The sequence below is a fragment of the Eriocheir sinensis genome, chromosome 42, assembly GCF_024679095.1.
Source record: "Eriocheir sinensis breed Jianghai 21 chromosome 42, ASM2467909v1, whole genome shotgun sequence".
NCBI classification, from domain to species: domain Eukaryota; kingdom Metazoa; phylum Arthropoda; class Malacostraca; order Decapoda; family Varunidae; genus Eriocheir; species Eriocheir sinensis.
Genome location: NC_066550.1, coordinates 11,851,182 through 11,922,393, shown reverse-complemented (window position 1 = coordinate 11,922,393; position 71,212 = coordinate 11,851,182). Strand labels below are relative to the sequence as shown.

General features: G+C 38.8%; 1 protein-coding gene and 1 long non-coding RNA gene across 4 annotated transcripts in view; one reads left to right on the top strand and one right to left on the bottom strand.

Moving 5' to 3' along the window:
- The first annotated feature begins 23,714 nt into the window (after positions 1-23,714).
- Positions 23,715-61,398, top strand: LOC127010017 (protein amalgam-like). Of its 3 annotated transcripts, XR_007762784.1 has the most exons (12): positions 23,715-23,901; positions 31,929-32,002; positions 32,939-33,088; positions 34,929-35,072; positions 37,113-37,253; positions 37,927-38,173; positions 38,624-38,751; positions 41,889-42,117; positions 48,151-48,231; positions 54,638-54,757; positions 56,995-57,444; positions 57,601-61,398. XR_007762784.1 is itself a non-coding variant. In XM_050883721.1 (11 exons), exons 2-10 carry the CDS (start codon positions 31,943-31,945, stop codon positions 54,733-54,735), a joined length of 1,278 nt encoding a protein of 425 aa, XP_050739678.1. In that variant the 5' UTR covers positions 23,715-23,901; positions 31,929-31,942; the 3' UTR covers positions 54,736-54,757; positions 56,995-61,398. The 3 variants fall into 3 exon arrangements, 2 of the variants coding, with proteins under 2 accessions (XP_050739678.1, XP_050739679.1); XM_050883721.1 differs by having other exon boundaries at positions 56,995-61,398; XM_050883722.1 differs by lacking the exon at positions 48,151-48,231 and having other exon boundaries at positions 56,995-61,398.
- A 1,878-nt stretch (positions 61,399-63,276) lies between these two features.
- The window catches only part of LOC127010016 (uncharacterized), an 8,319-nt gene continuing 383 nt past the window's right edge, over positions 63,277-71,212 (bottom strand). The window contains exon 2 of the long non-coding RNA XR_007762783.1: positions 63,277-63,447. This is a non-coding gene — a long non-coding RNA (uncharacterized LOC127010016). The remainder of the gene's footprint in view (positions 63,448-71,212) is intronic.

The following is a 71,212-nucleotide window of genomic DNA, read 5'->3' as shown; positions in this document are numbered from 1 at the left end:
ACATTACCTTTCTTCTTCCTCTTACTTTCCTCTTATTTCATTCTCTTCTTTTTCTCCCTTTTCCCCCTTCCTCTTTCTTACCTCTTATTTCTTTTCCTTTCCTTCTTTCTTCCTTTTTCCCTTTTTCTCTCCTCTTTTTCTATCTCTTTCCCCCTTCCTCCCTCTTTCCTTCTTTTCCCTCTTCCTCTCTTTCCTCTTTTTCCATCTCCTTTCCCCTTCCTCTTTCCTTCTTTTCCCTCTTCCTCTCTTTCTCCTCTTTTTCCATCCCCTTTCCCCTTCCTCCTTCTCCTCTTCGCCTTACTGTCTCTTTGTATACCTTAAAAACCTCCCCCCCCCTTAGATCCCTCCCTTTAGAACCCTCCCTTAACCTCCCTTTATGCTCCCTTACCCCCTCCCTTAAGTAACTCAAGAAGGGGACGAAGAAAACGAAACAATACGAGCATGTCCCAAACTTATTTAAACCATCTATAACAGCCTTAAAAACCTTGTCAAGATACTTTCATTTATAACCTTACTGACTCACCTTACTAACGGATTGATTGACGTACTTACTGACCCTTTACTTACCTATTTACTGACCGATTTACTGGGTTACCGAAGGGCGTGTCAGATGGGTTCGTTCAGTGTCTTTTTCTTTCGTTCGCTTTTTGGAGTCGTTGTTCCTCCTGGGAGTAAAACACGGTGGGCTTTATTTCTTTTTCCAGGTGAGTCTACGAAGGCTTTTAACAGTATGGGGAAGAAAAGGAGGAGATAAAAGAGAAGGAAGGGGAGGAGAGAGAGAGAGAGAGAGAGAGAGAGAGAGAGAGAGAGTAAAGTGCGTTATAAGTAAATATGATCAAGGTAGGATGTCTTACTCTCTCTCTCTCTCTCTCTCTCTCTCTCTCTCTCTCTCTCTCTCTCTCTCTCTCTCTCTCTCTCTCTCTCTCTCTCAAAATCCAAAATTAAAAGTGAGAAGGATGAAAATGAGAAGAAAAAGAGGAAAAGCAAGGAGTAGAAGATGATAAAAAAGAAGAGGAGGAGGAGGAGGAGGAGGAGGAGGAGGAGGAGGAGGAGGAGGAGAAATGAAAAGAAAAATGATGATGAGAGAATGAGAAAGAAGACAAAGAATGAAGAAACAGAGGAGGAGGAGGAGGAGGAGGAGGGAGAAGAAGAAGAAAAAACGAAGAATATAATAAAAAAACAAGAGAAAAAAGAGGATGAAGAGGAAAAAGAAGAAGAATAAGAGGAGGAGGAGGAAGAGAACAACGAAGAAAAAGAACATAATAAAAAACAAGAGGAAGAAGAAGAGGAGGAAGAGGAAAAAGAAGAGGAAGAAGAAGAGGAAGCGGAAGATATAACCGCCGGGGTCGAATTTAAATATTTAATTAAATTTATGCACACGAGGACACACGAAAATATACAAAGGTCGTCTTGGAAATGACTCTCCCACTCTTAATTTTTTTGCTCACCTTCCATTTTTTTTTCTCTTAATTAGTGTCTCGTCGGTCCATCTGGCGCCAGGTGTGACAAGTTACCTGGCCGGCTGCTAATTATTATCTCCTACCTGCGAGCTTTGTTGTTGTTGTTGTTGTTGTTGTTTTCTCTCTTAGTCACAGGGCCATTAATTTTCATGTTTTTTTTTAATTACTATTTTTTTATCATTATTATTTTCACTATTTTTTTTATATGTGTATGTACGTATGTGCGTGTGGCCTCTTCTTATCTCCGTCGTGTTTGTCCATTTTGCCCTTTTTTTTTTTCTTTGTTTGTTTGGGTATACAATTTAATGTTTGCAAGGATGTTTTTTTTTTTTTTAGTTGGTTAGTTAATGTTTGAAATAATTAACTTTTTTTGTGGTTGATGTTTTATCGTGTACAAGAATTTATTGTCTTTTTCATTTTTAGGTTCATTTATAATTTACTGTTTGGATGACTCTATAATGTTTTTTTTGTATTTTTTTTTTGGGGGGGGGGGTGGTGGGTGTTGAACTTAACCTGACAGAAACAAAAAGAAAAGAAGAAGAAGAAGAAGAAGAAGAAGAAATAAGAAGACTCATTTATTTTATTTTTGGGTTCATATATAATTACTGTTTGGATGAATTTATAATGTTTTTTTTTTTGGTGTACGGGGGGGAGGGGAAGGAGGAGGAGGGAGATGAATTTGACCTAACAGAAACAAAAAGAAAAGAAGAAGAAAAAGAAGAAAAAGGTATTAGTAAGAAAATTCATTACTTTCCTTTTAATTAACAGACTTCCAACTAAAACAATCCCTCTAAACCACCATCAATAAAACAAAACAAACAAACAAACAAGCCTTCACATTATCCAAACCCAACAATTTTTCACTCACTTTTTTTTCTCTTAAGTCTTCTAATTTACCGTTTGCAATAATTAAGGAGGAGGAAGAGAAATGAGAATGAGGAAGAGGGGTTGGATCGTTCCTCCTCACCCTCTTGTCTCCTCTTCCTCTTCTTCTTCCTCCTCTTGATCTGTCCTTCTCCTCCTCCTCCTCCTCCTCCTGTTTTTTTTTTTGTGTGTGTAATTTAATGTTTGGTTGAATTTAGACTTTCTTTTCTTTTGGTTCTTCTTCCTCCTCTTCATCTGGCCTCTTCCTCCTCCTCCTCCTCCTCCTGTTTTTTTTGTGTAATTTAATGTTTGGTTGAATTTAGACTTTCTTTTCCTTTGGGTGAGGTTCTTCTTCCTCCTCTTCATCTCTCCTCCTCCTCCTCCTCCTCCTCCTCTTGCTCCTGTGTTTTTTGTGTGTAATTTAATGTTTACTTGAATTTAAACTTTTTTTATAGTGAGGTCAACTTTACACACACCAAAAAAACAAAAACAAACAAACAAGAATAAGAAATATGAATTAGTAAGATGTCTCCTGTTATTTTCAAAGACTTCCAACCATCTTTAAAACAAACAAACAAACAATTAAATAAAACTTCGCACCCAAATCCAATACTAACTTCTTTTTTTTTTCTTTCCTCCTCCTCCTCTTCCTCTTTGTCTTCCATTATATATTTTCTTCTTGTTTCTCTTCCTCTTTCTTCTTTTTCTCCATTCTCTCTTTCTTTCTTCCTTCTAATTTCTTCTTTTGTTTCTGTCTTCTTTTCTATTTTCCCTCTTCTTTTTTTTTTCCTTTCCTTTCCTCCTCTTCCTCCTCTTCTTCCTCCTTTTTATATTTTCTTCTTGTTCCTCTTCCTCTTTCTTTTCCATTCTCTCTTTCTTCCTAATTTCTTCTTTTGTTTCCTTCTTCTTTTCTATTTTCCCTCTTCTTTTTTTCCTTTCCTCCTCCTCTTCCTCCTCTTCTTCCTCCATTTGATATTTTCTTCTTGTTCCTCTTCCTCTTTCTTCTTCTCCATTCTCTCTTTCTTCCTTCCTTCTAATGTCTTCTTTGGTTTTTCTTCTGTCGTGTTTTTTTTTCATCTTTTTCACTCGCAATAAAAAAATAAAAAAAACATGAAAGGGGTAAAAAAAAAACCTTCCTCGCGGTCCGCACCAAAACAAACTTCCCTAACCACATTTTCAAGAGGGAGAGGAAGAGGAAGAAGAATCTGGCCTCGGGAAACTTAATCATACTTGCAAGAGGAAGAGACAGTCGGTTGAGGAAAACACAAGTCCTCTTAACCACAAATTAAAGAGGAAAAAAGAGGAACCAAGAGATACAGTTTGAGGTGGAGGAGGAAGAGGAAGAGGAGAAGAAGAAGAACGAATCTAAAGAAGAAACGTAAATGAAGAGAAAAAGGAAGGAGGAGGAGGAAGAAGAGTTGAAGTGGAAGAGAAAGAGGGAGAAGAGGAATAAAGGAAATGAGACGGAAAGAAGGAGAGAGGAAAGAAACAATAAATAAATTACACGAAAGAGAGAGAGAATGGAGAAGAAATAAAGAGGAAGAGGAACAAGAGGAAAAGTTGAACGGGAAGCGAAAGAGGAAGAGGAGGAGGAAAGAAAAGAGAGAAACAGAACAAAAGAAGAAATAAAACAAAGAGGAAGAGGAATAAGAAAAAAAACGAAGAGGAAGACGAAAAGAAATAGAAGATAAAGAGTAATAAAGAAACAAAGAATAAAAACAATAAAATCAAAACAAAAAGAAAAAAAACACCAAGCAAAAACGAATGACCAAAAACAAAAGGAAACAAAGAAAGAAAAACGAGAGAAAGAAATAAAACTGGCGAAGAGGAAGAAAAAAGAGAAAGGAAGAGGAAGAAGGAAGGAGGCGAGGAAGAAAAATCTCAGCTGTCTAAAGGCGTGGAAGACATTTATTAAGAGAGGAAGAAAGGAGGAGGAGGAGGAGGAGGAGGAGGAGGAGGAGGAATCAGAAGAAGAACACCTCGCTGGCTTGGCTAAACGAGAAAAGGAAGAAGAGGAAGAAGATGAAGAGGAGGAGGAGGAGGAGGAGGAGGAGGAGGAGAAAAGTCGGTCTTCCGCTAAATTAGAAAAAAAAGAGAACGAAGAAGAGAAAGAAGGAGAAAAAATGTGGTTCGTTTAATTAGGCAGAGGGAAAAAAGATAAAAGGAGGAAGAGGAAGAAGAGGAGGAGGAGAAAATAAGCTAACCGGAGGAAAACAAGAAGAGGAAGAAGAAGAAGAAGAAGACAACAGTAGTAATAGTAGTAGTAGTAGTAGTAGTAGTAGTAGTAGTAGTAGTAGTAGTAGTAGTAGTAGTGGTGGTGGTGGTGGTGGTGGTGATGGTGGTTGTGACTTACTATGCAAACCTTGTATTTGAATCCGGAGGGGTGAGAGAGAGAGAGAGAGAGAGAGAGAGAAATATGTTTTAAATGTGTTTTCGTGTTTGTGTCTAATCTAGTGTGTTTTCTCTCTCTCTCTCTCTCTCTCTCTCTCTCTCTCTCTCTCTCTCTCTCTCTCTCTCTCTCTCTCTCTCTCTCTCTCTCTCTTTTATTATCTTTTCATTTATATCTTTCTTATCTTTCTATTTTCTTTCTTTTTCAATGTTTCTTATCTTCTCATATCTATTTTATTCTCTCTCTCTCTCTCTCTCTCTCTCTCTCTCTCTCTCTCTCTCTCTCTCTCTCTCTCTCTCTCTCTCTCTCTCTCTCATGAATAATTTAGTAATACATTGAGTCTCGTGATTCTTGCCTCGAGCGGTTCTCTGTTGCTTTTATAAGGGAAGAGGAAGAGGAAGGAGACGAGGGAGAGAAATGAGAGGAGGAGAAGAGATAAGGAAGGAGGAGGAGGAAGAGAAATGAGAGTGAGGAAGACAGCGTAGATCGTCCTTCTCTCCCTCTTCTCCTCCTCCTCCTCCTCTTCCTCCTCCTCCTTCCCCTTCCTGTCCTTCCTTTCCTTTTCCTCCTTCTCTCTTCTTCTCCTCCTTTGCTTATTGTCCTTTTTTCCCTCTTGTCCTCCTCCTCCTCCTCTTCCTCCTCCTCCTCCTGCTCCTTCCCCTTCTTGTCCTTCCCTTCCTTCTCCTCCTCTTTTCTTCTCCTTTGGTAACAGTGAAAATATTTAGTTTTTTTTTGTCAATCTCTTTCAGTTCTCTTTATTTTTTGTGTGTTTGGATAGATTTAAATTCGTGGTCTCTGAAAACAATTGTATCATTAAAACTGAAAACAGAATAAACCTAACGAGATTAATATGTTGTTTTATAGTATGTTCGCCATATTAATAAAAATATATATATTCTTAAAATCAACAACAAATTAGACTTCTATTCCGACAAATTTAATTATACTTCTGCTGCAACATAATTTAGAAGAAAAGATTTTTGCTTCACTTCAAAACTTTGCAAAGTCAAAACAAAAATAACTGAAGGCTCACAGGATAGAGGAAAACAAAAGCTCTCTTCCGTTTTCAAAATTAGTACAGTAAAATATTATACTTCGGGAGATCGTTCAGTAAAAAGACTCGATATTAGCAAATGAAGATAGAGAAATATTTAATGATCTTTTTTTCACTGCCATAGTTCTTGCAGTGTAACAAAATCAGTCTTCTTTGGCTGAAAAAAAATGGAAATAAGACCTTTTTTGTTCGTTTCCAAATCTAAACTAAAGTCAAAAATAAAATATACTTCGGGAGGTCGTTCAGTAAAGACTCAATATTAGTAAATGAAGATAGAGAAATATTTTATGATCTTTTTACACTTCCATATTTCCTGCAGTATAAAAAAATAAGTCTTCTTTAGCTGAATAAAAAAAAATAACGTGAAAATAAGACCTCTTTGTTCGTTTCCAAATATGAACTAAAATCTACAATACACCACACAGAAATAACCAGAGTTCTGTATCTCACATCCAACTTTTGAACTCAACTCGCCAATAACAAATAGAAAAATAACTCAACAACTCTATTTCACCTTCAAACCTAACCAAAATCAACAATAAAACCCACAAAAATAACCAGAGTTCTGTCTCTCACATCCAACTTTTGAACTAAACTCGACAACGACAACAAATAGAAAAATAACTCAACAACTCTATTTCACTTTCAAAACTAACCCAAATCAACAACAGCAGCAGACAGAGTGAAATACCCAAACATCTTTATTCCCCAACATCCAATACTCGTGTTCTGAAAGTCGAGGCCTGACCGAGTGCCAGACCAGATTTCGCGGGTCCGCTGTGCGCCTATCAATGTATGAATGCTAAGCTGCGAGACTCCCAAATAAAACAACACAAATTGGATCTTTTCCCCGGACGGTGTTGCGACGCGACTGTCCCGCCCGCTGCCCTGGAACCATTTGTGTGCTTGCAGCTGGAAAGAATGAGGGAAAAGAATAAGAGGCGAATGAGAATAATAGAATGAGAGAATGTGAAGATTAAGAGAATATGAATAAGAAAAAGAGAATGAGAAGAACAAGAGAATAACAGAATGAGGAGAATCAGAGAAGTATTGAATGTTTTTTTTTATAGGAATATTTTGTTGTTTGAATGTTCTCTACTCTGAAAGGCAATTTTGTTTCTTGAATCGAAAACATAATAGACCGCCTGTGGAATACTCTGCTGATTGTGTGTTCTCTCTCCTGAAAACGATTTATTCTCTTCAAATCGAGAACAATTAGATTTGCTCCTTAATGTTTAGTTGCTTGAATCTTTTCTTAATTGCAAAACATTTATGTCTTTAAAACTGAAAACAAATGTGACGTTCTCCAGAATATTTTGCTGTTTATATTTCGTTCTCTAAAACAACTATATTCCAAAAAATCGAAAATATGTTATCTGTCTCCTGAATTTCCTGCTGCTTCAGTGGTCTCTAAAAACAATTGTATCATTAAAACTGAAAACAGAGTAAATCCGAGCAGAATATTTTGCTGTTTATATTTCGTTCTCTAAAAAAAGCTAAACGTATTCCCAAAAAATCGAAAGTATATGGTCTGTCTCCTGAATTTCCTGCTGCTTCAGTGGTCTCTAAAAACAATTGTATCATTAAAACTGAAAACAGAGTAAATCCGAGCAGAATATTTTGCTGTTTATATTTCGTTCTCTAAAAATAGCTAAACGTATTCCAAAAAAGTCGAAAATATATGGTCTGTCTCCTGAATTTCCTGCTGCTTCAGTGGTCTCTAAAAACAATTGTATCATTATAACTGAAAACAGAGTAAATCCGAGCAGAATATTTTGCTGTTTATATTTCGTTCTCTAAAAATAGCTAAACGTATTCCCAAAAAATCGAAAGTATATGGTCTGTCTCCTGAATTTCCTGCTGCCTCTGTGGTCTCTAAAAACGAATGTATTATTAAAACTGGAAACAGAGTCATCCTAACCAGAATATTGTGCTTTTATAGTCTGTTATCCATATGAAAAAAAAAGTGATATTCGTAAAATCAACGACAAATTACTTATTTTTCTGAGGAACTTATTTAGACTTCGAAAAATCATTCATACTCCCAAAACTTTAAACAATTATTAGACGGTTTTGGTTTAATACTTTTTTCCTCATATTTTCCTGTCGTTTTCATTTACAATATCGAAGCGTCAAGTGTTTTTTTTTTTCCTCGCTGATTTTCTCCATATTAAAAAAAAGTGATATTCCTAAAACCAGCAATAAATTAGACTTCTATTTCGACAAATTTAATTATACTTTTATCTGTGTTATCTAAAAAAATATACACCCAAAAGCAACAAATCAGACTTCTATTCCGACAAATTTAATTATACTTTTATCTGTGTTATCTAAAAAAAATATACACCCAAAAGCAACAAACTAGACTTCTATTCCGACAAATTTAATTATACTTTTATCTGTGTTATCTAAAAAAAATATACACCCAAAACTCGAAACAATTATTAGACTTATGGTTTTATATTTTTTTCCTCATATTTTCCTATTTTCCTTTCCTATATCGAAGCGTCAAGTTGTTATTTTTCCCGTTTTTTCATTTTTGTTTTATTTCCTCTCTGATTGTCTTTGTTACTTATTTATTTATTTTCTTTGTTATTGTTATTTTTCCGTTTTTTTAATTTTTGTTTTATTTCCTCTCTGATTTTCTTTGTTATTTATTTATTGATTTTCTTTGTTATTGTTATTTTTCCGTTTTTCTTAATTTTTGTTATATTTCCTCTCTGATTTTCTTTGTGCTTCATTTCTAACTCGGGAATATCGTGCTGCTCAAATATTCTCCTCCTTGAAAATCATTTACATCCCAAAAATAGAAAGAAAAAAAAAACCCTGACCAGTATATATATTTTGTGATTCAGGGGAACGTGCTTCTTGTTTCCACGTAATGAAGCTGAACGTATCCTTATAAAAAAGAGGAGTAATCGGATAGACAAGATTAACATTTAGAACGGAGTCAAAAGTTCAATCGCCTTAACTTATATATACACACTCAAAACCTTCCGCCTCGACATACACGATAAAATGCAGCCCCGTGTATTTCTCCTTCCTGGAATCGGTGAGTCTCGTTGAAGAATTAATAAAGAATGAATAAAGAAGAGAAGCCAGAGATACAGTTCGGGGGATACGCTTTGCTACGCGTTGCCTTAGTGCGTGTCTCCGCTACTTTGTCCTAGAGCCCTTTTTTTCCATGTTTTTTTTTCGTTATTTTTTTCTGTTCATTTTCGCTAATTTATCTTTTCTCTTTTCTTTTCCCACTTTTTCGTCTTCTTTTGTTTTTCTTCATTATTTTTTTCATTATTTCTCTTTTCTTCCCCTTTTATTGATCTTTTCTCTCTTCTTTTCCCATTAATTTTCTCTTTTCATCTTCTACAGTTTGTCTTTTTCTCTTTTCTTTTCCAACTTCTTTCTTGTCTTCTGTAATTTTTCTTTATATTTTTCATTAATTTTCTCTTTTCGTCTTCTCTAATTGATAAAGAAGAAATAAAAAATATACGAAAAACAAAACAAAACAAAAAGAAAATACCAAAAAACAAAAAATAAAGAATAACCAAAACAGAGAAAATAAAACCAAAAAAAAATAAAGCAAAATAAACACAAATAAAGTTAAAATATCACTTAAGAGAAACCAGAAACGAGAGAATATATGCGTCAAGAATCCATCCACTTTATGCAAGAGGAAAAAAAATAAAAAGACAAAAATGAAAATAAAAGAAAGTCTCACCCGTTGTCGAAAAATGGAAAATGTGTTGCAAGGTGTGTTTTCCTCTTTTCCTTGAACGATATGAAGCTAGAAGGAAAAATAAAGAAAAAGACTAAAAGAATTACATCTGAAAACTGAATGACACACACACACACACACACACACACACACACACACACACACACACACACACACACAGACATACACCCTACATCGAAAGAGTGTGTCATCTCCCTCCTCCTCTTCCTCCTCCTCCTCCGTTTCCAAAAAGTAATAATAATGTGTTTATTTTTGGATATGAAATGTTTGGACGGAGAAATAAATATATGGATTGTTGTTGTTGTTGTTTGTGTAGTGTGTGTGTGTGTGTGTGTGTGTGTGTGTGTGTGTGTGTGTGTGTCATTAATAAATCTACATAGCAAATATTTTTACAGATTCCTCCTCTTCCTCCTCTTCCTCCTCCTCCTCCTCCTCTTCATCATCATCATCTTCATTATCATCATTCTTTTTGTTATTATTTTTGATGTTGTTGCTGTTGTTGTTGTTGTACCTCCTCCTACTTATCATTTTCCTCCTCCTCCTCCTCCTCCTCCTCTTCATCATCATCATCTTCATTATCATCATTCTTTTCGTTATTCTTTTTGATGATGTTGTTGTTGCTGTTGTTGTTGTTGTACCTCCTCCTACTTATCATTTTCCTCCTCCTCCTCCTCCTTCTCCTCCTCCTCCTCCTCCTCCTCACATTCTCTATGCAAACGAAGACGGCCCCATCATAGACTAAAGGCTTTGCATAAACACCAATAAATTTATGAGCATTCGAAAGTGTGTTTATCTTGCGCGGGTGTTTTTTTTTTTCGTTTTTTTTTCTTTGGATTTTTTTCTCGTTTTATATCTATTTTTCTTCACTATTTATTTGTTTTCTACTTAGTCTTTTTTTTTCCTTTGTTTATTATGCTTTGTCATTGTTTTTCTTTGTATAATCTTTCCCTTTTAATATTTTTTTTCTTTGGATATCGTTTTCGTTTCTTACCTTTTTTTTATATGTCTGCTAACTCCTTTTTTTTCTTTTTTATAATATTTTCTTTTATATTTTTTTATTTCTCATTAATCTCTTATTTTACTTTCTATTTCTTTTATTTTGCCTTTTATTTTCATATTTATCTTTTTTTATTATGCAGATTCTTTACTTAATCTGCGAAGTCGTGTCTTTTTTTTCTTCATTATCTACTAACTTGTTCTTTATTTTACTGTCTTTTAATTTGTCTTTTGTTTTATTTGTGTTTTATTTTCTTATATTTGCAGATAAACTTTGTCTCTGGGATATATGTAGTGTTATTTTTGTTTTGTTTTTCTTCGTTTATTTCTCTTTGTTTTTTGTTTCTTTTTCTTTTATTTTCCTTGTATTATTTTGTCTTGTTTTATTTATGTTTTCTTTTTTTATATTTGCAGAGAAATTTACTCGGTGGGAAAGTAGTCGTGTTATTTTTTTATGTTTTTCTTCGTTTATTTCTCCTTTGTTTTTGTTTCTTTTTGTTTTGTTTTCGTTGTTTTCTTTTGTTTTAATTTCTTCGTTTTTTTTCATTATTCATCGATTTCTTCGTTTATTTCTCTTGTTTATTTTTATTTTTATTTTATTTCGTTGTTTTCGTTTGTTTTGATTTCTTCGTTTTCTTTTATTTTCATTTTTATCGATTTTTTATGCTCTTTTTGTCGTTTTTTGTATTTTTTTCGTTTTTATCTCATTTTTTCGTTTCGTTTGTTTTTTCGGTGTTTTTTTTTTTCATCCCCCGCCATGAATTTTTATCGCCGCGCTCCGTCCGTAGGTAAAGCAAACACGAGGAGGGGAATTATGTGTTTGGATTTATGTTTTGTTGTGTTTATCAAGCGTCTATACAAGGGACGGAAGATGGACGGCGTGTTTGCATTTAATATCCAAACACACACACACACACACACACACACACACACACACACACACACACACACACACACACACACACACACAATTATATCTCTTTTATCTCTTTGCCTTTTTCTCACACAAAAAAAATAACTTGTCATCATTTTGTTTTGTTTTTTTCTTTCTTGTTCCAACTTTTATCTTCTTTTTCCCTCTCATTTTCTTTCCTTTTTAATCCATTTTTCTCTTTTTCTGTTTCGTTCTTCATTTTTCTTTTCTCTTCTTATATCTATTTTGTTTTCTGTTGTTCTTATCTCTCTCTTTATCTATCTATCTACTCTCTCTCTCTCTCTCTCTCTCTCTCTCTCTCTCTCTCTCTCTCTCTCTCTCTCTCTCTCTCTCTCTCTCTCTCTCTCTCTCTCTCTCACAGGTTAATGAGTTGCTTACCTGTCTTACCTGGACGCAACCTTACACCTGAGATTCTTGAAGATGCTGAAATTTTATACTTCTCCTTTTTTTTTTGTTTATTTTTTGTTACTTTTTTATTTATTTGGTCTCAGGTTGTTGGTTTGGTATGGGTGGTGATGGTAGTAGTAGTAGTAGTAGTAGTAGTAGTAGTAGTAGTAGTAATAGTAGTAGTAGTAGAAGGAGGAGGAGGGAGAGGAAAGGAAGGTGAAGTAGATGAAGAAAAAAGTAAGGATGAAAAAAAAGTAAGAGAGAAGAGGAAGAGGATAAAATAAGAGAAAGAAATAGTTAGAAAAGAAAATAAGATAAAGAAAAAGTTAGAAAGGAAGAAGAGGAGGAGGAAAAAAGAAAATGATGACAAAGAGAGGAAAAAAAAGAAAAAGAAGAAAAAGAAGAAAGAAACCAAGAATAAGTAGTAGTAATGGTAGTAAAAATAGAAGAGGAGGAGGAAAGGAAGAAATACAGGAAAAAAATAAAAAGAATAAGAAAGAAGAACAGAAGGAAGAAAATAATAAAAATGAAGACAAAAAAGAGGAAAAAAACAGGAAAAAAATGAATTCAAAATAGAGAAAAGCAAAAACGAAGAAAAAAAAAATATCGTAAACAAGAACACACACACACACACACACACACACACACACACACACACACACACACACACACACACACACACACACACACACACACACCTGCACACACCTGTCCTTAATTAAAACTTTCGTAACACTTCAATTCACTTGCTTGTGGGAAAGAGAAAGTGAGAGTTTTTAGTAGTAGAAGTAGTAGTAGTAGCAGTAGTAGTAGTAGTAGTAGTAGTAGTAGTAGTAGTAGTAGTAGTAGTGGTAGTGGAAGTCTCTCTCTCTCCGTAAAAGCTCTCTCATTTCATTCCCCTCCTCCTCCTCCTCCCCTCCTCCTCCTCCTCCTCCTCCTCCTCTTCCTTCCACATCATTTGTTTTCTCCACACTTGCTATTCTTCCACCTTCTTTCCTCCATTTTCCTCCACATTGCCTCTCGTTTCATCTATCCTCCTTCCATCTTATCCCTCCTCCTCCTCCTCCTCCTCCTCCTCCTTCTCGTCTTCCGCCTCTTCATTCGCCTCGCTTCCCTTTGATATTTTCTTGTTGCGTTGTGTTTTATTATTATTTTGTTTTCTTCTTTTCTTCTTTCTCTTTTTTCTCTTGTTTTTACCTTTCTTTCCCTTCTCTCTCCTCTTTCTTTTCTTTCTCTGTTTTCTTAATTCCTTTTTTCTTTTCCTCTCCTCTTCTCATTTCCTTTTTTCTTACTTTCTTTTATCTTCTTCCTCTTCCTCTTGTCCTCCTCTTCCTCTTTCTCTTACGTTCTTTTCTCTTCCCCTCCTCCTCCTCCTCTTTCTTTTCCTCTCCTCTTCTCATTTTCTTTTCTTGCTTTTTTCTTATCTCCCTCCTGTTCCTCTTGTTCTCCTCCTCCTCTTTCTCTTCTTACGTTCTCCTCTTCTCCTCCTCCTCCTCCTCCTCTTTCTCTATTTCCAATCTTCTCTTTTCTTCCTCTTCCTCTTCTTGTTTATTGCTTTCTTCGTATCTTCTCTTTCTTCTTCATCATCAAAATCTTGTTAGTTTTCTTATTTCCATATTCTTTTTTTCTTCTTTTTTTCTTGTTTTCTTGTTATCTTGTTTTCTTCAGCTGGTGTTTTCCTTTTTCTGTTCTCATTTTTCCTTTTTTCTTCTTTTTTTCTTTCTTTTTCTCTCTTATCTTCTTTTCCTCCGTGATCAGGTTTTATCCTCCTGTTTTCTGACCCTTGTTTTCTTCTTCCTTTTCTTCCTCCTCCTCCTTTTCTCCGTCTTTTCTTTCTGTCAATATTTTCGTTATTTCGTTTTTTTTTCACTTTGTTTTCTTCCTCCCTCAATCTCTCTTCCTTCTTTGTCTTCTTTCATCTCTCTCTTCTCTTCCTCCTCTTCCTCCTCCTCCTCCTCCTCTTCTCATTTCTTCTTCCTCTCCTGTTCATCCTTTTCTTCATTTTTGCGCCATCTTACACTCCTTTCACTTCATATCCTCCTCCTCCTCCTCCTCTCCTTCCTCCTCCTCCTCCTCCTCCTCCTCCTCCTCCTGTCGGCACTTAAGGACGTCATCACCAGTATCATAATATACTAATCTCGCCTTTACTGTTGTTCCCTCTCTCTCTCTCTCTCTCTCTCTCTCTCTCTCTCTCTCTCTCTCTCTCTCTCTCTCTCATTATCATGTAAAGTGTTTAAATGGGGTGGAAGTTGTGAGGAGAGGAGGAAAGGGAGAGAAGAGGTGGAGGGAAAGTGGAAGGGGAGAGAAGAGAGTGGAGGGATAATTGTGGAAGGGAGAGGAAAGGAATAAAAAGGGAGAGAAAAGGTGAACAGGAGAAGAGAGAGAGTGGAGGAAAGGAGAGAAGAAGTGGAGGGAAACTGGAGGAGAGGAAGGAGGAAAGTGAAGGAAGAGTAAGAGATTGGAGGGATATTGGAAGAAGGAAGAGAAGTGGAGGAAGAGAGAAGGAGACAAAAGGAGAGAGAGTGGAAGGGAGAGTAGAAGGAAGGAGGAAGGAGGTGGAGGGAGGGAGAGAAGAGACTGGAAAGAAGGAAGGAAGGAAGGAAGGGAAATAAAAGAGTGAAGGGAAGGAAGGAAGGAAGGAAGGAAAGAATAGAAGAATAAGGTGAGGAAAAGAAAGGAAGAAAGGAAAGAGGGAACAGAAACAGGAAGAAAATAAAGAAGAAATGAAGATAGAAATGAATGAAGTAAGGAAAATAGAGAAAGTTACGTTAGAAGGAAAGACAGAAAGAAAGAAATAAAGGAATGGAAAGAAGGAATGTAGGAAAAAGGGAGGGAGGAAAATAAGGAAGAAGGAAAGGAGGGAAAGAATACGATAGGGAGAAATAAATAAAGGGAAAAAGAAAAGAATTAAAGGAAGGAAAAAAGGAATGGAAAGAAGGAATGTAGGAAGAAGGAAGGGAGGAAAATAAGGATAAAGGAAAGAAGGAAAAGAATACAGTAGGGAGAAATGAATGAAAGGAAAAAAAAAGAAAACATAGAAAACACAAATAATAACAAATCAAATAAAAAAACCTGTTAACTAAAGACAATAAACAAAACAAACACTACCAATAATAAAACAAAAAAACAACAACAACAATATTATCAACAACAACAGGTCACAAACACGTACAAAACAGGTTCAGAACGCGTCACATCACCAGCGAACGCGTATAAAACAAGTTAGGAATCGGTGTTTGGGAGCCAGGTTGGGGATTGACCTCTATTTCCTCCCCCCTTCCCCCCTTCTCCCCCTCCTCCCCCTCCCAAAATACCGGTTCTGGACGTGAATGGGTGATTGTTATGCTGAGTGTTACCGCCGCGCCGCCCGAATGAGAGAGAGAGAGAGAGAGAGAGAGAGAGAGGGGGGGGGGGTGAAAAGAAAGAAAGACAGACATAGGGAGATAAAGTGAAACAGTAAAGGAAAGGGAGGAAATAAAGGAAGGAGAGAGAGAGAGAGAGAGAGAGGAGAAAGGAGAAAAATGTAGGTAGATAGATTGATAGATACTTAGTAAGAGAGATGAAGATAGAAAGATAAAGAAAAGCAAACAAAATAAAGATAGAAAGAAAGAAACTGAAGAAAATATTAGAAAATTAAGTAAAATAGAAAACAGGAACATAGACAAAAAAAAAAACAGGAAAAAAACAAAAAGAAAAAGAAAACAAAGAAGAAAACTGAATAAAAGATAAAAAAAAAAAAGATAAACTAGAAAACAGAAACACACACACACACACACACACACACACACACACACACACACACACACACACACACAAACACACACACACACACACACACTCGTCATTTTTCTTTTTTTCTTCTTTCTCTTTCTTTCTTTTCTTCTCATATGTATTCTATTTTCTCTTGTCCTTCTCTCTCTCTCTCTCTCTCTCTCTCTCTCTCTCTCTCTCTCTCTCTCTCTCTCTCTCTCTCTCTCTCTCTCTCTCTCTCTCTCTCTCTCTCTCTCTCTCTCTCTCTCTCTCTCTCTCTCTCTCTCTCTCTCTCTCTCTCTCTCTCTCTCTCTCTCTCTCTCTCTCTCTCTATCTATCTCTCTATCTATCTATCTATCACACACACACACACACACACATACACCTGGATCAACAGACGTACAGGTATATATTAGCGACCTGGCGGCTGCAAACTTTCACTCACGTAACTTTACCTGCCCTAACTACCTGTCCGGGCACCGAGCCATCGATCCCCGCTCACCTGGCCGCCGCGTAACATCTGCCCGCATTATCACCTTCAACTAATGAGGCCCAGGTATAAATGATACGATGGGAATATGATATGTTGATGATTACCTGTGTTTTGCGATATGTTGATGATTACCTGTGTTTTTGAAAAGGGAGTGGGGGAAGGTGATAAAGGGGAAGGGGGGAGGGATTGAAAGGAGACAGAAGAAGGAAGAAATGGAGGAAAATATTAAGAAAATGTGTTAAAGTAAGGAAAGAGTAGGAAAAAGAGTGGAGGAAAGGTGGGACAGAGTGGAGGAAAGGTGGAAGAGAGTGGAGGGAAGATGGACGAGAGTGGAGGAAAGGAGAGAGAGAAAAAGGTGGTGGTTGTGGTTGTGTGTGTTTCAGAGAGAGAGAGAGAGAGAGAGAGAGAGAGAGATTATGACACATTCCAGCGTAATGGGAACCCAACACATTTAGGGAAACGGGCAAAGTACACACGAACACACACACACACACACACACACACACACACACACACACACACACACACACACACACACACGAAGTAGAACAACACGCACACACACAAAAAATACACCCATTGACACACATACATACATACATACATACATACATATAGACAGACAGACAGACTGACATACAGGGCAAGAGGGCGAGGTAGAAGAGGAAGACAAGAGGAGGAGCTGTCAATAAGAAGTGTAAGAGGTCGACAAGAGGAGGAGGAAGAGGAGGAGGAGGAGGAGGAGGAGAAAGGTCTTAATATGAGTGAGTGCGTTGGTCAGAGAGAGAGAGAGAGAGAGAGAGAGAGAGAGAGATTTAGGCCTCTCTCAAGATTCTTTTCTCCTATTCATGTTTTTATTCCTTACAAGAAGAATTTAAATGATGAATTCGTAAGTTTGAAGCATCCTCTCTCTCTCTCTCTCTCTCTCTCTCTCTCTCTCTCTCTCTCTCTCTCTCTCTCTCTCTCTCTCTCTCTCTCTCTCTCTCTCTCTCTCTCTCTCTCTCTCTCTCACAGGATCGACTTGACAGGGTGGAAGGGAATGGAAGAGGAGGAGGAGGAGGAGGAGGAGGAGGAGGAAGAAGAGGAAGAGGAAGAGGAATGAAGAAAGAGGATAAAGGAAAAGACAAAGGCATAAAGGAATACCTGTTTGTGTGTGTGTGTGTGTGTGTGTGTGTGTGTGTGTGTGTGTGTGTGTGTGTGTGTGTGTGTGTTTAACTGCGTTTTCGGAAATTTTCGTTTATTTATTATTTTATTTGCATTTCTATTATTTTTAGTGTGTGTGTGTGTGTGTGTGTGTGTGTGTGTGTGTGTGTGTGTGTGTGTGTGTGTGTTTGTTTTTTCACTTTCGTTTTTGTTTGTTTTGGTTTAGCGTGAAAATATATAGGCTCGTAAAACACACACTCACACACACACACACACACACACACACACACACACACACACACACACACACACACACACACACACACACACACACACACACCTTTACCTTGTTTTCTTTCTTGTCTTCTTCACACTAACCCAATTTTTGTCTTCACGAGGAAAAAAGAAATTGTCCTCAGATTTTGTCCCCATTTTCCTCTTTGTCCCTAAAAAAAAAATACCCTAAATTTCCTTGTATCAAAGAACGACCCCAAAAATATTATCCCAGAAACATATTTACCTTATCTCTCTCTCTCTCTCTCTCTCTCTCTCTCTCTCTCTCGAAGTGGTAAAATGAATGAAATGAGAGAAAGAAAGGATGGAAGGAAGGAAGGAACGAAGGAATAGAAAGATAAACGAAGGAAAAGAGAAAGGAAGGAAGGAAGGAAGGATAAAAGGTAGATAGACAAATAAAGTGAAGGAAAGGGAAGAAGGAAGAAGTGGAGGAAAGATACAAAAGAGTGGAGATAAAGAGGAGGAGAAATGGAGAGAAGAAGGAAAAAGATGGAAGGGAAGACGGAAGAGAGAAGAGGAGAGGAAAAAAAAGGGAGGAAAAAATAGGGAAAGAGTGGAGGAAAGGAAGAAAAGATGGAAGTGAAAGTGAAAGAGAAAGGAGATGAAAATATGGAAGAGAGAGGAAACATGGAGGAAAAGGAAGAAGGGAGGAAAGATGGAAGAAAGTGGAGGGACATAAGGTGGAGGAAAGGAGGGACAACATGGAGGAAAGGAGAGAATGATGGAGGAAAGGTTTTGTTGTCATATTTTGGAGGGGAAGGAAAAGTGTAAAAATGTCTTGTTATGAAAAGGCTTTGTCGGGTAGGGAGATATTATTAGGTATGTGTGTGTGTGTGTGTGTGTGTGTGTGTGTGTGTGTGTGTGTGTGTGTGTGTGTGTGTGTGTGTGTGTGTGTGTGTGTGTGTGTGTGTGTGTGTGTGTGTGTGTGTGTGTTCGTCATTTCTTTGGTTTTCTTTTTTTCTTTTTATTTATTTTTGTTCTTTTATTTCCAATTTTCTTTTTTTACTGTATTTTTCTTCCTCTTCCTCCTCTTTCCTTCTCTTTATTTCTTCTTCTTCTTCTTCCTCTTTATTTTTTTCTCTTTATTCCTCCTTTTTTTTACTTCTTTTTCTTCTTTTTTATCACTTTTCATTTTCACTCATCTTCTCCTCTTCCTCCTCCTCCTCCTCCTTCTTGCTCTCTCTCTCTCTCTCTCTCTCTCTCTCTCTCTCTCTCTCTCTCTCTCTCTCTCTCTCTCTCTCTCTCTCTCTCTCTCTCTCTCTCTCTCTCTCTCTCTCTCTCTCTCTCTCTCTCTCTCTCTCTCTCACACACACACACACACACACACACACACACACACACACACACACACATGAAAACAACTTCAACCCCCAAAAATACATCAAATGAATTATGTATAGATTAAGAGGAGGAGGAGGAGTAGGAGGAGGAGGAGGAGGAAGAGGAGGAGGAGGAAGAGGAGGAGGAGGAGGAGGAGGAAATCAATAAACTAACTGTTGTAGTACACAGAATTACCCGGAGGAAAATAAGGGAGAGAAAAAATGGAGGAAAAAAAGAGAGAGAGAGAGAGAGAGAGAGAGAGAGAGAGAGAGAGAGAGTTATGATACGTCCCTCAAGAACACTTTCTCTCTCTCTCTCTCTCTCTCTCTCTCTCGTTGCTTACAGTCGTTGCGTTATCAGTGAAGAGAGAGAGAGAGAGAGAGAGAGAGAGAGAGAGTGGAATGGGTACTGTAGCGTATTGGACTGGAGGAAGAAGAGGAGGAGGAGGAGGAGGAGGAGGAGGAGGAGAAGGAGGGAAGATAGGGAGAGCAGGATTGTTTGGGTATAAAGAGGAAAGGAAGAGGAAGAGGAGGAGGAAGAGAAGGAAAAGAGGAAATAGGAAAGAAAGGAGGAGGAAAGGAGAAGAAATGACAAGAAGAAAAAGAAGAGAAGAAAAGAAAAGAAAAGAAAGAAGGATATGGAAAAAAAAGAAGAAAGAAAGGAAGGAAAAAGAGAGAAAAATAAGTAAGAAAAAAAGGAGAAAAGAAAATAGGAAGAAGAAAAAAGAGGAAAAGAGAATAAAAAGAGTAGTTAAGAAATTGGAAAAAAAGGGAGAGAAAAATAGAAGAAAAGAAGACAAAATTAAAAACAAATAAACAAAAAAGAGAAAAAAAATATCTCAGAAAAAAAACAGGAACAGAGATAAGAAAAAAAAAGATTGACAGGCGAAAACAAAGGGAAGGAAGGAAGGAGAGGGGAGAGGAGGAGGAAGAGGAGGAGGAGGAGGAGGAGGAGGAGGAGGAGGAGGGGGGGAGGGGGGTCATACTATCAGCCCATCATCAGCCCGGGCCGCCACCCCCTAATTTGTACTTGATCTGATAACGCCCCCCCCTGACCCCCCCTCCTCTCCCTCTCCCTTTCTCCCTTTCTCTCTTCCTCTCCCTTCCTTTCTTCCCTCCCTACCTCCCTTCCCCCTCCTCTATCCCTCCCTTTCTCTCTTCCTCTCCCTTCCTTTCTTCCCTCCCTACCTCCCTTCCCCCTCCTCTCCCCCTCCCTATCTCCGTTTCTCTCTTCCTCTCCCTTCCTTTCTTCCCTCCCTACCTCCCTTCCCCCTCCTCTATCCCTCCCTTTCTCCTTTCTCTCTTCCTCCTTCCTTTCTTCCTTCCTACCTCCTTCCCCTCCTTTACCCCTCCCTATCTCCCTTTCTCTCTTCCTCTCCCTTCCTTTCTTCCCTCCCTACCTCCCTTCCCCCTTCTCTCCCCCTCCCTTTCTCCCTTTCTCTCGTCCTCTCCCGTCCTTTCTTCCTTCTATCTCCCTACCCCCCTCCTTTCTCTCTCTCCTTCCTCACCCTGGTTTCCTTCCTTCTCTACCCCCTTCCTCCCCTTCTCTCTATCTCTCTCTCTCTCTCTCTCTCTCTCTCTCTCTCTCTCTCTCTCTCTCTCTCTCTCTCTCTCTCTCTCTCTCTCTCTCTCTCTCTCCCTCTCCTCTTCCTTTCTCTCCTTTCTCTCTCTTTTCTCCCTCCCTTTTCCTCCCTTCCTATCTCCTCTCTCCCTTTCTCTTCCTTCCTACCCTTCCTTTGTGTTTTTTTTCTTTTTCCTCCCTTCCCTCCTTCCTTTCCTTTCCCTTCTCTCCCTTTTCTTCTCCTTCCTCCTCTCCTTTTTCTCTCCCTTTCCTTTTCTCTTCCTGTCTTCCCTTTTCCTTCCCTTCTTCTCCTATTCATTTCTCTTCTTCCTTTTTCTTCCTTTATCTGTCTCCCTTTTTTTCTTCTCTTTCCTTTTTATATCTCTCTATCTTGACGCCTCCTCCTCCTCCTCCTCCTCCTCCTCCTCTTCTTCTTATTCTCTCCCATATTTCACCCTTACCCCCAAGAGACCTCCTCCCTCTCATCCTCTTCCCCTCCTCCTCCTCCTCCTCCTCCTCTTCCTCCTCCTCCCCTCCTTCCGACACGCTAAATTAAGCAGGGTAAGAAAGAGGAATAAGCCGAGATTGTTGTCCTCTTCCTCCTCTTCTTCCTCTTGGTCTTCTTTTCTTCTTTCCTCTTGATTTTGTTTTCTTCCTCTTCTTTTTTCTTTCTTATTTTCCTCCTCTTTTTCCTCTTGATTTTGTTTTCTTCCTCTTCTTTTTTCTTTCTCTGTCTTATTTTCCTCCTTTTTCCTCTTGATTTTGTTTTCTTCCTCTTTTTCCTGTTTGTTTTCTTTTCCTCCTCTTTTTCCTCTTCGTTTTGTTTTCTTCCTCTTCTTCCTTCTTTTCCTCTTCCTTTTCCTCTTGATTTTGTTTTCTTCCTCTTCTTTTTCTTCCTCTTTGTCTTCTTTTCCTCCTCTTTTTCCTCTTCTCTTTTCTTCCTCTTCTCTTCCATGTTCTTCCTCTCTTGTTTCATCCTATCCTTTCTCTTCTCATCCCATCTCCCCTTTCCTTTCTCATCTTTTTCCTTCCCATTCCCTCTCTTCTCATTCTCTTCTACCTTCCTCTTCCTCTCTAGTGCTTCCCTTTCCATCGCTTCCCTTTCCATCCCTTCAATTCCATCCCTTCTATTTCAGTACATTCCCATCCCTTTCTTTTCCATCCCTTCCCTTCCAGTTCATTTTCATTCTCATTTCATTCTTTCCCATCCTCTCCTATCCCTCCCCTTCGCATCCCTTCCTTTCCCTATCCTATCCCATCTTATCCCTTTCCTTCCCTTCCCTTTTGATCTCTTCTTTCCCCTCCTTTCCCTTTCCTTCCCATCTCATTCTTTTCCTTTCTCTCCTTTCCCTTCCCTTCCCGTTTCTTTCTTTCCCTTCCTTTCCCTTTCCTTCCCATCTCATTCTTTTTCATTCTCTCCCTCCCCTTCCCTTCTTCTCCCCTTCCTTTCCTTTGCCATTCCTTCCCTTCCTTTTCCAATCGCTTATCATTCTTTCCCATTCCATCCTCTACCTTTCCTACCTACATATTTCTGTCTTATGCTTTTCCTCTCCCATCCCATCCCATAACATCCCATCCCATCCCATCCCATCCCATCCTATCCATCGCTTTCGGAGGTGGATTTACTCTGATTTCAAACGATTTAGGATCAACGGATTTCCTTCTCCTCCTGAAAGCCTGTCGCTCTTCCTCCTCCTCCTCCTCCTCTTCCTCCTCCTCCTCCATCTCCTCCTCCTCCTCCTCCTCCTCCTCCTCTTCCCGTTTTCCACACTCCAAGCAAACACAGATTCAAACAGGAAACGAAATCCCTTGTTGCTTTTCTGTTTTATTTTGTTTTTGTTTTATTTTTGGTGCTTTTTTCGTGTATTTTTGTTAGTTGTTTTGTTACGTGGTGGTTATAGAAAACGGGGTAAAGGTCAAATACACGAGAGAGGCTTAAAGAAAATGGATGAAAGAAAATGGATTGAGGGGAGACGCGTGTTAAATATTCGTGTGTGTGTGTGTGTGTGTGTGTGTGTGTGTGTGTGTGTGTGTCGACTAAGCGTATTAACCATGCAAGCAAAGCAAAGGAGACTTAAGTGAGAGAGAGAGAGAGAGAGAGAGAGAGAGAGAGAGAGAGAGAGAGGTCACAGTTGTTTTACCTTTTTTTTACTTTTTTATGTTGTTTTTGTCTTGTGCATTTTCTTCCTCTCATCTCTTTTTCATATTTATTTTCCTTTTCCTCTTAATTTTCATCTTCACAAATATCCTCTCACTTTTTTATATCGCTTTCTTTCTCTTTAATTTTCACCTTCACACCTGTTTTCACATTTGTACTTTCCTTTTTTTCTCTATTTTTTTTTTACAGGAAAGGAGACGGATCAAGGGCTTAAAAAAAAAAAACAATAATGAAAAAAAGCCCGCTAATTACTGCCCCTAAATTTACTTTCACACTTATTTTCTTTCACCTTTTCTCTCTTTTTTATCATTTTTCCCTTCACCCTTCCTTTCTTCTCTCCCTTTCCTCTTCCATTCTCTTTCCCCCTTTCCATTTTTTCCTTCTCTTCCCTTTTCCTTCTTTACTCCATTTGTTTCTCCTTTTTTTCCTGCTTTACATCTTCTCATTTCCTCCTCCATTCTCTTTCTCCCCTTTTCCTTTCTTTCCTTCCCTTCCTTTACTTATTTTCCTTTTTTCCTTTCTTTACTTCATTTATTTCGCCTTTTTTTCCTGCCTTTCATCCTCTTTCATTTCCTCCTCCATTCTCTTTCTCCCCTTTTCCTTTCTTTCCTTCCCTTCCTTTCCTTATTTTCCTTTTTTCCTTTCTTTACTTTTTTTATTTCGCCTTTTTTTCCTGCTTTTCATCCTCTCCCATTTGTCCTTTCCTGCTCTCTCACTTTCGTTTTTCTCACCTCACCCTCACTAACACTCTCTCTCTCTCTCTCTCTCTCTCTCTCTCTCTCTCTCTCTCTCTCTCTCTCTCTCTCTCTCTCTCTCTCTCTCTCTCTCTCTCTCTCTTCACTTTTATCTCAGAGTTTCCTTCCTCTCACCCTATCTCACTTTTTCACACCTGTATTTTTCGTTCGTCACTAAATATTAACCCTGGAACCTTTATTTTCACATTTAATTCGTTTTCTTTCTTCATTTCAACTTCCACCCTCACTAACACCTTTTCTCTTTCTATCTTCACTTTTATCTCACAATTTCCTTTCTCCCTCTCCCTAACTCACTTTTTCACACCTGTATTTTTCGTCCGTCGCTAAATATTCACCTTGGAACCTTTTATTTTCACATTATACTCGTTTTTTCTCTCTATATTCACCTTTACTCACCCCCTTCCTTCTCTCCCCCGCCACAGTCGGCTCTCAAGTGACCTATGATGACCGCTACGAGTACGAGGATCTGCCCGGCGACGAGGTGACGGAGTACGATGACGAGGAATACACGCAGCCAGATATCACGCCTGTCTTCACCGCCACGGGGCAGCACTTCTCCGTGGAAACCGGCGGGGACATTACCTTCCCCTGCCAAGTGGAGAACCAAGGTGAGGAGGGGGGGGGGGAAGAGGAGGGGGGGTGGTAGGGAAGGGAGAGGAGGGGGTAAGGGAGGATAGAGGAGGTGGAGAGTAGGGGAAGGTTAGGTTAGGTTAGGTTAGGTTAGTATAGGTTAGGTTAGGTTAAGTTAGGTTAGTATAGGTTAGGTTAGATTAGGTTAAGTTAGGTTAGGTTAGGGAAAGGGGTTGGATAGGGAGTTTCATAGAGGAAGGGAAGGGAGAGTAGGGGATAAGGGAGGATAGAGGAAGTGGAGAATAGAGGGAGGATAATGGAAGGGAAAGTGGTTGAATAGGGAGTTTGATAGAGGAAGGGAAGGGAGAATAGGGGGTAAGGGAGGATAGAGGGAAGGAAGAATAAGGGTAGGATAATGAATTGGAAAGGGGTTGGATTAGGGGTTTGACAGATGAAGGGAAGGGGGAATAGGTGGGCAAGGGAAAGAGGGAAGAGAGGATAGGAGGGTTGGATGGAGTAGGGAGTTGGAAAGTACATTCGAATACTGTGTTAGGGTGAATTCGTATTCGATTGTTATTGATTAAAGTCAGAGTATTCTCATTCTTAATCATTACAAGGTTGATTAATACCATAAGGTGCTGGTTGTCGTGTGTTTGAAAAGAGCCTTGACCTTACCTAACTATAACCCAAACAGTCACTATATATATGAACTCAGTAAATTTGTAACGGTCCGAATGTGAGTGAATGAGAATGTGAGTAAGTCAGTGAGTGACAGAGTAAGCGTGAATGAGTGAAAGAGTGAATGAGTGGGAGCGTGAATGAGTGAAAGAGTGAATGAGTGAGGGAGTGAATGGGTGGCTAAGGAATGTAAGTGCGTAAAAGGTTATGAGAAGATAACACGGCGAGCGAATGAGTAAATATCATGAACGAGAGTTACTGAAATCCCTCATCTCAAAGCCTCGAACCCCCCCCAAGAAACCAATAACTAGTTAGGTAGGTAGGGTTTGATTGTAATGCCGAGAGGGAGTCACGTGAAGAAGGGGGAGGAGCTTAGCGAGGAGCAGAAGCGAGAAGGCGAGGGCAAGGAGACCCACGGGTCAGTGAGGAGACAAGCACCACTGCAGCAAGAGACAAGCTTGGGAGACGTGAGGAGACGAACACCCCTATAGCAAGGAGCGGCAGCGAGAAAACACAGAGAAGCGGGCTGGTCAGAGAGGTGTCCATCTCTCCACTCAGCCCCCGACCCACACACCACCCACGGCCTGCTGTGTGAGGCGGGCTAGTCAGGAGACGAGCAGCAGGAAGCAAGAAAAGCAGCGAGTTGGAGTTGAGTGAGAGAGGTGTCCATCTCTCCACTCAGCCCCCCCCGAAAAACCACCCACGGCCTGCTGTGTGAGACGGACTACAGGATGGGAACTTGTATGGCGGGGTAACCTGCCCCTCGACTGCCCTGGTGGCCGATATACCACTGCCCCAAGCTGCTCCCTACATCACGACGAGCGCCCGCCTCTTCACACCACCCGAGCTGCTCCCTCTCCACATCAAGCGACGCCCGTCTGTCCATCACCAGGACCGCCCCTTTCCCATGTGGACGTCCCCTGCCGAGCCCGACGCTCACGCCAGCTCTTGCTTCTCCTCCTCCTCCAGCAACCAGAGCTAAGCATTAAGTGTATTCCTCAAATCTCCCTTGTGCCGGTAGCTAGATAGATTAGAGGCATACAGCCTGTCAGTTAGTCATTTTTTTTAGTACTCCGCTAACCTTTGAAAAAATAAAACCAAATGCATATTTATATACAACCTTACTGTGAGTGTTATCATTTGGAGCCTGTTTGTTGCTCATTTGAGATTACTTTACCCTTACACATTCCCCCCCCCCCCCCCCATAGTACATTATCATCATCCAGTTTCTTAACGCTGTCTCACAAGTGCTTCACACGGAAATCCTCCCACCTTCCATAATTAATCACACAAGTAACGCCCTTCTGGTCACAAACCTCGGAACGAATGTTCACTTGTCCTGAGGCCTTACCATCCGGGACCAGCGCTCGGGAATATAGACTACGACCACGCTACCACATACCATCACACCCATAGTGGTCGTCTAAAAGGGATTTAGCGAGTAACATCCCCCCCCCCTCGCTACAAATTCATAATTGCTTTCTTACTAATCAGACATTATCTGACACAATGAGGTTTTCCTATGTCGATTTATACCATAAGTTCCCGCGAATCATGTGATAGAAAATTCCCTATTGTAACCTAATCTAACCTAACAAAACCCCAAACAGTTACTATTAGTCTTGACTCAGAAAATTCGTATATGTTTCCTTACTACTGAGACTTTCTATACAACAAAGTGAGGTCATTCTTTATTGATTTATACCATAAGGTGCTGGCTATCATGTGTTTGAAGATACCCTAAACTTAACCTAACAAAACTCCAAACAGTTAGTATAGGTCTTGACTCAGAAAATTCATATATGCTTCCTTACTAATGAGACTTTCTATACGATAAAGTGAGGTCATTCTTTGTTGATTTATACCATGAGGTGCTGGCTGTCATGTGTTTGAAGATACCCTAAACTTAACCTAACAAAACCCCAAACAGTTAGTATAGGTCTTGAATCAGAAAATTCATCTATGCTTCCTTACTAATGAGACTTTCTATACGATAAAGTGAAGTCATTCTTTGTTAATTTATACCATAAGGTGCTGGCTATCATGTGTTTGAAGATACCCTAAACTTAACCTAACAAAACCCCAAACAGTTAGTATAGGTCATGACTCAGAAAATTCATCTATGCTTCCTTACTAATGAGACTTTCTATACGACAAAGTGAGGTCATTCTTTGTTGATTTATACCATGAGGTGCTGGCTATCATGTGTTTGAAGATACCTTTAACTTAACCTAACAAAACACCAAACAGTTAGTATAGGTCTTGACTCAGAAAATTCATATATGCTTCCTTACTAATGAGACTTTCCATACAACAAAGTGAGGTCATTCTTTGTTGATTTATACCATAAGGTGCTGGCTATCATATGTTTGAAGATACCCTAAACTTAACCTAACAAAACCCCAAATAGTTAGTATAGGTGTTGAATCAGAAAATTCATCTATGCTTCCTTACTAATGAGACTTTCTATACGACAAAGTGAGGTCATTCTTTGTTGATTTATATCATAAGGTGCTGGCTATCATGTGTTTGAAGATACCCTAAACTTAACCTAACAAAACCCAAAACAGTTAGTATAGGTCTTGACTCAGAAAATTCATATATGCTTCCTTACTAATGAGACTTTCTATACAACAAAGTGAGGTCATTCTTTGTTCATTTATACCATAAGGTGCTGGCTATCATATGCTTGAAGATACCCTAAACTTAACCTAACAAAACCCCAAACAGTTAGTATAGGTCTTGACTCAGAAAATTCATCTATGCTTCCTTACTAATGAGACTTTCTATACAACAAAGTGAGGTCATTCTTTGTTGATTTATTCCATAAGGTGCTGGCTATCATGTGTTTGAAGATACCCTAAACTTAACCTAACAAAACCCCAAACAGTTAGTATAGGTCTTGACTCAGAAAATTCATCTATGCTTCCTTACTAATGAGACTTTCTATGCAACAAAGTGAGGTCATTCTTTGTTGATTTATACCAAGAGGTGCAGGCTGTCATGTGCTTGAATATACCCTAAACTTAACCTAACAAAACCCCAAACAGTTAGTATAGGTCTTGACTCAGAAAATTCATCTATGCCTCCTTACTATTGAGACTTTCTGTACGATAAAGTGAGGTCATTCTTTGTTAATTTATACCATAAGGTGCTGGCTATCATGTGTTTGAAGATACCCTAAACTTAACCTAACAAAACCCCAAACAGTTAGTATAGGTCGGCTCAGAAAATTCATCTATGCTTCCTTAATAATGAGACTTTCTATACGATAAAGTGAGGTCATTCTTTGTTGATTTATACCATGAGGTGCTGGCTGTCATGTGTTTGAAGATACCCTAAACTTAACCTAACAAAACCCCAAACAGTTAGTATAGGTCTTGAATCAGAAAATTCATCTATGCTTCCTTACTAATGAGACTTTCTATACGATAAAGTGAGGTCATTCTTTGTTAATTTATACCATAAGGTGCTGGCTATCATGTGTTTGAAGATACCCTAAACTTAACCTAACAAAACCCCAAACAGTTAGTATAGGTCATGACTCAGAAAATTCATCTATGCTTCCTTACTAATGAGACTTTCTATACGACAAAGTGAGGTCATTCTTTGTTGATTTATACCATGAGGTGCTGGCTATCATGTGTTTGAAGATACCCTAAACTTAACCTAACAAAACCCCAAACAGTTAGTATAGGTCTTGACTCAGAAAATTCATATATGCTTCCTTACTAATGAGACTTTCCATACAACAAAGTGAGGTCATTCTTTGTTGATTTATACCATAAGGTGCTGGCTATCATATGTTTGAAGATACCCTAAACTTAACCTAACAAAACCCCAAATAGTTAGTATAGGTGTTGACTCAGAAAATTCATCTATGCTTCCTTACTAATGAGACTTTCTATACGACAAAGTGAGGTCATTCTTTGTTGATTTATATCATAAGGTGCTGGCTATCATGTGTTTGAAGATACCCTAAACTTAACCTAACAAAACCCCAAACAGTTAGTATAGGTCTTGACTCAGAAAATTCATATATGCTTCCTTACTAATGAGACTTTCTATACAACAAAGTGAGGTCATTCTTTGTTCATTTATACCATAAGGTGCTGGCTATCATATGCTTGAAGATACCCTAAACTTAACCTAACAAAACCCCAAACAGTTAGTATAGGTCTTGACTCAGAAAATTCATCTATGCTTCCTTACTAATGAGACTTTCTATACAACAAAGTGAGGTCATTCTTTGTTGATTTATTCCATAAGGTGCTGGCTATCATGTGTTTGAAGATACCCTAAACTTAACCTAACAAAACCCCAAACAGTTAGTATAGGTCTTGACTCAGAAAATTCATCTATGCTTCCTTACTAATGAGACTTTCTATGCAACAAAGTGAGGTCATTCTTTGTTGATTTATACCAAGAGGTGCAGGCTGTCATGTGCTTGAATATACCCTAAACTTAACCTAACAAAACCCCAAACAGTTAGTATAGGTCTTGACTCAGAAAATTCATCTATGCCTCCTTACTATTGAGACTTTCTGTACGATAAAGTGAGGTCATTCTTTGTTAATTTATACCATAAGGTGCTGGCTATCATGTGTTTGAAGATACCCTAAACTTAACCTAACAAAACCCCAAACAGTTAGTATAGGTCGGCTCAGAAAATTCATCTATGCTTCCTTAATAATGAGACTTTCTATACGATAAAGTGAGGTCATTCTTTGTTGATTTATACCATGAGGTGCTGGCTATCATGTGTTTGAAGATACCCTAAACTTAACCTAACAAAACCCCAAACAGTTAGTATAGGTCTTGACTCAGAAAATTCATCTATGCTTCCTTACTAATGAGACTTTCTATACGATAAAGTGAGGTCATTCTTTGTTGATTTATACCATGAGGTGCTGGCTGTCATATGTTTGAAGATACCCTAAACTTAACCTAACAAAACCCCAAACAGTTAGTATAGGTCTTGACTCAGAAAATTCATCTATGCTTCCTTACTAATGAGACTTTCTATATGACAAAGTGAGGTCATTCTTTGTTGATTTATACCATGAGGTGCTGGGTATCATGTGCTTGAAGATACCCTAAACTTAACCTAACAAAACCCCAAACAGTTAGTATAGGTCTTGACTCAGAAAATTCATCTATGCTTCCTTACTATTGAGACTTTCTATACGATAAAGTGAGGTCATTCTTTGTTAATTTATACCATAAGGTGCTGGCTATCATGTGTTTGAAGATACCCTAAACTTAACCTAACAAAACCCCAAACAGTTAGTATAGGTCTTGACTCAGAAAATTCATATATGCTTCCTTACTAATGAGACTTTCTATACGACAAAGTGAGGTCATTCTTTTTTTATTTATACCATGAGGTGCTGGCTATCATGTGTTTGAAGATACCCTAAACTTAACCTAACAAAACTCCAAACAGTTAGTATAGGTCTTGACTCAGAAAATTCATCTATGCTTCCTTACTATTGAGACTCTCTATACGATAAAGTGAAGTCATTCTTTGTTAATTTATACCATAAGGTGCTGGCTATCATGTTTGAAGATACCCTAAACTTAACCTAACAAAACCCAAAACAGTTAGTATAGGTCTTGACTCAGAAAATTCATCTATGCTTCCTTACTAATGAGACTTTCTATACGACAAAGTGAGGTCATTCTTTGTTCATTTATACCATAAGGTGTTGGCTATCATGTGTTTGAAGATACCCTAAACTTAACCTAACAAAACCCCAAACAGTTAGTATAGGTCTTGAATCAGAAAATTCATCTATGCTTCCTTACTAATGAGACTTTCTATACGATAAAGTGAGGTCATTCTTTGTTAATTTATACCATAAGGTGCTGGCTATCATGTGTTTGAAGATACCCTAAACTTAACCTAACAAAACCCCAAACAGTTAGTATAGGTCATGACTCAGAAAATTCATCTCTGCTTCCTTACTAATGAGACTTTCTATACGACAAAGTGAGGTCATTCTTTGTTGATTTATACCATGAGGTGCTGGCTGTCATGTGCTTGAAGATACCCTAAACTTAACCTAACAAAACCCCAAACAGTTAGTATAGGTCTTGACTCAGAAAATTCATCTATGCTTCCTTACTAATGAGACTTTCTATACAACAAAGTGAGGTCATTCTTTGTTGATTTATACCATGAGGTGCTGGCTGTCATGTGCTTGAAGATACCCTAAACTTAACCTAACAAAACCCCAAACAGTTAGTATAGGTCTTGACTCAGAAAATTCATCTATGCTTCCTTACTAATGAGACTTTCCATACAACAAAGTGAGGTCATTCTTTGTTGATTTATACCATGAGGTGCTGGCTATCATATGTTTGAAGATACCCTAAACTTAACCTAACAAAACCCCAAATAGTTAGTATAGGTCTTGACTCAGAAAATTCATCTATGCTTCCTTACTAATGAGACTTTCTATACGACAAAGTGAGGTCATTCTTTGTTGATTTATACCATGAGGCGCTGGCTATCATGTGTTTGAAGAAACCCTAAACTTAACCTATACCTATATACCTTTGATTAATTAATTTGAACTCTTTCGACAGGTGATCCTCATATCTTTAATTCAATTGGACACCTTTTTTGTTTACGGTCAGTCAGTGATTTAGTTAGTAGGCAGGTAGATATTCAGTCAGTCAGTAAAGTTGAGCTCTCAGGGAACAACATTTTCTCTTGTTAATCTTAACCAGTCCGCTGCGATTGGCACGGATTCGGCTTTCACTGGTAGCCTGGTAACATATAGTCCCAGGTCTTTCTCTGCCTCTGTGGTGGATAGTGAAGTGTTTCCCATGTGGTATTGGTGTGCTGGATATCCCTTCACTGGTAGCCTGGTAACATACACTCCCAGGTCTTTCTCTGCCTCTGTGGTGGATAGTGGAGTGTTTCCCATGTGGTATTGGCGTGCTGGATATCCCTTCACTGGTAGCCTGGTAACATACACTCCCAGGTCTTTCTCTGCCTCTGTGGTGGATAGTGAAGTGTTTCCCATGTGGTAATGGCGTGCTGGATATCCCTTCACTGGTAGCCTGGTAACATACACTCCCAGGTCTTTCTCTGCCTCTGTGGTGGATAGTGGAGTGTTTCCCATGTGGTATTGGTGTGCTGGATATCCCTTCACTGGTAGCCTGGTAACATACACTCCCAGGTCTTTCTCTGCCTCTGTGGTGGATAGTGAAGTGTTTCCCATGTGGTATTGGTGTGCTGGATATCCCCTCCCAAGGTGCAGGACTTTACATTTTTCCTCAGTGAATTGTAGCAGCCACTTTTTGTTCCATTCCTGTAACTTGGTGAGGTCTTCTTGTAGGAAATCCGCGGTTAATTAGTCACCTTCATGTTCAACAGGTGATCACGTCCTCATGTTCAAACACATTCAGCCGGACGGTGAGCATCGCCTCCTCTTCGTGGGTGACATGTTGGTAAGTACACCTGTCCTTACCTGTACAAATCTCACCTGTGTTCTGTAAATTACCTCTACTTGTCTAAAATCACCTCGTAATCACCTCGTTCCCCTCCGTTTCACTCTTCTTTTTACCTTTTTTACCTGTTCAAAACCACATCACTCTCATTTTCCATAATTCACACCTTGCTCACCTGTGTTATATTAATTACTCCTACCTGTCTAAAATCACCTCTCCACCTTATTCCCCTCCGTTTCACTCTTATTGTTTACCTTTCCTACCTGTTTATAATCACATCTTCACTCTCATTTTCTACAATTCACACCTTGCTCACCTGTACAAATCTCACCTGTGTTCTATTAATTACTCCTACCTGTCTAAAATCACCTCTTAATCACCTCATTTCCCTCCGTTTCACTCTTCTTTTTACCTTTTCTACCTGTTCAAAACCACATCTTCACTTTCATTTTCTATAATTCACACCTGTTATTCACTCCTTTTCTTACCTGTTCAAAACCACATCTTCATTACTCTTATTTTCTAATATTTACACCTGTTATTCACTCTCCTTTTCTACCTGTTCAAAACCACATCTTCACTTTCATTTTCTACAATTCACACCTGTTATTCACACCTTTTCTTACCTGTCCAAAAACCACATTCTAATTAACCTCATTTCCCTTTCTATTTCACACTAATGATAATCCAAACCTGTTCTCTTTACCTTTTCTCACCTCCTAATTACCTCCTCACACCTGTCACTATCCACACCTTTTCTCACCTGTCCCAAACCACATCCTAATTAACCTCATTTCCCTCTATTTCACACCTGTTCTTTTTACCTTTTCTCACCTGCTAATTACCTCCTCACACCTGTCACTATGCACACCTTATCTCACCTCTCCAAAACCCATCTCTAACCCCTTCTCCCCTTTCTCTCCCTCTCCTCCACAGCTTAAACAGTCCATGAAGCTGAAGAAGGAAGGCAACTCGTTCAAGCTCAGCGGGGTTCGAAGGAGCCACGCGGGCCAGTACGTCTGCCGCATCGAGACTTCGCCCGCTATCGAGGTTGTGCATACTCTCGACGTGCAGTACCCGGCCAAGGTGAGCAAAGGTGTTGGGAGAGGGAACACATAGGAACACATAGGGAATTGGGGAGGAGATAATGGGGAACGGTAGAATGAAGAAGGGAAGGTAAGGTTGTTAAAAGGATAAGCAAGGCAAGGATATGGAAGAGAAATATAAGAACGTTAAAATGGAAAAGATATTTGTATTGGGGAACTGGACAGGTAGGAACAGGTAGACGAGGTGAAGGTGTGAGTGGGGAAGGGAAGATTGTTAAAAGAAGAAGGAAAGTAAAGGAAATGGAGGAGGAATATAGGAACGTTAGTTTGAAATGGAGTTAAAATGGAAGAGAGGATATTTGTATTGGGGAACTTGACGGGTAAGAACAGGTAGAAGAGGTGAAGGTGTGAGTGGGGAATGGAAGGTTGTTGAAAGAAGGAAAGTAAAGGAAATGAAGAAGTATGGGAACGTTAGTTTGAAATGGAGTTAAAATGGAAGAAAAGATATTTATATTCTAGGTATTATATCTGTATTGGGGAGATGGACAGGTAAGATCAGGTAGACTAGGTGAAGGTGTGAGTGGGGAAGGGAAGGTGACTGGAAGAGAGTAGATGGGGGAGACAGAGGAGAGTGGGAGGAAGGGAAGGTCAGGTGAGTTTTGCAGATAAGAGTTAACAGGGAGGCAGAGAAGACGCTATTATGTTGGGAAAGGAAGGAGGAAGAAAATAAAATAACGTTGAGGAAAGGAAAGATGAAAACGAAGAGATAGAAGAGGAAGAGAAAGCGAAGGAAAAATAGATGTTTGTTGAGGATGAGGAGGGAAAGAGGACAGGTATGCTAGGATGCTGGGCAGGTAATGAAGATGAAATGGAAGGAGATGAGAGATGATGATGGTGGTGGTGGTGATGGTGGTGGTGATGGGAGGTAAAGGGTAATGGAGGTGTTGTTTTATGGTAGTAGTTAAACTTAATGGTGGTGACAATAATAGCAGAGAGAGAGAGAGAGAGAGAGAGAGAGAGAGGGAGAGGGAGAGAGATGCATGCGAGGAGGAGGAGGAGGAGGGGAGAAAAAAAGGGAGAGAGGGAAAATAATACACCAGGGAGTTGTTAGGACCTGGTGATGGAGTAGAGTGTAAAGAGGAGGAGGAGGAGGAGGAGGAGGAGGAATGGTTGTATGGAATGGGCGTGGTGGTGTCGGCAGGAAAAGTGGAGGGAAGGGGAAGGAATGAAAAGGAGATTAAGTAAAGGGGAGGAAAAGTAATGTTAAGGGAAGGAGGAGGAGGAGGGATAACAGCAGGAGAAGAAGGAAGATGAAGGAGAATGAAGGCAGTTTGAATTAAGAAGAGGAAAGAGAGGAAAATAACGAAGTGGGAGAAAGAGGAAAAGAAAACTAGAAATATAAAGAAAACAGGAATAGAAGAATTAGAAGAAAGAAAGGGAATGATAAAGAACACTAACAGGAGGAACTGATATAGGAGGAGAAGGAGAGAAAGGAGGAATAAAAAAACACACACACGAACACACACACATCAAACAGCCTATCCCACAACCAAAACAAACAAGCAAAACAAAACAAGAATAAGAAAAAAAACAAGACAGGAAATAGGAGGAGAAGGAGAAAGAGGAGGAATAAAAAAACAAACAAAACACACACACAAACACACACACACATAACCAAAACAAACACACAAACAAACAAGCAAAACAAAACAAGAATAACAAAAAAACAAAAAACACACACACAAACACGCACACAGACAACCACACAAACATTCCACTGACACACTCCACCTTTAAAATCTTTCCTTCACTCCAAAACCAATTACCAAACTACTCAGGTGTCACGCTACCCTTCCCCCTTCCCTTTCCCTTTCTAACAGGTGCGCCGCGTCAGCCCCGAGGTCCAACACGTGACGCAGGGATCAAGCGTCAAACTGGAGTGCCGCGCGGACGGTAACCCTGCGGCCGCTATCAGCTGGAGCAGGAAGCAAGGTCACCTCCCCTCCGGCTCCCAGTCCGAGGAGGTGAGTGAAACGTGAGGGGAAATAAAAGGAGAGGAAGGGAGGGATTAAGGTGTTTGACGGATGCCTGTAGAGAGAAAGAGAGAGAGATGCTTGACTAGAAACGAAGAAAAATATCTGAAATTTGTCTTAAGGGGAAAGGGAGAAGAGAAAGAAGAGAGCAGAATGAAAGGGAGAGGAGAGAAAAGTGTTTGAAGGATACCCTTAGAGAGAAAGAGAGAGATGCTTGACTAGAAACGAAGAAAAATATCTGAAATTTGTCTTAAGGGGAAAGGGAGAAGAGAAAGAAGAGAGCAGAATGAAAGGGAGAGGAGAGAAAAGTGTTTGAAGGATACCCTTAGAGAGAAAGAGAGAGAGAGATGCTTGAGTTGAAACGAAGAAAAATACCTGGAATTTGTCTTATGTGGAAAGGGAGAAGAGAAAGAAGAGAGCAGAATGAAAGGGAGAGGAGAGAAAGGTGTTTGAAGGATACCCTGAGAGAAAGAGAGAGAGAGCAGAATGAAAGGGAGAAAAAGATGATTGTCTTATGTGGAAAGGGAGAAGAGAAAGAAGAGAGCAGAATGAAAGGGAGAGGAGAAAAAGATGATTGAGGGAGAAAGTTGTTTGATTGATGCCTGTAGAGAGAAAGGGAGAGAGATGCTTGAGTTGAAACGAAGAAAAAAATACCTGGAAGTTGTCTTAAGGGGAAAGGGAGAAGAGAAGGAACAGAGAAAAATTACTTAGAAGATGGAGAAAAGGAGAGGAAAGAAAGATGATTGAAAGATGCTGAAAAGAAAAGGAGAAAAAATACGAAAAGAGAATGACCAGAGTAGATGAAGAAGAGGAAGAGGGAGAGATGGATAATGTTGGATGCTGCGAGAGGCGAATAGAAGGAAGGAGAAAGGAGATTTAAGATAGAGAGGAAGGGAGATGAAAACGAGGATGCTGAGAATGAGATGAACAGAGGAAATGGAAGATGAGTGAGAATATTAAGAAAGGGAGATAAAAAAGAGAGGATGCTGAGAAAGAGGTGAATAGGAAGGAAGAAGAAAGATGAGTGAAGATAGAGAGAAGAAGGGAGATGAAAAAAGAGGATGCTGTGAAAGAGATAAACAGGGAAGATGGAAGATGAATAAAAACAGAGAAAGGGAGATAAAAAGAAGATGCCACGTGGATGCTGAGAGATATAGAGAGAACTAAATGGAAGAAGAAGGAGAAGGAGAAGATAAAGGGATACAAATATAGATACTGCAAGAGATGAATAGAGAAGATGGAAGCAAAGTAAGACGAACGAGAGGAGAAAGAGAAACGAAGATGATAAAAAAAGAGAGAGAAAGGATGCTACCGTGGATGCTGCGAGAGAGAGAGAGAGAGAGAGAGAGAGAGAGAGAGAGAGAATGGAGAGGAGTGAAGATGGAGATGATAGTGTTCCAGATAGCGTTGGCGTCTTCTTTGATGCCCAGAACGTTGCTGAAGGCGAGGAAGAGAAGGAGAGAGGGAGTATAAATATAAATGGATATGGTTGTGATGGTATTGGCAGCCGCAGCAGTAGTAGTAGTAGTAGTAGTAGTAGTAGTAGGTGTTAATGGTAGTGATATAAGTAGAGATTGTGGAGTAAAAGTAAAGAGTTGAGATGCAAAATGTGTTAGTAAATTAGAGTATAGAAAAGTTGGTAAGGAAAGTAATATCAGGAGCATTATACGAATATTGTTAGTAGTGGTAGTAGTAGTTCTGGTGATATTACTGATTAGAGAAGAGCAAAAATAGAGGAAGTAGTAGTAGTAGTAGTAGTAGTAGTTAAGAGTAAACATTTGTAGCAGTTTTAGTGGTATTACTGATAAGAGTAAATAGAGAGGAAATAGTAGCAATAGCAACAATAATAATAGTAGTAGTAGTAGTAGTAGTAGTTAAGAGTAAACATTTGTAGCAGTTTTAGTGGTATTATTGATAAGAGTAAATAGAGAGAGAGAGAGAGAGGAAATAGTAGCAATAGCAACAATAATAGTAGTAATAGTAGTTGTAGTATTGTTAGTGTTGTCAATTAAAGTCCCTCTCCTCCCCCAGGGCCTGAGCATCACCCTGGGGGACGTTGACCGGCACGTGGAGGGAACTTACATCTGCACCGCCTCCAACGGCCTGGGCAAACCCTCCTCCGCCGAGATGACCGTCCAGGTGGAGTACCCCCCGGAGATCAACACGGAGCAGGTGAGTCTGGGCTAATTACCTGTCCCACACCTGTACTGATTGATTATGTGCCCCAAAACACCTTGATAGATAGTAGTATAGAGAATGGGATAGTAAAATGACGATGAGGAAGGATGGAAGGTTGGTTTCATATTACCTGTCAAAAACACCTGTACTGAATTTTTTTGTGGCAGGTGAGGAAGAGAGAGTTAATTGGGGTCTTACCTGTTTAAACACCATGGTTTCTTACTTGCCCAGAACACCTGTATTGCTTAATTATGTGTTTTGCCAGGTATGGAATAATTAGAGAGGAATGCGAATGAGCGGTTTCACATCTGTATATATTTTAGATAGTGGAAATTTGAGTAAAGTTAAATGAAACTTAAATAAATATCCTCCTCCTCTTCCTCCTTTCTTCTCCTCCTCCTCCTCCTCCTCCTCCTCTATCTCTCCTCCTCCTCCTTCGATTCCCGGGCGGAGTGGAAAAATTTGGGCGGCTTTTCCGATACCCTACGCCCCTCTCCACCCAGCAGTGAATGGGCACCAGGTATTAATAGGGGGTTGTGTCCCGTCTCCTGGGTTCTGTTCCCTTCTCCTATAATTCCTTCTCCTTCTGTCTCTCTTCGGCATATGACCACAGCCATATGTTGCGCCGACTAAACGAAACTTTCCAAACTTTCCTCCTCCTCCCCAGGCCATCCTACACACGGGGGAGGGTGACGAGGCCAAGCTGGTGTGTATCGTCCACGGTCGGCCCCCTCCCTCAGTCACCTGGTCACACAAGGGCAAGGTCGTCAGCCCCACCCGCCACGTCTCCTCCCACGACGGGGTGCACCGCCACACGCTGACCGTCAAGCAGGTGCAGAAAGACGACTTCGGGGAGTACACGTGTCTGGCGGAGTCCACCCTCGGCCGCACCAACAAGACGCTCAGGATTACAGGTGAGAGGTGTGATTGGTTGATTGGGTTGTTTAATTAAGGGGTTTTGGTGAGGTTTGGTTAGGTGTGGAAGGCTAATGAAAGTATAGGATGAAAAAAGGTTATTTGAGGTATAAAGAATGGTAAAAAAAAAGTGAACTGAAGAAGAGGAGGAAAATATGGTTGAAAAAAGTAAATTGAAGAAGAGAAGGATGAAAAGAGGTTGAAAAATAGTAAATTGGAGTAGGTAATGAACTAAAAGATGTTAATTGAAGTGTAGAATTGCAGAAAAATTGCTTATGGGAGAAAATGGTGAAAAAAAGATTGATTAAATTATACAATGATAAGAAAAGAAGATTAAGTAAAATACAAAAGATGAAAAAGCTAATTGGAGTATAGGATGATTAATTACCACTCGTTTCTGAACTCTTCTTTCCTCCTCCTCCTCTTCCTCCCCCCCTCCTCCTCCCCAGGGCTGCCCAGGACGCCGCGCCTCACCAGCAGCCCCGCCGGTGGTGAGAAGACCTCTTATACTCTGACGTGGCAGACGGAGAGCCACACGCCCGTCATAATGTACAGGATGCAATACCGAAAGCGAGGGGTGAGTATTTGGGGTGTTGTTGTTTTGGGGGGAACAGGGGGTGGAATGGGTGGGAAGGAAAGGGATAGACGGGTGAGTTTTGGGGAAAGGGAGGGAGGGAGAGATAGGGAAGGGTGGAAAGGGAGGAAGGGAGGAGGTGGGAGGGAAGAGTGGAAAGGGAGGGAGGGAGGAGGTGGGAGGGAAGGGAGGTAGAAAAAGAGGGGAAGGGTTAAGTTATATTGATCTTTCTTTCTTTTGTTTGATATGAGAAAGAGGGAAATACTAGGAATGGAGAGAGAGAGAGAGAGAGAGAGTAGATTTAATATTAGAAATAGAACGAGAGAAAAAGAATAATATGGAATAAGGAAAAGAAAGAAAAAACAAAGAAAAAAGGAAGGAAATACTAGAAATGGAGGTAGAAATAGAGAGATAGAAAGAAAGAGAGAGTAGATATAATGTTAGAAATAGAACGAGAGAAAAAGAATAATATGGAATAAGGAAAAGAAAAAAAAAACACCTTGCTCAAAAGATAAAAAAAAAAAACACTACTAATGAACTTTAGAGAAAAAAGCATAAGACAAAAAACAAACATTAGTCATTCAAAAAAATAGAAAAAAAAGACAAATTGAAAGATCGGAGAGCAGAAAAAAAGTGGCAATATGGCTCATAAAATTTTAGTACAGGGTTCGGGGTTCGGACAGGTGTGTGTGTGTGTGTGTGTGTGTGTGTGTGTGTGTGTGTGTGTGTGTGTTGTAGCACCGGAAACTGATAATGTTGTTGTTATTTTTTATTTATTACGCATATATGAAATTTGATATCTCTTAATTTTTTTTTTCATCTTTTTTTCTTCCTAATCATGTTTTTGACCTCTTTTTATTTCGCATATCATTATTTTTTTTTCATCTTTTTTTCTTCCTAATGTTTTTGACCACTTTTTATTTCGCATATCATTTTTTTTTCATCTTTTTTTCTTCCTAATGTTTTTGACCTCTTTTTATTTCGCATATCATTTTTTTTTCATCTTTTTATCTTCCTAATCACGTTTTGACCTATTTCTATCTCGCATATCATTAGCCTTCTCTTTTTCTTTAACTTCTCAACTCATTAACTCTACCCTTTGCCCTTTTTCTAATTTGATATCTCTAATTATGTTTCTTTTCTATCTTTTTTTATCTTGCTAATAATTTTTTTGACCTATTTTTATCTTATCATTAGCCTTCTCTTTCTTTACCTGTCTATTCATAAACACCTTCTCTTGGCCTTTTTTCTAATTTGATATCTCCAATTATGTTTCTTTTCTATCTTTTTTTTATCTTGCTAATAATTTTTTTGACCTATTTTTATCTTATTAGCCGTCTCTTTCTTTACCTGTCAATTCATAAACACCTTCTCTTGTTATTTTTTTTTTTGATATCTCATATATATTTTTTTTCTTTTTTTCTTTTTTTTTTAATAATTTTTATTTTTTTTTTATCTTATTTTATCTCTTTCTTTCTCTCTCTATACCTAAACACCTTCTCTACCTTTTTTTGGCCTTTTTTCTAATTTGATATCTCTAATTATGTTTCTTTTCTATCTTTTTTTATCTTGCTAATCATGTTTTTTACCTATTTCTATCTTGCATATCATTAGCCTTCTCTTTTTCTTTACCTGTCAACTCATAAACACCTTTTGAACATTTTTTTAATTTATCTGTTTTTTTCTATCTTTTTTTATCTTGCTAATCATTTTTTTGACCTACTTTTCTTGTTTATCATTAGCCTTCTCTTTTTCTTTACCTGTCAACTCGTAAACACCTTCTTTTGGCCCTTTTTTAATTCGATTTCTCTAATTATGCCTTTTTTTTATCTTTTTCTCACGCCAATCATCCTTTTTTTTCTTTACTTTTTACTACATAATCCCTCTTACCTGTCACCTGTCAACTCGTCAACAACACTTTTCAGTCTCCCTTGCACAGAACAACCTGATTTAATCCTTTTTCTCTGCCTTACCTGTTAATTAATTAGTCCCTTTACCTCTCCTTTATAGAACAACCTCAATAGCCCTGACATTACCTTTCCTGTAAACTCATTAGCCCCTTCAAAATTAGTTCCTTACCTTCAAATTCATTAACACTTTTTTTCCTCTTTCTCTCCTTGTATTTATCTTGTCACATTTATCATCACTTTCAAATTCCTTCCTTACCTTCAGATTCAGTAGGTTCTTCATATATCCTTCTTACCTTCAAATTCCATCCCTACCTTCAAGTTCATTAACACTTTTTTTCCCTCTTTCCTTTCCTGTCTTTACCTTATCGTCGCATGTATTAGCACTTTCAAATTCTTTCCTTCCTTCAGTAACTCCATATTTCTTTCTTACCTTCAAATTCCATCCTTACCTTCAAGTCCATTAACACCTTCTTTCCCTCACTGTCTTTATTTTGTCGTCGCATTTAATAGCACTTTCAAATTCCTTCCTTCCCTTCAGATCCAGTAACTCCCTCATATTTCTTCCTTACCTTCGAATTCCAACCTTACCTTCAAATTCATTAACATCTTCTCTCCCTCTTTCTCTCAATGTCTTTTTATCTTGTCGTCGCATGTAATAGCACTTTCAAATTCCTTCCTTACCTTCAGATTCAGTAGGCTCTCCATAATTCCTTCTTACCTTGGAATATCATCCTTACCTACAAATTCATTAACACCTGCTTTCCCTCACTGTCTTTACCTTATCGTCGCATTAATTAGCACTCTAAAATTACTTCCTTACCTTCAGATTCAGTAACATCTTCATATTTCTTCCTTACCTTTGAATAACATAACCTTTAAATTCACTACCGTCAGATTGTTTCCTTCCCGTCAAAACTATTAATTGCACTTTTATAAACCTTCCTTACCCTCAAAACTCTCAATGGCACTTTCAAAATCCTTTCTATCCCTCAAAACTCAAAATGGCACTTTCATTAACCTCCCTCACCTTCAAAACTCATAATGGCGCCTACAAATTCCTTTCTAACCCGTCATCTCAACACCTTCAAGTTCCTTTCTAACCTGTCCAACACCTACAAGTTCCTTTCTAACCTGTCCAACACCTACAAGTTCCTTTCTAACCTGCCTAATTAACACCTTCAAGTTCCTTTCTGGTCTGCCATCTCAACAACTTCTCTCCCTCTCCCACAGAACAACCTTATGAGTCAGTCTACCGGGCAATGGATCATCAGGCTTCTATCCCCCAATGGTCCCTCTGGCGGCCCTGCTGTTGCCCCGCTGTCCTCAGGCCCCGTGCAGTACATGAGCCACGCTATCACTGACCTCGAGCCTGCCACGGACTACGAGGCGAGGGTGGCCGTGGAGAATGAGTTCGGGTGGTCTGGTGACTCTGAGATCTTCCACTTCTACACAAGGAAAGGTGGGAGGATGAGCTTGTAGGGGGGGTAGGGAAGGAAGGAGGGAGGGAAACTTTGATATGCTTATGTGGAAGAGTTTTTTCAAAGGGCGAAGAGGAGATGTAGGAGAGAAAGGAGTAAAAACATTCATATTGACGCGTGGAAGAGAAATATAAATAGAGAAGGAGGAGAAAGATTGGTAGATTTGCGTGGAGGAAACACCAAAGAAAAGGGAGGAGAAGGAGGAAGAGAAGACGGAAGACAAGGAGGAGGAGAAGAAGGAAGCGAAGAAGAGGAGAAAATGAAATAGAGTAGAAGGGAAGGAAGAAGGGAGAATAGAGAGGAAGACAAGGAGGAGAAGAAGGAAGCGAGGAATGAAATGAAATAGAGAGTAGAAGAGAAGGATGAAGAAAGAAAGGAGAGGTGGAAAGTAGAAGGAAAAATATAAAAGAAAGGAGTGTGTTTGTGAGTGAGCGAGTGAGTGAGTTAAATCGAGTCTCAGAATGCTAAATAAAAGGTGAGAGACATTAGCGAAGGGAGGTGAGAAATAGAAAATGTTAATGACTGCAGCTGTGGCGTGTCAGGTGAGGGGAAGGTAGACAGGTATAAGTTGGAGACAGGTAAGCCAACAAGTATTTTAATTAGAGACAGGTAAAGGTGAAGGAGTGCCAAGAAAAGAGAACAAAGAATTATATTTTGTTAGAGAGAGAGAGAGAGAGAGAGAGAGAGAGAGAGAGAGAGAGAGAGAGAGAGAGAGAGAGAGAGAGAGAGAGAGAGAGACTTACAAAGGCTACCAGTACGAAAGACTTGTCAAGAGTATTAACACAAAACAAAAAAAGAAGAAAAAAAAAGCTGGCGGAGGAGATTAAGAAAAAGCGAAACAAAAAAATCTGAGAGACAGAGAGAGAGAGAGAGAGAGAGAGAGAGGGAGAGAGGGAGAGGGGGAGGGGGAGGGGTATACTTTTCCTTTCCACACGCTTCGCAGTATATCACAGGTAGAACCATGCAGGTAACTCGGACAGGTAAATCTCTTCCGCCGCCTTACCTGATAACGCTGGCGACTTTACATTTCCTCAGCAGCGAAGGTAAACACGAGGCTCTGGGTTGGTCGGCTTACCACTGCGTATATCTCCTCCTTTGCAGTTCAAAAGGTTCATATTCCTGAGCTTACCTGGCGCCCATTACGAATTTTCCAAGCCCACAGAGAAGACTGACGGGGATTTCATTGGTAGTTTTGTCCCGTTCAATGTATGGAGGTCATGTACAGCTGTCACTGGGGTCACAAAGCAGTCCATTAAAAGCCAAGCAACGTCTAAGAGAGGATTTTCATACAGGCTTCCCGCGCGTAACCATCACCTGTGCACGCAAAACCGACCTCTCTATTGACGTTACCTGCGTGTGTGTGTTTGTAATTGATGCGATTTTACAGGTGAATGATAATAACTCGGTGCATTTCAAACTTTCATCTTTGTTTACCTGTTTACCTGGGATCGGCGTTTCTACAGGTAAATGATAAAAATTCGATGCATTTCAAACGTTCATCTCCTTACCTCTGTTTACCTGTTTACCTGAGATTGGCGTTTCTACAGGTAAATGTCAACGTAGATGCATTCCGATTCCCTTAACTTACCTGTAATCAACGTGTTTTGCCCCAGGTAGGAATTTAATCAACAGGTATCGTCCCCAAACCGACCTTGATATATACCTTACCTGTTTGTTTGTAATTAATGCGTTTCTACAGGTAAATAATAGCTAATCCATTCATTCAGATTAATTACCTTACCTGTAATTAACCTTTCTTATTACCTGTGTTTACCTGTATGCGTTTCTACAGGTAAATAACAACAACAACAATGACTTTTAACTCCTAAGACCTACCTGTAATCTACCCTTCATGTCTCAGGTAGGAAACTCATTAACAGGTACGCCAGGTAATTAGTTAAGTCTCATGTGTTATAGATATTCCCACGGTTCACCTGGTAGCTTTTCCCATGACCAGGTGTTGTCGGTTAGGTAGTTATACATGGCAGGGGTCCGAAGTGTGTTCCGGGGATAAGCGTGTCGACAGGTGAACCACTCCGCCAGGGGAAAGGTTTATGCAGGAAAGCCGTGTTTTTAATATTCATCAGATTGGTTTAACATGGCTACCCCGATGTGTGTGTGTGTGTGTGTGTGTGTGTGTGTGTGTGTGTGTGTGTGTGTGTGTGGAGCAATTGACATTCCCCTCACAGTCCTCGACCCCTCTGTGTGTGTGTGTGTGTGTGTGTGTGTGTGTGTGTGTGTGTGTGTGTGTGTGTGTTTCTCTCGCGGTATAACTTTCTTTCAAACACACACACACACACACACACACACACACACACACACACACACACACGTCCTAATCAATGTTACTTATTGTCGGAAGGATGTTTTGAAATCTTGCTCACGCCCTCTCTCTCTCTCTCTCTCTCGCTCTCGCTCTCTCTCTCTCTCGCTCTCCCTTAATTTGATTCTCTTTCGTTTGAACACCAAATATTGCGTTCTCAAATTCTCAATATTTCCAAACATTAATAATATTCGTTTTGGACCAGCAGAGTGTTTGAATATTTGCAGGTGTGATGTGCCTGTTATTTAGTTACCTGAGCCCCGTGATTCTCTCTCTCTCTCTCTCTCTCTCTCTCTCTCTCTCTCTCTCTCTCTCTCTCTCTCTCTCCTCACCTTCTCTTCATTCTCCTCCTCTTCCTCTTCTTCCTTATCCACTTCCCTCTTCTCCTTCCATTCTCTTCCATATCTTAATTCCCTTCCTTTTCCTTCTCTTTCTTTCCTCTGTTTCTCTCCTTCCTCTCTCCTCTTCGCCTCCTCCCATTTCTCACATTCTCCTCTTCACTTGTTCCTCATTCTTACTTCCCATTCTCCTTTCTATTATTTTCTTCAGCACTTCTCTCCTTCCTTCTTTACCCCTTCCCCCTCCCTCCCCCTCCTCCTCCCCCCCCCCCCTCTCACCTGACAAACCCAGGTGTACTAACTCAATTAAAAGTATCAGTTTGCCCAATTTTTACTGCTTGGTCTCAGGGTGCATCGATCGCTGAGCCCCGAACCGAGATTTTACTGGAGGCGAGAGAGTGGAAGAATGTGGCGAGGAAAAGAAAGAAGGGTAAAAGAAAGAGGAGAAAATAAAGAGGAAGAGAGAGGGAAGTGTAAAGGACCCTTGACCTCTTGGCTAAAAATATAAATAAGTGGAGTTGTTGCCAAGATTGAGAGAGGGAGGAAGAGGAAGAAAGAAGGGAGACAGGGAAAGAGGAAGAGGGAAGAAGGGAGGGAAGCGAGAGAGAGGAAGGGAGAGGTGATGTATTGGAAGAATGAAGAGAGAAAGGAGGAAAGTAGGAAAGGACACACGAGAGAAAGAGAAGGAGAAAATATACGTAGATTGGAGGAGGAATAGAGAGAAAGTGTGAGAGAGAGAGAGAGAGAGAGAGAGAGAGAGAGAGAGAGAGAGAGAGAGAGAGAGAGAGAGAGAGAGAGAGAGAGAGAGAGAGAGAGAGAGAGAGAGAGAGAGAGAGAGAGAGAGAGAGAGAGAGAGAGAGAGAGAGAGAGAGAGAGAGAGAGAGAGAGAGAGAGAGAGAGAGAGAGAGAGAGAGAGAGAGAGAGAGAGCAGAGACAGACGAGAGACAGACGAGAGACAGACGTAGAAGACAGTAATAGAGAGAGAATGAAAGATAAAAAAAAAAGAGAAAATAAAGATAGATAAAAAAATAGGATGATTGACAAGGCAGATGATAAAAGAAAATAATAGAAAACAAAAGACAAGAATTAAAGAAACGATGAGGAGGAAGAGGAGGAGGAGGAGGAGGAGGAGGAGGAGGAGGAGGAGGAGGAAGAAGAAGAAGAGGAGGAGGAAGAAAAGAAAGGAAAAAATTTAGGTCATAATAATAGTTTTGTTTTAATTTCATCTTTTCTTTCTTTAATTCTCTCGCCATTTTCCTTTTTTTATTCATTTTCAGAACAAATTCCAAAGTGTACTTCATGTTTTTCTGTTTGTTTGTTTGTTAATATACATAATACGTGTCTGTTTTTTTGGTCTCTGTTTGTTTGTTTGTGTATATATCTATTGTCTCTGTTTTATCTATGTTTGTTTGTTTGTTTATTTGTCTGTGTCTTTGTTTGTTTGTTTGTGGCAGGGAAGTGTTTGTTTTTGTGTTTGCATGTTATGTGTTTGAACTGTATTTGTTTTTATCATTCAGTAACATATCCATCGCCATAGTCAATAATAATTAATAATAATAATAATAATAATAATAATAATAATAGAAAATAGAGAAAAGAAGGAAGAAAAAGAGAAGAAAAGGAAAGAAAGAGATAATGAAGAAGAACAAGAACGAGAAGTAGAAGAAAAGAAGGAAGAAGAAAGAGAAGAAAAGGAAAGAAAGATATAAGAAAGAAAAAAAGCGACAAGAAACACGTTAATAAATAATGAAGAACAAGTTAAAAGAAGATAAGATTTAAATAGACTCAGGAAACACGAAGAAAACTACGATTGGGAGGAGAAAAAAGTACAACGAACAAGTGAATAAATAATGAATAATAGTAATAATAATAATAATAATAATAATAATAATAATAATAATAATAATAATAATAATAATAATAATAATAATAAACGAAGTAAACGAAAATTAAAACAAAAACCGTAAGAGGATTAATTTTTCGTAACTTTATTTCAACATTTACCTGCTTACCTTTTCTTTAGAGGAACATGAAGCAAAAAATAAATAAAAGTGAAAAAATAAATAATAATAATAATAATAATAATAATAATAATAATAATAATAATAATAACGTTCAGAATTAATTACTTTACTTTCACCCACACTAACTCGTTTAATCAGTCTTATTTTTGTCATAACTACTAAGAGGAACAAATAAAAAAAATAATAACAATAACAATACTAATAAAGCCAGCAGTAAAATCATCGCGAACGGAACATTTTGCAATAGCCGCGTTAACCTCAGCGTCCAATGTCAACCTTTTCTCCTTTTTTTCCATTATTTAAGTCGGGGAGCGCGCGCGTGTGGAGGTCTCTAGGGAAAGGTTATTAATTAAAGTCGATACACCTGTTGACCTTACCTGCTGATATTGAATTGGAGGTAAAGATTTTTGTGGCTTTTATTAGCAGGACAAGTTGACACACACACACACACACACACACACACACACACACACACACACACACACACACACACACACACACACACACACACACACACACACACACACACACACACACACACACACACACACACAGAAAAGAGTGAAAGAATGAAAGAAAAGACAAGGTAAATATAAATAGGTAAATAATTCGTGGTTCAGAAGAAAGAAAGGAAGAGAAGGAAAAGGAGAGGGACTGCAAGAAGGGGAAGACGACGATGAAGAAGAAGAAAAAGAATGAGAAGTAGGAGAAAAGTAGGAAGAAGAAAGAAGGAAAGGAAAGAAAGAGATTATAAAGAAAAACCGCGACAAGAGACAAGTTAATAAATAATGAACAAACAAAAAGAAGATAATATTTAAATAGACTCAGGAAACACAAAGAAAAACTACGATTAGGAGGAGAAAAAAAGTACAACAAACAAGTGAATAAATAATGAATACTTGTTTAGAGAAGGTGAATATATAAATAGACAAAGAATAAACAACAACAAAATCTTATTCTTGATTGAGAGTAAAAAATAAACCGCGAATAAATACCAATAACGAAATAAAACTTCCATTACCGATTCAGATGAAGATTATAATGAACTAAAACAGACACTCGCATCCCTAATTTAAAACGGGAAAGAAAATAAAGCAAATCGGACAAAAAATAAACATGCAAATTCAGAAGACTAAATTTTAACATCCAAACAAACAAAGATAAACAAAAATATAAACACAGCAAATTTCGAGTATAAAAAGATAGAACAAGACACAGACAAATAAAGGTGTAGAATGCAACTCACTCACCTTGATTAATTAGCTTACCTGTACGTCACCTCACCTGTGCATACCATTAAGATCACACCTGTCATCTCACCTTGAATAGAGCCCCCAACCACAACCACCACCACCACCTCCTCCACCTCCGCCCCCGCCTTGATGTCTGAAGTGGCGTCTGGCTACCAAGGTTTGTCCGACGTGATGCCCACTAACACAACACTAACCTACTTACATTGACCTACTATCAAAGTGGAAGTACTTACCCATTAATAGATACTGGCACTTATTCTAACTTGCGTTTCTTCGGTACTAAAGAGAATGGAAATTACTTAACCCTTATACTGAACACACTAACATCAAATTATTAACACCTTTACTAACAAACATAGTGGAAATACTAACACTAACGCACTAACACTAATATACTAACACTTACTCGCTAACTTACACAACTAACACACTAACACATAGAGAGGAAAGTATTGTTGAGAGACTAACAAATGGAATACTAACACTTTTTTTTAATTTTTTTAGAGGAAGAAAAAAAGCAAGCGAGTGTACTGTGATGTGTATTTTTTTGTTTGTGTTCAGCTGAGTAATCTTTTTTTTTTTTTTTTTTTTTGTGTGTGTGTGTGTGTGTTCCTGCTTTGTGTTTTATTTTTCCTGTGTAATACGCTTGAAGTTGTTTTTGTTTTGTGCGTTTTTTTGTTTGTTTCTTTTTCATCTTGTATATATTTGTCTGTCTGTCTTTATTCTTTCCCTCTGTTGAATATGTCTGTTGTATCTGTGAGTCTGTGTCATCTTTATTTATCTTTATTTCTTGTTTATTTGTTAGTTTTTATTTATCTCCTCTTTCACTTTTGTTTCCTTTATATTCCTTCCTGTTTATCCTTTCCACTTTACCGTTTTCTGCATATTCATTTTCTATCTGTTTATCTTTTTGTTTCTCGCTTATTTTCCGTTTTTTTATCAGCTTTGTTTCCCGGTTACTTAAGTTTATCAGATTATGTTTCTCTTCTTCCCTTTTTTTGTGTGTGTCTGTGTCCTTCGTTTCATCTCCTTTTGCTGTTTCTCTGTATGTCTTTTTATCGTTTCCTTCTGTTTCTTTTTGTTATTTTTCCTCGTTTAATGTTTATTTGTGTTTGTCTATTCTCTTCCTCCTTTCAATGGTCGTATCTGTTTCTCTGTTTGTCTTTTTATTCTTTTATTCTGTTTTCTTTTGTTATTTTCCTTCTTTTCCTGTTTATTTGTGTTTTTTTTTATCCTGTTCCTTCTGTTCCTCCTTTCAATGTCTCGTATCTGTTTCTCTGTACGTCTTTTTTATTCTTTCCTTCTGTTTCTTGTTTGTGTTTGTTTATCCTGTTCCTTCTGTTCCTCCTTTCAATGTCTCGTATCTGTTTCTCTGTACGTCTTTTTTATTTTTTCCTTCTGTTTCTTGTTTGTGTTTGTTTATCCTGTTCCTTCCCTTCCTCCTTTCAATGTTCTTTCTCTGTTTACCTTTTTATCCTTTCCTTCTGTTTCTTGTTTATTTATGTTTGTTTATCCTGTTCCTTCCCTTCCTCCTTTCAATGTTGTTTCTCTGTTTGCCTTTTTATCCTTTTCTTCTGATTCGTGTTCTATTATTTCATGTTTCCGTTCTCGCCTTTCTTGTGACTTATCCTTTCCTTACCCGTTTCATTATTTATTATTTTTTTATTATTGGTTATTTTTCTCGCTGTCTGTTTCCTCGCCTTTGCTGTGGCTGAATTTTCTCATTAGATTTATCATTTACTGCTAGTCTTTATTTTCTGGCCGCGTTCCGAATCCCGCTCAGTCGCATTAATCGTAAATATTTGAAGGGCCCGAGACGCATAATTTATCATTTGTCGCTAATGAGGCTTGACAGATTGTTAATGAAGTATACAGTTGTTATGAAGGTGCTTATGCGCGCGTGTATACTTTTTTATTTATTTTTCATACTGCCGGGGTAGAAAATATAATATCCTAAAAATGGAGGGGGCTTCGTGGTGCAGTGGTTAGCACACTCAGCTCACAACCGAGAGAGCCCGGGTTCGATTCCCGGGCGGAGTGGAAAAATTTGGGCGGCTTTTCCGATACCCTACGTCCCTGTCCACCCAGCAGTGAATGGGTACCAGGTATTAATCGGGGGTTGTGTCCCGTCTCCTGGGGTCTGTTCCCTTCTATAATTCCTTCCCCTTCTCTCTCTCCGGCATATGACCACAGATGTTGCGCCGACTAAACGAAACTTTACAACTTTTCCTAAAAATGGAGAATACATAATACTGAAAAGAAAAGGAACTAAACTGAGTCGTATTTTTCGGTCGTTTTCACACTAATATCACTTCGGAAATAAAGTATAAATTGCTTTTGTTTTGTGAGATCTGTCGTACTCGGAAAAATATAATCGTGGAAATAGCAAAAGCGTGATATTAAAAAAAGAAAAAAATGGAGCCAAAATTATGCCGTATTTTTCGTTCATTTTCGCACAAATATTACTCGTTGGAAAAGTATGAAAATTAACTGTCTCTGAATTTTTCGTTTTTTTTTTTAGAATCGTTATATTTTCCTAATTTTCACATCGATTTTTCATTTATAAACTTTCGATTTGGCTTCGTAAATTTTGGGTTGGTATAAGATTTTTTTGGGGTTACTGAACACATTTTAAGGGGCTCAGCAAACTTGGGGGTTCGCTTAATATTTTTCTTTATATTTGTTTAAAGTTTTGGATTGATCGAACAAGGATCAGCAAATTTTCGGGTTTGTTTGTTTAATTTTGGGGTTGGTCTCACATTCTGGGGCAGAGAGAGAGAGACAGACAGACAGACAGAGACAGACAGACAGAGACAGACAGACAGACAGAGACAGACAGACAGAGACAGACAGACAGAGACAGACAGACACAGACAGACAGACACAGACAGACAGACACAGACAGACAGAGACAGACACAGACAGAGACAGACAGAGACAGACAGAGACAGACACAGACAGACACAGACAGACACAGACAGACAGAGACAGACAGAGACAGACAGACAGACACAGAGACAGACAGACAGACAGACAGACAGACAGAGACAGACAGACAGACAGACAGACAGACAGGCAGGCAGAGACAGACAGACAGGCAGGCAGAGACAGACAGACAGACAGGCAGGCAGGCAGAGACAGACAGACAGGCAGGCAGACAGACAGACAGACAGACAGACAGACAGACAGACACAGACAGACAGAGACAGACAGAGACAGAGACAGACAGACAGACACAGACAGACACAGACAGACACAGACAGACAGAGACAGACAGAGACAGACAGACAGACAGACAGAGACAGACAGAGAGAAAGGTAAATTGAGAGATCGACAAATATTAAAACTAGGATTGGTGGAACTCACTTTAGGGGTGACAAAACAGACTGGAATTGGGTTAGAAGACTTTGGGAATGGTTTAACACGCTCGGGCTGACTTAACTCACTTTGGGGTCGGTTTAAAAGACTGTTGGATTTCCTTAACCCGTCCGCTGCGATTGGCACGGATTTCGCCTTCACTGGTAGCCTGGTAACATATGCTCCCAGGTCCTTCTCTGCCTCTGTGGTGGGTAGTGGAGCGTTTCCCATGTGGTATTGGTGTGCTGGATATCCCCTCCCAAGATGCATGACCGCACATTTTTCTTCACTAAATTGGAGGAGCCACTGTTTGTTCCACTCCTGTAGCTTGGTAATGTCTTCTTGTAGGAAATCCGCATCCAAGGGGTCAACACGTCACGTTCTGGTTGACCTGACAAATATTTCGAGTCATAAACATTCGGCCGAGGTGTTCAACTATTGGCGAAGTTCGGAGCGTCACGTCTCGGGCTGTTTGGGCGGCGGGGTCCATCGATGCATAATTAATGTCCCTTCCCTAATGCAATTCCAGGCAGAAGAGCAGGTAATCAAGCCTAATTAGCGTGTTTGAGCCCACCTTCCACGCGTCACAATTGCTCCTCGGGAAAACAGACAATAATAAATGAAGGAGTGGATGTGAAAATACGAGGAATTGACTTCATCTTTCTTTTTTTTTTTTTTTAGTGTAAATATGACCATGGTTATCGGGATTATTATTATTATTATTATTATTATTATTATTTTTTTTTTTTTGGTTTCGTGTATTAAGTTTCATGACACCCCTCTCTCTCTGTCTGTCTCTGTCTCTGTCTCTGTCTCTGTCTGTCTCTGTCTCTCTCTCTCTCTCTCTCTCTCTCTCTCTCTCTCTCTCTCTCTCTCTCTCCCTCTCTCTCTCTCTCTCTCTCTCTCAGGACGGTAATTGGACACGTCACTTCTGTTCATCATTAGTTCGCTGACAAGAAAGAAAACGGACATTATGAACCTGCTTTGTCCATTTTCTGTTGGTGCGAAACTCTTTAATTTGTAATCTTTTTTAAGTAGGACTAAACTATACTAACTTGTACTACTAACGCCGTGTAAGTAGATGTGTGTGTAGTGTGATGTTAGTGATGTTATTATTGTTATTGTTAGTTTTATTTTTATTATTTTTATTATTATTATTTGAGGAAGTTTTTGGACGTAATTGTTTTCTGAAAGTTTTGTTGATTTTTACTTAATTTTCCTTTACTTTTCTATATTTTCCTATTTTCCTGTTTTTTTACTGAAAGGTTTATTGATTCTTCCCTAATTTTCCTTTCCTTTACTGTATTTTCTGAATTTTTTTATGATCTTTTATTCTTTCCTTTTCTTTATTTTCTTTCCATTTCTTTTTTTTCTATTTTCATTCATATATTTTTCTTTTGTTTTCCTCCTTTATTTTCCTTTTTTTATTTCCTCTATTCCTTTGTTTTCCTTATTTTCTTTTTATATTTCCTTCCTTTTCTTTCATCCTTTATTTTATTTTCATATTTTCATTCTTCATTTTCTTCCTTCTTTCTTCCTTTATTTTATTTCCCTCTTTGGATTATCATTATTCTCTTTATTTCCTTCCTTTATTCTCTTCCTCACTATATTCCTTTCTGTATTTCCTTACCTTCCTTTACATCCCTAAGTATTCCCTAAGGTTAACTGACACACCTTGACTCTGACCTCGCGCGTGGCTCTGTGTACCTGCGCGCGGCCTCACCTGTGCGAGCTAATTAATATCTCAAATCAGGCTTCGGCCCATTCACGACTCGCCCCCCGCCCGATATTTAAGGCTTCGCTGGTAATTAAACCCTTTCACGAGAGGGCCATACGCGAATTCCTCTTTTCTTCTTCATTATTTTGCTCATTACCATTCGGCTTTTTTTGTTTTTGTTTTTTTTGTTTTGGGTTCGCAAAATTTTTCTTCTCTTCGTCTTTATTTGCTTTGGTATCTTTTTTTTTGTGTGTGTTTTGGGTCATTAACGAATTTCTCTTTTCTTAATTATTTTCCTCATTACCGTTTAGTTTTTTGTTTTGTATTTTTGTTTTTTGTTTTGGGTTATTCGCAAATTTTCTCTTCGCTTTGTCTTTATTTGCTTCACTATCATTTGTGTTTTTTGTTTTGTTTTGTGTCATTAACGAATTTCTCTTTTCTTCATTATTTTCCTCATTATCAATAGTTTTCTTGTTTTTGATTTTTTATTGTCCTGGTTTATGTATTTTCCGGATGACAGTTTGAAATATTAGTTGCTTTTTCTTGCGTGTTGGTAATTGTTTTAAAATGTATTCGTGTTTTGAACGTGTCCAGTTTTTCAGTTTACTCCTCCCCCCCAAAAATGGAGACCTTATTTTTACCTTCCTGTTACTTATGCAACCTTACATTTATATACGTATAGACCTTATCTTGACCTTTCTATTACTTTATCTTTATCTGTTATCTTTTCATACTTTATCTTTATCTGTTATCTTTTCATTTACCTGTCCAAAATATTACCTTATCTTCGCCTTCCTTTATTTTCGTCTCTTATTTTCTTTATTTTCTTCCTTTATTTTCTTTTTCTTCCTTTATTTTCTTTATTTTACTCCTTTATTTTCTTTATTTTCTTCCTCCTTTCATTTTCTTTATTTTCTTCCTCCCTTCATTTTCTTTATTTTCTTCCTCCCTTTATTTTCTTTATTTTATTCCTCTATTTTTTTTTCTTCCTTTATTTTCTTCATCTCCTTTTTTTTACTTCCTTTATCTTCATTTTCTTCCTCCCTTTATTTTTTTCATCCTTCCTTTTCCTTTCTTCCCTTCCTCTTGCCTTTACGTTTATAAAATATTACCTGTTTACATAATATTTTAGGGAGCATTAATTTTGTACGCCTATGAACCTTACTTACCTTAAACTTACCTTTCATTAACCTGTTGAACCTTGCCTATATGTACCTGTGAACCTTACCTTCCCTTTACCTTCCCTTTACCTTCTACCTTCCTAAATACTACCCTTCTATCACCTGTCCACCCAATTATCTTTACCTTTCCTGATAATGACTTACTTACCTGTGTGTACCTGTGGCAACCTATTAGTACTTTGCCCTCACCTTCCTATTACTTATGCAACCAATTATCTATACCTTACCTTCCAATTACCTGTGCAAACTTACCTGTGTTTACCTGTGGCTCACCTTCGCCCCGCCGTGGTGTGGGTGTTTTCTTACAGAGGTGGCGGTGGGGCAGTCGGCCAGCGGGGGCGTGCGTGCGGGCGTGGGCGCGGGGGTGTTCACTACGCTGCTTCTTGCCCTCATTCTCCTGTCCTAAGACCAGTGTGTGTAGAACTGAGGTGAGTTTGTGTTTTGTCTGTCTGTCTGTCTGTGTTTTTGTCTGTCTTTCTCATACCCAAATGGCTAAGCACACTTCCATTCCTCACTCTCCTGTCCAAAGACCCGTGTGTTTTGTATGTCTGTTTTTCTTTCTCTCTCTCTGGCTGTCTCTGTGTTTGTCTGTCTTTCTGATACCAAAATGGCTAGCACACTTCCATTCCTCACTCTCCTGTCCAAAGATTTCTTTCTCTCTCTGGCTGTCTCTGTGTTCGTCTGTCTTTCTGATACCCAAATGGCTTAGTACGCTTTCATTCCTCACTCTCCTGTCCAAAGACCAGTGTGTGTAGAACTGAAGTGAGTTTGTGTTTTGTCTGTCTGTCTGTCTGTTTTTGTCTGTCTTTCTCATACCCAAATGGCTAAGCACACTTCCACTCCTCACTCTCCTGTCCAAAGACCCGTGTGTGTAGAACTGAGGTGAGTTTGTGTTTTGTCTGTCTGTCTGTCTTTCTCTCTGGGTGTCTCTGTGTTTGTCTGTCTTTCTGATACACAAATGCCTTAGCACACTTCTTCCTTCCTTTATTTTATTCCTTCCTCTGTTATCTTTACTTCTTCCTTTCTTTATTTTCTTCCTTCCTTTATTCTCTTTATTTTCTTCCTTCCTCTTGTCTTTACTTCTTCCTTCATTTATTTTCTTTGTTCTTCCTTCCTTTATTCTCTTTATTTTCTTTCTTCCTCTGTTATCTTTACTTCTTCATGCCTTTATTTACTTCCTCCCTTTATTTTCTTTATTTTATTCCTTCCTCCTTTTCTCCCTTCCTTTATATTCCTCCATAATTTCCTTCACTCCTTTATCTTCTCCCATTCCTAACACTATCCAAGGAAGCAAAGAAGAAACAAGGAATAAGGAGAGTAATAGAGAGCATTCATTTCCTCGACCCAGTATTTAATTAGGTCACACTCGCCTCTTGTGTTCCTGAGAATGTTGAGCGTGAATGAATCTTCTTGGGACAACTTTGTGCAATTTAAATAACCGCCTGAAACTCCCGCCAGACACAGCACCTTCCATCTCTCTCTCTTTCTCTTTCTCTTTTTTCTCTCTCTCTCTCTCTCTCTCTCTCTCTCTCTCTCTCTCTCTCTCTCTCTCTCTCTCTCTCTCTCTCTCTCTCTCTCTCTCTCTCTTTTGCATTATTTAAAAGTTTCAACATGAATTTCCGGGAAGTATTTACTGTTGCGACAAACTTTACTTTTTTTACTCTTTAATAATGACCTTGAACACTCCTTAACAGCCTTCAATAATCTTCTTTTCTCTTTTACTCGGCTTTCCGGGCACGCGAGGCCATTGAAGATTCATTTTATCACCAGGGGGCAAGTTATATATATTGTAGACGAGTTTTATATATATACAAGACGGGTTAAATACACTGTGGTTTAGTTCTATATGTTGCAGATGGCGCCACTATAAACACTTGCCTGCGCCATAATGGGCTTAGGGTCGACCACCAGGCCCCTGAAGAAAGCCTACCGGCGCTATATAGGCTGGCACGTAAAAAAAAAAAAAAAAAAAAAAAGACCTTGTGTTGTTTCTGATTATTGGTTCCATAAAAATAGTTCGATGACTGTTCTGTCGATATATTTTAGCCACTTAACCACTTAACCACATAAACCGTAACACTTATCAATAACTCAGTAACTTCCTTTCTGAATATTGTAACGTTTATCACTTAAGTTACTTTCACTCTTTACAAACATTTTTTTTTGAGCCATAACTAAATATGCGGTAGTTTTATTTTTTTATCTTTCCTTTGTCTCTGTATCGTCAACATTTCTTATTTATCCATTGCTCCGCTTTGTCTCTTCAAAATACAACTCCTTCAAGACTTATATTGGTCATGATAGTATTAAAACATATTCAGAAACCATATTCTTACTCGTCTCTTGTTTATTTTTTGTTAGACGTCTTTGTAAACTTCATAAAACTTGGAAGCGGCAAGTAGCGGGCTTTTTTTTTGTGTACCTTTTTTTGTTGCCCTTGAGCCGTGTCCTTTAATGAAAAAAAATATATATTAAACCTTTAACTTATACAGATACCTCTTTCTTACTAGTTTTTTTGTTTGCTTTCTTTTCGTTAATCATTCTTATAAACCTTATATTAAACTCGTAAACCTTGTATAAAAAAACTTCTAAACCTAATATAAACCTTCCAGACCTTTTATAAACCACCTTCACCTAACTCACCTGTAATTTCTCTCCCGCACAGGTACTTTTAGGGTTCCTTCTCGCAGGTAAGGAAGGAGACGCCAAACACACACCTACACACACACACACTCACAGGTAGGAAGGACAGGTGTGGGGGCCTCTAATGGGAGAACGTGCCTCTTGTCCCGTCACCTCCTGTCCCTCCCTCAGACAGTAGCCAAGTAAGGTCAGTCAGTGTGCGAGGCGTGACGAAAAGTGAAAGCCGCGCAGTTGTATAAAGGGATGAGATTCTACAAGTTCCGGTGTTTGTACTGTAAGGTGTTTAGGAGCCTTTTGTGTGTTTGTTTTTTTATTTGGTCTTCAGCTCACGACTAGTATTTATATATTTTTTTTACATTTATATAATTTTCCGTTTTTTCTCTTTTTTTTTCATTTTTCTCAATTTTACTATTATTGCAAGTTTGCTTTCCCATTTGTTTCTTTTGATTCATGTTAAGTTCCGGTGTTTTAGGTATCTTAAAATGTTTGGAAGTGTTTTTTTCTTCGCTTTGTTTTTTTATTATTTTTCAAAACTACATATTTTTTTTACTTTTCTCAATTTTACTATTAGTGCAAGTTCAATTTCCCATTTGTTTCTTTTGATTCATATTAAGTTCCGGTGTTTTAGGTATCTTAAAATGAATGGAAGTGTTTTTTTTTTTTTGTCGCTTCGTTTATATTTTTTTTAAACAGTAGATAGCGTTTTTTATTTCATTTATTTTGCGCACACTGTAGGTAGCGTGGTGATTTTTTTTTATATATAATTCCTATAAGTATACTCCCTCATTTATCTTTGTGCCATTTATTTATTTACTTTATCTATTTTCATAATTTATTGCGTGGTAATAATATGCTCAGCTAGTTCGATAATCTCATGTACCTTTTAACTTTTTCGTCGATTTTCAATTTGTCAAAATTTATCTCAAAAGTTATCCAAAAAGCATAACACCTCGTTGTGCATAATTTCCACCAGTGTAACAAGAGTAATCATTTTAATTATTCATTGTCTTCGTTATTCCACGCACCAAAGACAACAATTTTTTATGTATAAGTTTCCCATACGTTAGTTATTCCAAAATTACGTGACATTCTTTACATAACTCCCAACAGTGTAACGAGGCATCATTTCAATCCTTCATATATCTTCTAAGTTATTCCGCCGCCACAGACACAACGCAACTTCCAAGATCAACAACGTTTGTCTCTTCTTCTGTGCAACGTTTATTTCCAACAGTGTAACAAGGCATCATTTCAATCCTTCTTATTATCTTCTAAGTTATTCCGCCGCCACAGACACAACGCAGCTTCTAAGACCAACGTTTGTCTCCTCTTGTGTGTAACGTTTATGTCCCGCGCAGACCAATGAGGAGGCTGACATGTGCACGTGAGAGTGTTTTAAGCTAATCCTGTGTGTGTTTTGTACTCTGGAAACGACCACCGGCGGGCGTCTTTGTAAAGTTGTATCTCGCCCGCCGCTGTGGTCCGTTCACGCTAACTTGGCGGACGAGCCCCTCCCTCTACCCTGTTTTTGATTTTAGAGGTATTTTTCAACGGGTCTTTTGTCAAGTTTTGCTCAGTTTTTCAGTTCTTCCGTATCCTATTTTTCCCCATCTTTGTTTTCTTTTCTTCATTCTTTCCACTTTTTCTCTATTTTTCCATTCTCTCAATTTCCTCCCTCCCCCCCCCACACACACTTCCTTTCCCCTCTTCCATTCCCTCCTTTTCCTCACTCCTTTCTCCCTCTCCTTCCTTCTATTCTATCCCTTTCCTCTCCCCTATCCCCCTTTTTCCCTCCATTTTCCTTCCCCTTTTTTCCCTTTTCTGAACCATTTATGTTTTCTGGGTTGTCACTTACCTGAAAATCACTACTTAATTGCCTCCACCTGTCTGTGTGCTGGAGGTAGGGAGGCTGGTCTTCTCCGCCAAGTTAGCGTGAACAGGGTCTTCTTCTAGGTATCCCGTGTAGCGTTTGAGTTCAGAGGTGACACAGGTGCGTCGGAAGGTGAGGCGGCCTGTTGTTACCTCACCTGTGCCCACCTGTGTTCACCTGTGTTCCGTTAATGAAGCTTCGTATTCGTGGTCATCATGAACTAACTCACTGTACAAATAATGAACACCTTTTTTTTTTTTTAGGGGGGGGCCAGAATTTTTGGGTGTAATGTGTAAGTCCTTCATAAGATCAGGTGAGAGGAGGGAAGAAAGGAATCGAGTTGTAGCACTTTTTTTTTACTACTTTTTATTGGTCAACTTCACACACAAAAAAGTAAGATTTTGTATAGAATTAACTCGTGATAGAACTTAACTTTTGTCTTATATTTTCATAAGTTTCACACACACAAAAAGCAATATTATTTATAGAACTAAACTTTTTGGTCACTTTCACATCCCAAAATTAAGATTGCGTGTAGCAGTAATTACTTTTCAATTCTATATATTTGTCAATTTCACACAAATTTTAAACTATAAGAATAAGTGAAAAGAAGAAAGGAATCAAGTCTTTTATAAATTTTCTTGGTCAATATCACAACAACAAACAAATAAGATTGTGTGTAAAGTAATATTTTTGGTCAATTTCACATCCAAAGAATTAATATTGTGTGTGGAACTATTTTTTTTGTGTGTGAAACCTATTTTTTGGTCACAATTTCACTAACTGGAATTTTAAGATCAAGCAAGGTGAGTTAATTTGTAGCTTAATCCTGCTTCTCTAACGTCAAAAAAAATCCCCTTAGTATTTAATTAGAAGAGGGAATATGAACCAATTTGATAGTTATTTTTATTTATTCAGATTAACTTAAATTTTTTGCTCATAATTTCACTAACTTGAAATGTAAAAACCAAGTAAGAGGATTTTTTTGGTTCATCTTGCTTCTCTTAAGATCAGTATTTGCCTGTTGCATTTATATAAACAATTAGTGCAAGGAATATGAAACAATTTGTCGCATTGTATTTTATCTCTTTGTCTTATGTAACAAAGTAATGATTATCGTGCCACGAGAACCTGTGTATATTGTAAAGGAAAACGCAACGCTCTTTTTTTATTAAGGGGATAACTTATGCATTTAACAATCTCCTCATGAATGTATTTGTTATGTGTCACACTCGCTAGCTCTCCTGTCTCTTTCTTTCTTATTATTTTCATCGGTAGGTTTTTAGTTTTTATTCATTTCCGTCATTCGTGTTCCCGAGGGAGATAACGAACACCATTGGCAAAACGTTCAAATGTGGATCCATTAGAGACAAACGTTCAAATGTGGATCCATTAAGAGACAAACGTTCAAATGTGGATCCATTAAGAGACAAACGTTCAAATGTGGATCCATTAAGAGACAAACGTTCAAATGTGGATCCATTAAGAGAAAAACAGTTTAAGTCACGGTTTGCCGCCGCGAGTACGTAAGAGGATAACGATGACGCGAAAGCTTTTTATTACGAATTTGGTGGCTTTGCAATGTAAAAAAAAAATCATTCTTGTATTTAGTATTGTTGGCTTCGGTGATTGAAAAATATGACGCGTTATTAATAAGTCTGGGAACAGCGATTAACGGGCCTTTTTTTTACACTTTTTTTTTTTTTTGTTGCCCTTGAGCTGTTTCTTTAGCTGTAAAAAAAAAAGTCATAGATTGCTGCAGCTACTGAATGATATAATAGGAAGAAAAAAAACAATTCGCTCTCGCCACTAAACGAATGAAGTTGACCACCTAAATGTTATGGATCAAGAAGTCATTGAACATTAAGTAATTTTAAAAAGGAGAAAATTCAGATTGTTTTGTAAAGAGACTGATGTTTGTAATGCTGTAATTGAGTGAACTTAATATCCAGACTTGCAGCATTAAATAAAAAAAAGAACGTTGATATTTGAAGAGAAAGATACAAATACTTCACTTATAATAGTAATCCAAAAACTACGATGATAAAATTAATACCAATTCCTTAAAAAAAATAATATGCTTTAATACGAGTAAAGAAAATACAACCTCGATAAGAATGAAAAAAAATACCTCGAAAGAAAAATTAAAACACGAAATTGATAATCCAAAAATCCAAAAAATACAGATCGAAAAAAAAGTCACTTACAAATAAAGAAATCACCAAGAAAAACTAAAAAAAAAAAACATACTCCAATAAAGAAATCAACAAGAAACGCTAAAAAAAACATGTACTCCAAAGACCGACAGAGCCACAATCATCCTCACTCCACTAAGTTAACTCTCCCACCTGTCTCCGGAAGGTCTCTATAAATAGTCATAAACATTAACTAGCTTAGGTAAGGAACTACAACAAGATAGGTGTCCCATTCTCTACGATAGGCTTCAATTCCTTAACCTTCTCCTCCGCTTCTCCGGCAGCCAGCCAGCTACTGCTCTACCATATAAGGTTTTTTGTACCATAACTTGAAGGGAAGAAGAATAAATGTACTTTTATCTTTAAAACTTTATTGTGAAAAATGCTGAAGGTCGAGGAGGAGGAAGACACGATAATTGGTGTTTGTGTTGTATAAGTTTGTGTTGAGTGATGTTATATGTCTTTTGAGAAGGTACTGCTGCAGGTAAGGGTGTGTCTGTGGGGGATGTGTCTGTGGGGGGTCCTTTATATGTGTGTGGGGGGGCATGTGTCTGTGGGGTTTGTAAACATACTGTGGGGGGACATCCTGTGGGTCCTGTGAGAGAGAGAGAGAGAGAGAGAGAGAGAGAGAGAGAGCTCTCTCTCTCTCTCTCTCTCTCTCTCTCTCTCTCTCTCTCGTACTCATTGAAATCTATACAATATTTTCCACTGGATTCCACTCCACTACGCCCCCCCCCCCCCCTCCACACAGATACACATACATACACTATCAACACACACACACACACACACACACACACACACACACACACACACACCTCCCTTTGTGTGTGTGTGTGTGTGCTCGGCGTCACCACACAGTAATTTCAACACACAATGGAGGGTAAACGCTACATTGTCCGTCCCTTTAAAAACTCTCACCGAGGCAGTGTTGGTTTTGATTAATTAATAGTCCACACACCTGCACTCACACACACACGCACGCACGCACTCACACTGGCTCTCACTTTCACTCTTATATGTAGTAGTGACCTTTTTTTTTTTATCTCGCTACACACTCAACTTCATTATTAATTTTTCATTGTATTCTACCTTTCATGTTCGTAATGTTGTCTTTACTACTGCTACCACTAATAATAATAATGATATCCTTTTTAGTGATCTCCAAACATCATTTCTATTATTTTTTTCTATACTAATACTTTTCAAATACTTTTAACTACAATTTTAAACAATGCTATGCTTTTTATTTCTCTTTTCAAATTTCATTTCTATTATTTTTCTAACATTTTCTACTACTACCATCTTCGTTCTTTTGTTTCTCTTCTCTCTTCTTTCTTTCTCTTCTTATACTCTGCTTTCTTCCTTCCTTTACTGTTAACAATATATTCTTTTTTATAATTCTTTCCAACCGTTTTTTCTGATACTTAAACATTTTCAACTTTTTCTAATACTTCCTTTTATACTACTACTACTACTTTCTATGGGAACTCTCTCTCACCTTTTCAAAATACTTTTCTACAAATTAGGTTCCTATTCTTCTTATCAAACCTAATTTCAACACACAACAGGAACTTTTTTTCAGCTAGCTTCAAAATAAACCACATTCCTCTTCTATTATGTATCCTCTATTGATTCTATGTTCCTTTTCCTCCTCTCTTCCGCTTCTCTGTTCTCTCTCTATTCCTTCTTTTCTATCTGCTCATAATTCATACATGTTCATTTATTCACTTCTTCCTTCCTCATGTTCTCTAAGAAATTCATGGATGAAAAAATGAGAACAGGAGGAAGAAAGAAACGAAAAAGACTATGTATGAAATATGAACAGAAAGAAGGAATGAAGGATATGACAGACAGAAAAGAGGAGGAGGAGGAAGAGAAAATCAATAGAGGACATATAATAAATTAGAAATGTAGTTTATTTTGTGGCCTGCTGAGAAATTGCTATTGATGTTGAAATTAGGTTTGAAAAGAAGAAGAACCCATTTGTAGAGAGGTAAATTGAAAAAGTAGTAGTAGTAGTAGTAGTAGTAGTAGTTCTCTTACCCTTCTTCTCTTCTCTGTTTTTCTCTTACTTCTCTTTACTCCTCTTCATCTTCATTAATTTCATTTAGTTTAATTTCTCCAGTATCTTCGTTCCTCTTCTCTTCTTTCTCTTCTGTACCGTCTTCATTCATTCCTCTTCTCTCTTTTTTTCTTTTTCTTCTCTTCTTACACTCCATTTTCTTCCTTCCTCTTCTCTCTTCTTTTATACTCCACTTCCTTCCTTCGTTAAAATGATGATTTTTTTCTTTACTCCAATCTTCGTTCCTCCTCTTTCTCCTGCATCGTCTTTATTCCTCTTCTTCTTTTGTCCTCTTCTGCTTCTCTCCACTTCTTCCACAAGCACCGACATTTTCTCCACCACTCACTGAAAGAGGAAGAAAGAAACCATGAACACGCACACAGGTGGCCGCCAGGTGGAAGAACAGGTCGGTCCCAAATGTCGCGCCTGTCAGGTGGACTCAAAAAGGACACCAATTTTACCTGTCAAGAGGGTATGCTTCAGGTGTTGGGGGGGGGAGGGAGGGGAGGGGGAAGTAAGTGTGTGTGTGTGTGTGTTGTGTGTGTGCTTGACATAGACGTAATATCACCTTTCAGAAAATATGCATGAGATGTATTTGTAAGTGTGTGTGTGTGTGTGTGTAAAAGCCTATCTCTATTCAACAAAGACTCAATTTTACTTGCCAAAATGTATGCATGAGGTGTGTGTGTGCGTCTGTTTGTCTGTACCTGTGCGTGTGTGTGTGTGTGTGTGTGTGTGTGTGTGCTTCCTAAACGCCAAACAAATAAACAATCAAACAACAAGGGCAGCACGTCAGCGGGTCTTCAGCACACCTGTCGACGAGTCACCTAAGCTCAGCGCGCACATCTAATTAATTATGGCCAGGTAAACCACACGTGTTCCCGCCGACAGGTAAGAATTGTGTCCACCTGTCTGCTGGGTTTTTGTTCACCTGGAGACAAGGTAATTAGTGCCCACCTGACAGACGGACACGGACAGACAGACAGGTAAAATACATTGAATACCAAATTAGAAATGAAAAAAAGAAAATACATGAAATAGATTATGATTACTACTACTACTACTACTACAATCACTACTACTACCACTACTATTACTACTACGAATAAATATAAAGAAAACGCAGAATCAGTTTAGCTTCACAGAAAACGGAGGGAGGGAGGACAACTTAACCATTCCTTCTAAATTGTATTGCCAAGGAAGGGGAATATTTTTATTTTAATCTAACTGGACCGCATGAGAAGGGGAGAGAAATCATGAAGCCATTAATTCTCTCTCTCTCTCTCTCTCTCTCTCTCTCTCTCTCTCTCTCTCTCTCTCTCTCTCTCTCTCTCTCTCTCTCTCTCTCTCTCTCTCTCTCTCTCTCTCTCTCTCTCTCTCTCTCTCTCTCTCTCTCTCTCTCTCTCTCTCTCTCTCTCTCTCTCTCTCTTCTACTACTACTACTACTACTACTACTACTACTACCACTACTACTACTAAATTTTCTTCACTTTTCCTTTTTTATTTTTTCTCTTAATACCTTTCTCCTTTTTTCTTCCTCTTCCTTTCTTCCATTCGTTCTTCTTCCTCCCTCTCTCTCTCTTCCCTGTTTCCTCTCTTCCCTTTCATCTAATCCTCCTTCATTATTTCTATCTTCTTCCCCTCTTCTTCCTCCCCTTCCCTTCTCCTCCTCCTACCTCATTTATTTAGTTCGACTTTCCCTCTCATCCTCTCTCTCTCTCTTCCCCTTTCGCTCTCACTCTCAGTCTCTTCCTCCTCTTTCTCTTCTCTCTCTTCTTCCCCCTCCTTCTCATGATTTTGCCTTGTGTATCATATTTACCCTCTCTCCTCCTCTTCCTCCTCCTCCTCTTCTCCTTTCTTCCATTCTTCCTCATACTCTAATTATCTCACCTTACCTGACCTTACCTGTCCATTCCTTTACCTGTCTCTCCCTTCTCCTCCATTTTCGTCTTTTTTTATCTCCCTCTTCTCCTCTTTCTTCCTTTTGTTGCTTTCTCTTTCTTCTTCTCTTCCTCCTCCTCCTCTTCTCTATCGTTCCCCTCTCTTCTTTCCTTTCCTTCTTCTTTTTCCTCTCCTTCCTTTCCCTCCCCTTCCCTTCTCTTCCCTCTCTTTCCTAGTTATCTCCCTTCTATCTTCATCTACTCTTCCTTTCCTCCAAAATCTCCCTTCCCTCCCTTATTTATTTTCTTCCTCTTTCTCCCTTCTTTTTCTTTTCATCTTTTCATCCTTATCCATTTCCTTCTTTCCTTTCTGCTCTTCTTATAATTCCTTGCTTTCTTCCATTTTGCTTCTTCCTTTCCTTTCTTTTCCTCCTCTTTCTCTCCCTTTCCTTTGTACCTTTTGTCCCGTTTCTCTCCCTCCCTCCCTCCCTTCCCCTCCCTTTCCTTTCTCTCTCTCTCTCTCTCTCTCTCTCTCTCTCTCTCTCTCTCTCTCTGCCTCCCTCCCTATCTACCTACCTTTAACCATTTTCTCTACCTTCCTACCTCTCTCTCTTTCTCTCCATCCTTCTCTCCCTTCCTCTCTCTCTCCTCTTATCTCCTGCACCTCCCTTTCTTTTTCCTTTCTTTCTTAGCTCCCTTTTTTCTTTTCCTCCCTTCTTTCTTTACTTTATTCCCTTCTCGTCTTTCTTCCTCTCTTCTTCCCTTCTCCATTCTTACCCGTCTTTTCCTTTCCTCCCTTTCTCTTCCTCTTTTCCCCACTTCTCCCTTCCTCCCTCTCTTCCTCCCTTTTTAATTCTTACCTGTCTTCTCCTTTTCTTCCTTCCTCGCTTCTTCCATTTCATCTTCCTCCTCTCTTCCACTCTCCTTCCTCCCTTCCTTTCTCTCTCTCCCCTGTCTTTCTTCCTCTCTTCTTCCCTTCTCTATTCTTACCTGTCTTCTCCTTTTCTTCCTTTTCTCCCTTTCTCTCCCTCTTTTCCTCCCTCCCTTCTTCCATTTCATCTTCCTCAGCTACCTCATCCTCCCTTCCTTTCTCTCCCTCCCTCCCTCCCTTCCACACAGGTAAGGCACTACTAATTAACTTTACTTCATCACCTTAATGACCAGGTGAATCGACTTCTGACCCAGGTAAGAGACAGCTCGGGCGCCTCCTCCTCTTCTTCCTTCTCCTCCTCTGTATCGTTTTTCCTCCTCTATTTCTCTTCCTGGTATCTCATTTATCTTTATCTTTTTTTCTCCACCTCATTCCTCTTTTTCTTTCTCTCTTCTTTTCTCTCCTCCTCCTCCTCCTCCTCCTCCTCCATCGTTCTTCTTCCTCCTCCTCCTCCCCTTGTTCATTGTTTTCCTGGTTTCTAATTTTCTTATATATTTTTCTACACCTAATTAATTTTTCTTTCTCCTCTTTTTCTCCTCTTCCCCCTTTCACTTTTTTTTCCTTTTCCATTTTTCCTGTTATCTCCTTTTACTTTCTTCCTTTCTGTATCTTCTCTTCTTTTTTCTTTTCCTCCTCTTTTTCTTTCTCCTTTCTCAGCTTTTCCTATTATTTTCTACTCAACCTTCTTCTTTCTTCTTCCTCTTTCCTTTCTCTTCTACTCGCTCCTCCTTCCTCTCTTCCTTTTTCTTTCTCCTTTCTCTGTTTTACTTTTTTTATTTCCTACTGCACCTCCTCCTTTTTCTTTTTCTTCCTCTCTCCTTCTCTTTCTTATTCTTCCTCCTCCTCCCCCTCCTCCTCTTCTTTATTTTCTTCTTCTCTCCCTTCTTTTCTTCCTCCTCCTCCTCCTCAAGGTTTTTAATTAACACTTTTTCTTCACACTCAAACACGACAAGAAGAAATAAATAAAGAAAAGAAGAAAAAACAACAACGAACGAGAGAGAGAGAGAGAGAGAGAGAGAGAGAGAGAGAGAGAGAGAGAGAGAGAGAGAGAGGTGTGGCAGGTAAGAATTTAAATGTTTGAAGAGATTAGCGAAAGAATAAGAGGGAGGGAGAGTAAAAAAAAAAAAAAAGGAAACAACACGAATGAGTGAAGAAGGGAGAGAAGGGAAGTAAATGGAAGGGAAAGAAATGGAGGGAAGGGAAAAGAGAAAAGATGAGAAAGAGAAGAAAAGGGAAAGGAAGGAAAAGAAAAGGAGGAAAGGGAAGGGAACGAATGAGAAGGGAAGAGAAGAAAACTAAAAGAAAGGGAAGAGAAGGAACAAGAAGGGAAAGAAAAGGGAAGGGAAGCAAAAATAAGGAAGGAGATAGGAAAGGCAGAGAAGGGAAGGATCGATGAAAGAGAGGAAGGAGGAACAGAAATAAAGGGAATAAGAGGGAATAAAAAAGAAAATAATGAAAGAGAAAGAAAAGGAAGGGAAGGAAAGGCAATGAGGCTTAGAAACCGAGGTGTGTTGAAGGGGAGGCTTTATTATTTTCCCGCGGCGCAGAGGTAAAAAAGAAAACGGGTGAAGGTTGGTTATTTTCACGGCGGTAAAGTGTTAGAAAGGGAAGACTTTTATAAACGTGAGAGAGAGAGAGAGAGAGAGAGAGAGAGAGAGAGAGAGAGAGAGAGAGAGAGAGAGAGAGAGATTAAAAGCGTTTACGAAGGGAGACGAAGAATAAAATGAAAAATACAGATTGCAGAGAGAGAGAGAAAAAGGAAAATAGTTGAAATAAAAAAGCTAAAAAGATGCAATAAAATAGAAGCTAAAAAGTACGAAAGGGAAAGTGAAAATAATGAGTTACCTGGACATGAAGGAAACAGGTAAGTGAGGTATTTAAAAGTAACAAGCAGATTAGAAGGAAAAAGAAGAGAAAGTAAGGAAAAGGAAAACCAATAAATGAAGTACGATTGTTTGAAGAAGAGAAAGTTTGGAAGAGAAGAAAAATGGACGAAGGAGGAAGAGAGAAGGAGAAGATCGAAGTAGAAGAGACGAATGAGGAAGAGAAAGAAGAAAAGGTAAGAGAGACCGAATTTGGGAGAGAAGAAAAGGGAAGTGAAGAGTAATGAATAAGGAAGAAGAGACAGATGAAGAACCACGTAGAAAAGAGAAGAGAAAGAGGGGAAGAAGAGGTAAGGTAGAAGAGAAATGAAGTAGAGAAAATATACAAGAAAATAGAATATACGTGAAAGAAATTTAAATAACGAACGAATAAAAAGTAAAAGAGAAAAAGAGGAAGAAGATGAAAATAGAGAAAACAAAGGATATAGAGAGGAGAGGAGAAAGAAACGACAATTAAAAGAATGGAGGAAAGAAAGGAAGGCAGGAGGGAGGAAATGAGGTATAGATGGAGAGAAAGAAGAAAAATGTGGAGGAAGAGGAGGAAGAGAGGGAGGGAAGGGAGGGGAGAGAAAAGAAATGGTGATGGGGAGAAAATGGAGAGAAGAGGAGGGAGAGGGAGGGAGGAGGAGAAAAATGGAATACAAATGGAGAGAAAAGTGGAAAAAGAATATGAAAGTGAGGAAATGAAGACGAGAGAGAGAGAGAGAGAGAGAAATAAAAATACCTGTGAAAATTATCTACCAAAGAATTAAGATAAAGAAAAGTATAAAGAAAATAGAAAGGAGAAAATAGAGGAAAAGAGATAGAATTAAGATAGAAATAAATATAGATGAAGCGGAGGAAAAGACGAAGAGGGAGAGAAAAAGAAAAGGAAAATACCTGTGAAAATTTCCTACCCAATAAAGAAAAGATAAAGAAAACAATGCTAATCTTTTCTTTATACCTTTCACGAATAAGAAAGAAAAAAAATACATAAGAAAGAAAACAAGGAAAACTAAATAATAACAAGAAAAGGGTTATAAGAAAACAAGAAAAAGAGAAAAAAGGAAAATGAGAAGAGAATGAAAACAAAACAAAAACAATAAAAGTAAAAACAAGAAAACAAGAAAAAACAAAAACAAAAACTAACAAGAGAAAGAGAATAAGAAGCAAGGGAAGGAAGCAAATTGAGAAGAGAATGAAAATGGAAGAGAAAAGGAATAAGAGGAAGAGGAGGAGGAGGAGGAGGAGAGAAGTAAATGAGGGAGAGAAGATGAGGTGATAAAGAAGAGGAGAACGAGATGGGGAAGAGAAAGGAGAAGAGGGAGAGGAGGAGAAAACGAGAATGAGATGCAATGAGAGAGAGAGAGAGAGAGAGAGAGAGAGAGAGAGAGAGAGAGAGAGAGAGAGAGAGAGAGAGAGAGCACTTCCTTCCTCCCATAATATCAACACAAATAGTTTTTCTTACCAAATTTAAACCTCAAAGAACACACATTTGTTTTTGTTTTTTCCTCCACTTTTCCTCCTCCTCCTCCTTTCCTTCCTTTCCCCTCCTATTATCATTTTTTATCCAGTTTCCCTCCTATATTTTTTTCTTTCCTTCTCCTTTTTCTTTTATATAATTTTTCCTTTCTTTCCTTCTATCTCTTTTTCCTTCCATTCCAATTATAATTTTTTTCTAGTTTCCCTCCTTCCCTTTTTTTTCCCTTCCTCTCTTCTATTCCTAACCCTTTTTTATGTATTTTTATATTTTCTTCCTCTTTCCTTTTTTTTCTCTCATCTTCTCTTTCCATTTCCTCTTTCCCTTCCTTTTCTCTCCTTTCCCATCTCTCTGAATTTTCCTTCCTCTTTTCTCTTCATCTTTTCCTCATTTACCCATCTTTCTTCCTCCCTCTGTCTTCTTTTCCATTCTTTTCCATCTCTTTTCCTTCCTTCTCTTCCTTCTCTCTTATCCTTATTCTCATTTGTTCATTCTTCTTATTCCTCTTTTTAATTTCTCCTCTTCCTATTTCGAATTCTCTCTCTCCCTCCCTTCTTCTTTTTCTCCCCCTCTTTGTTTCCCTTCCTTCCTTCCTTCCTTCCTAGTTTCAGTATTTCCTTCCTTCCATTCTTCCTTCCTTCCTTCCTTCCATCCTTCCTTCTTTCCATCCTTCCTTCCTTCTCTTCCATCCTTCCTTCCTTCCTTCCTTCCTTCCTTCCTTCTCTTCCCTTGCTATATTCCCACTTCCAATGTTCTTTTGTATTCATTTTTTTCTTCCTCCTTATTCTCCATTCGTTTCTCTCTCTTCCCCTCCTTCCATCCTCCTCCTCCTCTTCTCTCTCTCTCTCTCTCTCTCTCTCTCTCTCTCTCTCTCTCTCTCTCTCTCTCTCTCTCTCTCTCTCTCTCTCTCTCTCTCTCTCTCTCTCTCTCTCTCACGACCACGCAAAAAGTTACCTCCAATTACAAACCTAAAGTGGAAGGAGAAGAGAAAGAGAAGAGAAAGAAGAAGAGAAGGAAGAAAGAAAATCTGAAGAGAAAAAGGAAGAAGAGAAAGAAGAAAAAGAAGAGAATATGAGAAGAAAACAATGAGAAGAAGGAAGAAAAGAGAATAAAGAGGAGAACTTGAAGAAAATGAAGAAGAGGAGGAAAAAGAAAAAGAAGAGAAAGAAGAGAGAATATGAGAAGAAGAGAAACCAAAGAATAAGAGAAGAGAATAGTTAAGAAAATATTGAACAGTTGTAGAGGAGACAGAGAGAATATTAAGAAAGAGGAGGAGAAGGAGGAGGAAGAGGAAGAGAAGAAGGAGGAGGGAGAATAAACAGTGAGAAAGAAAGAAAACAAAAGGGAAGAGAAGGTAAGAAAAAGGAAGAGGAGAAAGAGGAAGAGGAAAAATAATACGAAGAGAGGAGAAGGAGAGAAGAAAAGGTAGAAGAGAAAATAGGAAATAAAAGAAGAAAATGAAGACAAAAAAAGACAAAATGAAAAAGCAAAGAGAAAACAAGGAAAATACAAGGAAAACAAACAAAACAGAGAGAGAGAGAGAGAGAGAGAGAGAGAGAGAGTGAGGAAGATAAGGGCCATCAAACGGGGGAGAGAGAGTGGCTTCCTCCTCCTCCTCCTCTTCCTCCTCCTCCTCCTCCTCCTCTTCCTCTTCCTCCTCGTTTGTTGCCTCTCACCAAGGAAGGATGGACCCATTTCACACTCCCTCCTCCTCCTCCTCCTCTTCTCATACTGTCTCTCCTCTCCTCTCTTCCTTCTACTGCTACTACTTCCGCTTCCTCCTCCTCGTCCTTCTCCTCTTCCTCCTCTTCCTCTTCCTCCTCTTCCTTTATCATACTCTCTCCCTCTCTCCCTCTTCCAATTTTTCTTCTGTTTCATCTCTCTCTCTCTCTCTCTCTCTCTCGTCGATTGCTCCTCCTCCTCCTCTTCCTCCTCTGCTTGCTATCTCCTTTCTCTC

Coding starts and splice junctions, on each gene's coding strand:
- LOC127010017 (XM_050883721.1), top strand. CDS start 31,943: ATGTTCAAACACATTCAGCCGGACGGTGAGCATCGCCTCCTCTTCGTG. Junction 37,254..37,926: donor CGGAGATCAACACGGAGCAG/GTGAGTCTGGGC, acceptor CCTCCTCCCCAG/GCCATCCTACACACGGGGGA. Junction 42,118..48,150: donor CCACTTCTACACAAGGAAAG/GTGGGAGGATGA, acceptor CACCTTGAATAG/AGCCCCCAACCACAACCACC.